The sequence below is a fragment of the Chiloscyllium punctatum genome, chromosome 5, assembly GCF_047496795.1.
Source record: "Chiloscyllium punctatum isolate Juve2018m chromosome 5, sChiPun1.3, whole genome shotgun sequence".
Taxonomy (NCBI): Eukaryota; Metazoa; Chordata; class Chondrichthyes; order Orectolobiformes; family Hemiscylliidae; genus Chiloscyllium; species Chiloscyllium punctatum.
The window spans coordinates 89,761,510-89,832,680 of NC_092743.1; the positions used below are offsets into that span (position 1 = coordinate 89,761,510).

Consider the following 71,171-nt stretch of genomic DNA (forward strand, 5'->3'; position numbering starts at 1 on the left):
AATGTGGGTCTTTTAGTTGTTATAAACTAATAAGATTGGAAGGAATGTCTAAGACTGAATATAATGAGGACACTGATGATAGACATATTAAATGCTAATTGGATGAGAATTAGTTGTATAAATATGGGGGCACTATAATCAGGGCTGGGTAAGTTTTATGGAACATGGTGAACTGAAATAAAGCTCTCCCTGTGTTTGTTTCAGATTTGAGGGACAAGTCCATAATCAAGCCAAGACTGGAGAGAGCCAATGTGCTCTGAACTCATCACCTGTCCATCTTTTATTTTGTGCATTACCCGGAAGTGGTTTTTACTACCTGTGTCCTGTCCTAAACACAGAGCAATCAGGTGACCGGCTGAGAGTGTGCTGGAAGTAAGGAAGGTAATGGGCCTAAAGGAAAATGGAAGTGACGCTCCAGGCTACACAGCACAGAAGTCTGCTATTTACAAAAATACAGAATAATTAACTTTTTAAATTTGGTATTTACAAGTACCTATTACAGGTTGAAAAGGTTATGAGCTAAATTCAGCTAATATAAGCTAATGATTACTGTTGCTAATGATAATGGAAAAACACTAAATCACAATGCTCAAACCATTGTTTTAATGGAGACATGAATGAGTTTATTTAACTGTGTGAACTCACCTTTTAAAATAACAGACATAGAAATGTTGCATGAATATGTTAAGCAGTATAACCAAGAATACTTCTAGTTTTATATGTGTGAATTTAGTGTTTTAGAGTGAGTTGTTGGCCAGCACACATCCCACCTTGATTAAAATTGCGCAACCTTCTAAAGTTCCTGTGTAGACCCATATTCGTTTAGTGAAACTCTGCTTATTCTACATTTCAGAGAGTGACAAGAACAGATCAATTGGAAGTTGTAAAGTAAATCAGAGGTGGAGACTGCTCAGTTTCTGTGAATCGCATCATAGACACCTGACAGTGTGCAAGCAGGCCATTCTGCCCACCGAGTCAACAGCAATCCTCCGAACAGCATCCTACCCACACCCATCCCCCTACCCTATCCTTGTAACCCTGCATTCCCACAGCTAATCCACCCAGGACATCCCTGAACACTATGGGAAATTTAGCATAGCCAATCCACCTAACCTGCACATCTTTGGGCGGTGGGAGGAAATCAAGCACCAGGAGGAAATCCGTGCAGACATGGGGAGAATGTGCAAATTTCACACAGACAGTCGCCCAAGGGAGGAATCAAACCTGGGCTCCTGGCGCTGTGAGGCAGCATTGCTAACCACTGAGCCACAGTGCCATCCCTGTGCTTTGGCTAACTCTACCAGAAACAAAGAGATATTCATTAAGAGTTACTTTTTTAAGAAGCAATTGTTGAGTATGCTGTCATGATTATACTGAGGAGATCAAGCAAGGAAAGTTATCCATGTTTAAAAAGAGATTGAGATCAATCGGTTATTGGGCTGAGGAGTGGCAGGTGGAGTTAATTTGGATAAATGCAAAGTGTTGCACTTTGGACAAATCAAAAAAGGGCAGGACTTGTACAATTAATGGTAGGACCTTAGGTAGTGTTGTAGAACAGAGAAATCTAGAGGTTCGGGTACATAATTCTTCGAAGTTTGTGTCACACGTAGATAGGTTAGTTAAGAAGCAGTAAGGCACACTCACCCTCCTTGCTCAACCTTTAAGTATAGGAGTTGGGCTGGTATGTTGAGATTGTTCAAGACGTTGGTGAGTCCAATAATAAATGGCAGAGCAGGCTGGAGGGGCAAACTAGTCTGCTCCCTCTGTTATTTTGTATGTTTATTTTTAAATGATCCATTAAAATTGAGGACAAAATAAAGCATAGAATTTTATTTCAGTATCTAGAGATTTATGTAAGCAACAGACATTTTGTGATGTTGGTCTTATTGATGACCCACTGTTAACAAAATTGTGTGGCATAAAAATAACATTTCATAACTAGCACAAAGACTTCATGAAGACCATACTGTCTTCACCTTGTTATTGTGAAGTCAGGACTTTAGCCTCTGAAATGTAGAAAACAAAAATGAGTATTCTCAGCATCTTTTTAAAATCATTCTCTCCAAAGGTGGGCATAGTCAGGCCTCCAAAAAGCAAATTATAGACCTCCCTCACATATCAAAGTTTAGTAATCTTTCAAAATGAATGCAGTTTACTTCCTGAACACATCCAGAAATAATATGTGAGTCTCTAGAAAGGAAATAGACTCAATGATTTAATCTAGTCTGGGTGGTTGAGCTGTTTCAAACCAAATATCACTCATGTAGCCTTCTTCTGAACGTATTCCAAAGACTCAACATTACCTTTGATGATGAGGTAATGGCCTAGTGGTACTATTACTGGACTAGTAATACAGAGACCCATTCTAGTCATTGGTTCAAATCCCACCATGGTGGATGGTAAAATTTGAATCCAGTAAATATGTGGAATTGAAAGTCTAATAATCACCATAAAACCATTGAGTATCATTACAAATCCATAAGCAGCAAAGTCTAAGCAGTTCTATGACCAATAGATCACATCTAATCTATGGAGTCCAGTCATATCCAGTTGTGAATAGTGGTAATTTAGAAAAATTCATTGGAGTCGGAGGGTCCACAAATATTCCTGTCCTCAACGATGGGGAAGCCCAGAACATCATTGCAAAGATAAGGCATTTTTAACAATCTTTACATAAATGATTTGGATGCAAGCATTAGAGGAACAGTTAGTAAGTTTGCAGATGACACCAAAATTGGACTTGTAGTGGACAGCGAAGAGGGCTACCTCAGCTTACAAAAGGATCTGGACCAGATGGGCCAGTGACAGATAGAGTTTAATTCAGATAAATGCGAGGTGCTGCATTTTGGGAAAGCAAATCTTAGCAGGACTTATACACTTAATGGCGAGGTCCTAGGGAGTGTTGCTGAACAAAGAGACCTTGGAGTGCAGGTTCATAGCTCCTTGAAAGGGGAGTCGCAGGTAGATAGGATAGTGAAGAAGGCGTTTGGTATGCTTTCCTTTATTGGTCAGAGTATTGAGTGCAGGAGATGGGAGGTCATGTTGCGGCTGTACAGGACATTGGTTAGGCCACTGTTGGAATATTGCATGCAATTCTGGTCTCCTTCCTGTTGGAAAGATGTTGTGAAACTTGAAAGGGTTCAGAAAAGATTTACAAGGATGTTGCCAGGGTTGGAGGATTTGAGCTATAGGGAGAGGCTGAACAGGTTGGGGCTGTTTTCCCTGGAGCGTCGGAGGCTGAGGGGTGACCTTATAGAGGTTTACAAAATTATGAGGGGTATGGATAGGGTAAATAGACAAAATCTTTTCCCTGGAATCGGGGGGTCCAGAATTAGAAGGCATAGGTTTAGGGTGAGAGGGGAAAGATATAAAAGAGACCTAAGGGACAACTTTTTCACGCAGAGGGTGGTACGTGTATGGAATGAGCGGCTAGAGGAAGTGGTGGAGGCTGGCACAATTTCAACATTTAAGAAGCATTTGGATGGGTATATGAATAGAAAGGGTTTGGAGGAATATGGGCCGGTGCTGGCAAGTGGGACTAGATTGGGTTGGGATATCTGGTCAGCATGGACAGGTTGGACCGAAGGGTCTGTTTCCATGCTGTACATCTCTATGACTCTATGACTCTAAGCACCAAGTGAATGATCTATTTGGTGTCCACCACAGGTCGCCAGCATCACAGATGCCAGTTTTCAGCCAACTTGATTTGCTCCATGTGATATCAGGAAACTGGATACAGTAAAGGCTTGTGGGTCCTGACAACATTCAAGCAATAGTACTGAAGACTTGTGCTCCAGAACCTGCCACATGCCTTGCCAAACTGTTCCAGCACAATGCTGTAATCACAAAAACAGCCAAGTGGCTCTACCCTACTGCAAGAGTAGAGTATCCAAGGAGAGAGTGATTGGTAAGTGATAGGTATGGTCAGGTAAATATTTACAACTGAGGAAGGGTCACTCAACTCGAAAAGTTAACTCTGATGTCTTTCCACAGATGCTGCCAGACCTGCTGACCTTTTTCAACAACATCTATTTGTGTCTTTGACTTACAGCATCTGCAACCCTTTTGATTTTCATTTAAAACTTTTATTGCTTATAGTTTGTAACATCCTTTGTTAAGAGCTATATTGTGTAGTGAGAAAGATCAGGTAAGAAGGATCCAAGAGAATTTGATTTTTTTAATCTTAAGCATCTTCCAAAATGTTTAATTTAAAGGAAGGAGAGCACCAAGTGGTGGTGTGCTCCTCCTACTCTGCGTGGGAAGCCTGGGACCAGCCTATATGTCGGATGCATCTTCAGCTGCTGCTCCGGAATCCCAGGTTTTCCCCAGCAACTGGGGACACTGTGGGGCATGTGTAGCTAGCATGCATAGAGAGGCGGTCACACCACAGACTGAGATTCCACAGGCAGAAAGAGAATCAGTGACCATCAGGCAGAGTGAGATGATTAGTTAGGCAGTGCAGGAATCCCCTGTGGCCATTCTCCTCAACAGTATCCAAAACAGTATTTGTTTTTCAGGGCAATTGCCTCTCAGGGGAAAACAGAAACAGCTAAATTTGTGGCACTCAGGAAGGATAGATCACATCTGGAGTGGGATACAATCTGACTGAGTATTTAGTTTGGGGAATTTGGAGGAAGTGTGGGAATTCAGTGCAGAGGAGAAGGAGTGTTCTCTTGTTTGCTTTTTTGGCTCATAGTTTGTAACGTCTTTTGCAGGATAGACTAAAGCCCAGGATCGGAGGTCCAGCACTAAAGAAAGAATGACATCATGGAAAATCGTAAGTTCTTTTGTTGGTGGTAGTGATTATTTTGCCTACCTATAATAAGTTCTTTTCAGATTGAAAGAGAGAGGAAATATTTACAGGCAACAGGTACAAACTAAAGGACCAGTAGAAAATTTTTGGAAGTCAAATTAAGAACTAAGTAGTTAAAAGAGATGCCAGGCCAGGTGATGTGTTGTACCGCCATGATGTGGGAACTAATGGATCTCATTGTGATTCATAGTGAGCACATCTGTAGCAAGTATTGAGTGTTTGAGGAACTCCAGCTCAGAGTTGATGAACTGGAGTCTGGCTTCAAATACTGCGACGCATCAGGGAGGGGGAGAGTTATCTTGACTCTGTCTTTCAGGAGGCAGTCACGCCTCTTAGATTAACTTCCTTGAAGTCAGTCAGCGGTCAGGAATAGAAGAGTGTGACTATGAGCAAGATAGATACAGGAATCCAGGTGAAAGAGCCTCAGCCTTTGAGCTTGTCTATCAGGTTTGAGATTCTTGCACCTTGTGTGGATGAGAGTGAGGCTGTAGGGGAATTGAGCAAACTGACCACGGCACCGTGGTACACGGAGCTATTCAAGAGGGAGGAGAATAGAGAAATGTAGTTGTAATGGGATAGTGTAATCAGGGGAATAGACACTGTTCTCTGTGACCAGGATTGAGAATTCCAAAGGCTGTCTTGCCTGCCTGGTGTCTGGGTTCAGGATATCTCCTCTGGGCTGCAGAGGAAGTTGGATTGGGAGGGGAAAGATCCAGTTATTGTGGTCCACACAGGTGCCAATGATATAAGTAAAAGGAGGAAATAGGTTCTGCTAAGGGAAAATGAGCAGCTAGGGGCTAAATTAAAGAGCAGAACCAAAAAGGTAGTAATTGCAGAATTATTACCCGAGCCACAAGAAAATTGGTACATGATCAACAAGAGTAAAGAAGTAAATGCATGGCTGAAGAATTGGCTTGGAAGAAACAGGTTCAAATTCATGGGACATATGCACCAGTACTGGAGTAGGAGAGAGCTGTTTGGATGGGATGGGCTCCACCTAAATCACTTCCTCCCTCACCAAACCTGTGCCCACACCTCCTCCCTCACCTCTATCCAAGGCCCTAAAGGAGCCTTCCACATCCATCAAAGTTTGACTTGCACATCCACTAATATCATTTATTGTATCCGTTGCTCCCGATATGGTCTCCTCTACATTGGGGAGACTGGGCGCCTCCTAGCAGAGCGCTTTAGGAAACATCTCCGAGACACCCGCACCAATCAACCAAACCGCCCCGTGGCCCAACATTTCAACTCCCCCTCCCACTCTGCCGAGGACATGGAGGTCCTGGGCCTCCTTCACCGCCGTTCCCTCACCACCAGACACCTGGAGGAAGAATGCCTCATCTTCCGCCTCGGAACACTTCAACCCCAGGGCATCAATGTGGACTTCAACAGCTTCCTCATTTCCCCTTCCCCCACTTCACCCTAGTTTCAAACTTCCAGCTCAGCACACTCTCCTTGACTTGTCCGGACTTGTCGAACCTGCCTATCTCCTTTTCCACCTATCCACTCCACCCTCTCCTCCTTGACCTATCACCTTCATCTCCTCCCCCACTCACCCATTGTACTCTATGCTACTCTCTCCCCACCCCCACCCTCCTCTAGCTTATCTCTCCATGCTTCAGGCTCACTGCCTTTATTCCTGATGAAGGGCCTTTGCCCGAAACGTCGATTTCGCTGCTCGTTGGATGCTGCCTGAACTGCTGTGCTCTTCCAGCACCACAAATCCAGTATCCACCTAAATCATGCTGGGACCAGAGTCCTAGTGAATTGCATGTGCAGGGCTTTAAATTAAATAGTGGGTTCAGTTGAGTTCACAATTATGGAGAAAGTTAAAGGTGAGGGAGGGCTCAACAGAGGTTATTAAAATTTCCATAACAAGTAATGGGACAGAAGGTATGGCAAGGCTCAGGAATCTAATTAAAATAAAGGGAAACTATGAGAAAGGGGCAGTCAACATAGGACTGAGGGAGATGTACTTAAATGCACATGTTTACGAAACAAGACAAATGAGTTGGTACCACAGATTGAAATTGATGGGTACAATGTTGTGGATATCAGACATGACTGTAAGGAGATCAGAGCTGAGAATTAAATATCCAAGTATACGCATCCTATCGAAAGGGCAGGCAGATGGGAACAGGGGTGGGTTGCCTTGTTAGTGAGAAATGAAGTTAAACTTATAGCAAGAAGTGATATACAGTCAAAAGGCATAGAATCTGTATGAGTAGAGTTGAGGAACCATGAAGGATAAAGGACCCTGATGGGAGGTATGTACAGGCATGCAGAGATGTTGTAGTGTAATTTGGACAGGCTGAGTAAGTGGGCAAATATATATCAGATACAGTATAATGAGGATTAATATGAGGCTATCCACTTTGGGAGCAAAAATAGAAGGCAGATTATTATTTCAATGGCTGTAAATTTGGGGCCTTGAGAGAGGGAAGCTGGGAAAATACAGGTATGATGACTGGTCCTCCCAGGGGTGGGGGCTTCAGTGGAGGTCGGTGAATGAAATAGAATAATGCGATGTAATTTAATTTAAGTTAATTTGAATTCAACTTAATTTAACTTTTTAATTTGTTTGCAGTTTAAGTTAAGTAGATATGTTTGTTCTGGTAGGTAGTTTATTATTAATAGTATTGTGATATGACAATGTTGTACTACCTCTGTCTTTTTGTATTCTGGTTTATTTTATATATATAGTTGCTTTTGTAAAAGATTTGAAAAGGTTTTTGACAAAAATATTTTTTTTAAATGGCTGTAAATTGAGAGGGGAATGTTCAATGATATTAGATTCCTCTACAGTGTGGAAACAGGCCCTTCGGCCCAATAAGTGCACACCAACCCTCCGATGAGTAACCCACCCAGATCCATTTCCCTCACTAATGCACCTAACACTTTGGGCAATTTAACATGGCCACTTAACATGACCGGCACATCTTTGGATTGTGGGAGGAAATCGGAGCACCTGGAGGAAGCCCATGCAGACACAGGGAGAATGTGCAAACTCCACACAGACAGTCACCCGAGATTGGAATCGAACCTGGGTCCCTGACACGCTGAGGCAGCAGTGCTAACCACTGAGCCACCGTGCTGCCCCACAGAGATGATACCTGAGTGTCCTCATGCACCAGTCACTAGAATTAAGCATACACGTGCAGCAGGCAGTAAAGGAGACAAACTACATATTGGCTTCCATAGCAAGATGGTTTGAGTACAGGAACAATGATGTCTTTGTGCAGGGCATTGGTGAAGCCACACCTGAAATACCGTGTGCACTTCTAGTCTCCTTATCTGAGGAACGATTTTCTTGCTACAAAGGGAGGGCAGTGAAGGTTTACCAGATATATTCCTGGTACAGCAGGACTGACTTTTGAGAAGAGATTGAATTGTTTAGGATTGTATTCACTGGAGTTTAGAACAATGAGGAAGGATCTCATAGAAACCTAAAGAATTCTAATAGGACCAGACAGGTTAGATGCAGGAAGGATGTTCCTGATGGTGGGGGAGTCCAGAATCAAGGTCATGGGATAAGGATAAGGTGTGTAGCCTTTTCAGACTGAGATAAGGAGAAACTTCTTCACCCAGAGAGTGGTGAGTCTATGGAAATCTGTACCACAGAAAGCTGTTGAGGCCAAAACATTATGTCTTCAAGAAGGAGGTAGATATAGCTCTTGTGGCTAAAGGGATCAAGGGATATGGGGGTAGGGGGAGGGTGGAATCAGAATATTGAGCTCGATGATGAGCAATGATTATAGTGAATGGGAGAGCAGGCTCCAGGAGTTGAATGGCCTACTCCTGCTCCTATCTTCTGTGTTTCTATGGCAGCTACCCAACAATGTGGAAAATTGCCCAGGTAATCCTGCAATCAAAAATCAGGACAAATCCAACCTGGCCAATTACTGTCTCATGAGTCTATTCTCAGTCATCAGTAAAATGATGGAAGGTGTCATCAATAGTGTTTTCAAGCAGCACCTGCTCAACAATAACCTGTTCAATGACGCCCAGTTTGGATTCTGTCAAGGCCCCATTCAACCAGGAGCCCAAGCAAAACTGGAATTAATGGGCATCAGGAGGTAAATGTTCCACTGGTTTGAATCATACCTGACTCATAGGAAGATGGTTGTGGTTGTTGGAGGTCAGTCAGCTCAGTTTCAGAACATCTCTGCAGGATTTCCTCAGGGAAGTGTCCTAGGCCCAACCATCTTCAGCTCCTTCATCAATGACCTTCCCTCCATCATAAGGTCAGAAGTGGGAATGTTCACCAATGATTGCACAATGTCCAGCACCATGTGCAAGTCCTGAGATACTGAAACAGTCCATGTCCAAATGCAACAAGACCTTATTTTCCAATAAGAGATAGTCTAAACACCACTCCTTTACATTCAATATTGCTACCCTCAGTGAATCCCTCCCTATCAACATCCTGGTGATTACCATTAATCAGAAGCTGATCAGGACAAGGTATATGCATGCTATGGCCACAAAAGCAGGTCAGAGGCTAGGAATCTTGCAGTGAGTAACCCACCTCCTGTTGTCAAAGTCTGTCCACCACCTATAAGGCTAAATTCAGGAGTGCGATGGAATCATCCCCACTTGTTTACATGGGTGCAGCAACACCCAAACATTTTGGCATCGTCCAAGTCAAAGCAGCCCACTGATTGGCACCACATCCACAAGCATTCACTTCCTACATCATCAATACTTTGTAGTAGCAGTGTGTACCATCTACAAGATGCACTACAGAAAGACACCAAGGTCTTTAGACGGGATCTAGATCAGAGTGGTGCTGGAAAAGCACAGCAGTTCAGGCAGTATCTGAAGAGCAGGAAAATCGATGTTTTGGGCAAAAGCCCTTCATCAAGAATAAAAGCAGAGTGCCTGTAGGGTGGAGAGATAAATGAGAGGAGGGTGGGGTGGGGAGAAAGTAGCATAGAGTACAACAGGTGAGTGGGGGTGGGGATGGAGGTGATAGGTCAGGGAGAAGGGTTGGGGAAGGAAGCAAAGAGTACAATAGGTGAGTGGGGGTGGAAATGAAGGTGATAGGTCAGAGAGGAGAGTGGATTGGATAGGTGGAAAGGAAGATAGGCAGGTAGGACAAGTTATGGGGACAGTGCTGAGCTGGAAGTTTGGAACTGGGGTGAGGTGGGGGAAGGGGAAATGAGGAAACTGGTGAAATCCACATTGATGCCCTGGGGTTGAAGTGTTCCGAGGCGGAAGATGAGGCGTTCTTCCTCCAGGCGTCGGGTGGTGAGGGAGCGGCAGTGAAGGAGGCCCAGGACCTCCATGTCCTCGGCTAAGTGGGAGGGGGAGTTGAAATGTTGGGCCACAGGGCGGTGTGGTTGATTGGTGGGTGTGTACCAGAGATGTTCCCTAGAGCGCTCTTCTAGGAGGCGACCAGTCTCCCCAATGTAGAGGAGACCGCATCAGGAGCAACAAATATTGGTGGATGTGCAGGTAAAACTTTGACAGATGTGGAAGGCTCCTTTGGGGCCTTGGATAGAGGTGAGGGAGGAGGTGTGGGCACATGTTTTCCAATTCCTGCAGTGGCAGGGGAAGATGCCAGGACAGGAGGGTGGGTTGTTGGGGAGCGTGGACCTGACCAGGTAGTCACAGAGGGAATGGTCTTTGTGGAAGGCAGAAAGGGGTGGGGAGGGAAATATATCCCTGGTGGTGGGGTCCGTTTGGAGGTGGTGGAAATGTCGTTGGATGATTTGGTTTATGCGAAGGTTGGTAGGGTGGAAGATGAGCACCAGGGGAGTTCTGTCCTTGTTACGGTTGGAGGGGTGGGGTCTGAGGGCGGAGGTGCGGGATGTGGATGAGATGCGTTGGAGGGCATCTTTAACCACGTGGGACGGGAAATTGTGGTCTCTAAAGAAGGAGGCCATCTGGTGTGTTCTGTGGTGGAACTGGTCCTCCTGGGAGCAGATACGGCGGAGGTGGAGGAATTGGGAATACGGGATGGCATTTTTTGCAGGAAGTAGGGTGGGAAGAGGTGTAATTCAGGTAGCTGTGAGAGTCGGTGGGTTTGTAAAAAATGTCGGTGCCAAGTCGATCGTCATTAATGGAGATGGAGAGGTCCAGGAAGGGGAAGGGGGTGTCAGAGATGGTCTAGGTAAATTTAAGGTCAGGGTGTAATGTGTTGCTCAACCTCCTCACGGGAGCACGAGATGGCGCCGATGCAGTCATCAATGTAGCGGAGGAAGAGGTAGGGAGTGGTGTTGGTGTTCCCTAGCAGAGCGCTTTCGGGAATATCCCTGGGACACCCACACCGATCAACCACACCGCCCTGTGGCCCAACATTTCAACTCCCCCTCCCAATCAGCCGAGGACATGGAGGTCCTGGGCCTCCTTCACCGCCGCTCCCTCACCACCCAATGCCTGGAAGAAGAACGCCTCATCTTCCACCTCGGAACACTTCAACCCCAGGGCATCAATGTGGACTTCACCAGTTTCCTCATTTCCCCTTCCTCCACCTCACCCCAGTTCCAAACTTCCAGCTCAGCACTGTCCCCATGACTTGTCCTACCTGCCTATCTTCCTTTCCACCTATCCACTCCACCTTCCTCTCTGACCTATCACCTTCATCCCCTCCCCCACTCACCTGTTGTACTCTATGCTACTTTCTCCCCATCCCCACCCTCCTCTCATTTATCTCTCCACCCTTCAGGCACTCTGCCTCTATTCCTGATGAAGGACTTTTGCCCGAAACGTCGATTTTCCTGCTCCTCGGATGCTGCCTGAACTGCTGTGCTTTTCCAGCACCACTCTAACCTAGAATCTGGTTTCCAGCATCCTCAGTCCTTGTTTTTACCTATTTAGATGGGATCTTCCAAACCCATGACCATTACCATCCCGAAGCTGTCAAAGCCACTTACCTTGACTTGGAAATATATTGCCTTTTTTGCAGTGATGCTGGGTTAAAATCCTGGACCTCACTCCCTAATAGTATTGTGGATCAACCTACAGCACATGGACTGCGCAGTTCAAGAAGACTTCTCACTACTACCTTCTCAAGGACAGCTATAGCTGGGTAATAAGTACTGGCCCAGCCAGTGATGCCCATGTCTCATGAATGAATAAAACAATAAAACATGAGAGGACCAAAAGCAATGCCTAATATTCCAAGAGAGACCTCACTAAAACCTTGAATAAGGACATCCCAATTCCATTCTCTGATGTTGTAAGCTCAGAAGTGCTATCAATTTTTTCTCCAAACAGCAACAGTTTCTATTAGAACAAGTGTGTGTGTTTTTTTAAATACCATACCAAACGTCAGTGGAAGGTCACATCATTGTTAGAGGTTCGCCTGAAAAGTTCAATTAATTCTCATTCATCTCAACAACTCCAAGTGTGTGCCCATGGTAGTTTTCTTCAACTGAATAAGAAATCAAGGGAGCAGTTGTCATAGTTTTTATGCAGCCACTGATGTACTTCAGGGGAAGCTTTGGTGGATCAGCTAGCTGTCTCTTACCTGTCATTACCATGTGTTTGTTTCATCCACAATTATCAACTCAACCCATCACTTCACAAAGTGAATGATACATCAAACAGAACTAGTCTGGGTCACTGGAAACATATCTGAGGATGTTGATTGCTTTGACACTAGAGCAGTTATGGACACAGTTATATCTACATAGTCATTTAAAAGGAAGTTAAAGATTTACAGTCATTCTGATGGATTTCTGTGGTGATCAACATCTCAGACTTGGTTATAGCAGGTCCGTATCTACCAATAAACTTTCCGTGTTGATCATTTAAAAATGGATTTCCTTACTCCCTCTATGTTTGTTTATATTTACTATTCTATATCCGGTTGCCCTCTGGCATTAATTGCAGTAATGTACCCTGCTCTGGGCCTTATTAGGTGATTCCAAAGTACTGTTGAAGCCATGTTTCTAATACGATATTTAGTTTCTAAAATCACGTGATGTCGAGGACAACAGCCCGTCAGTTCCATCCTCTGAAAGACATCCACACATACCTTCACCACTCCTCATTGTGAATGACTCCAGGATTTATTTTCTGTGCCTGCGTTACTTTATCCAGACCCTTATTCCAAATGTTGATCTTTGAGTGAAGAGAATCTCTTGGTATCTGTTGTAAAAATGCCCATCTATAGTCTGTACCTGTATCTATCCCTTCATTCCATTTTTGCAGCTTAATTTAAGGTAATATTCAGTTTCAGTTTCTGCATTCCCTTATATGTATGTGTATGGAATGAGCTGCCAGAGGAAGGCGTGGAGACTGGTACATTCCAATATTTAAAAGGCATCTGGATGTGTATATAAGTAGGAAGGGTATAGAGGGAAATGTGGCAATTGCTGGTAAATGGAACTAGATTAGGTTAGGATGGACGAGTTGGACTGAAGAGTCTGTTCCCGTGCTGTACATTTCTTTGACTCTATGACTCTATGATGATCCCCTTCCCAGATGAATTGCCCACATTTCTCCAACTCCCTCTGTGCTCATATCCTTGATGCCAAGGTTCAGTGTCATGGATTTTCTGTTCTCCTCTGTTCTCTGCACTGCCTCCACTGTTGGTTGTGCCTCGTTTCAGTGTCCAGAACGGTCTGAAGCATTCAGTGCACAACCTGGCCAGAATTTAACGATTGGCTCCTCAGGCATCTTCCTCTCACACTTCAGCCTCAGCAAAGTAGTTTTCAGAAGTCAAGACTTGATGGGTTCCGGTAAGTGTACCCAGGGAAGAACAAACAGCAAGTTCCCACTTAAGAGACACTCTCAGAAGAATGTATTTGCCAGAACTTGATTTTGTGTGGGCTGGTGACCTCTACTGGAAGGTGTTAGTCTAACATCTGAGCTGTATTCAACACAGGGCAATTATCAATAGCCAACAGCAGCATAGTATTAGTCAATTTGAGGAACAACAGTTGCACAGATGGAAAACATTTTAATGTCTTTTGTTTTCCAAGATACATTCTGGATCTGTTCATTCCCCCAATTCTCATGTCAGCCAGTCAATTTGAGTCCACCTTAATATTGGGACCATAGATATACATGATAATCCCTCACAACAGTGCAACTTTCAATTGCTGTAAGTGTTACTACTTCATGTAATGTTCTTTCACAAACAATATTTTGTTTTTCTAAGGCTCACTGTTATTGCTGACACTGATACATTTTCAGATCTTATTTTCTTTCCCCTTTTAACCTTCTGTGTTTAGCATGTGGGATATTGAATCTTTGGAACAAAACACTTTCAAATTCAGCATCAAGTTGTCCCAGATTAGGTATAGTGTGGGATAGGTGGATGCAAAGGGAATTTGACAATTTGCCTCTGTCCCAACCTCAGCCACACATGCCACATTCATGTGTTAACTTTGCTTTAACATCCAAGCTTTAGCCTTGCAGTGAGGTTGCCATTTCAATGCCAATTTTCTACTGTGAGATCACAGAATGGGATTCCTTGCAGAAGAAACTTTCAGCACATTAATGTTTCTGCAAGGCTTTAACTTGGAGCCCAGAGATCAATTGCTGGGGATTAATTTACTGTGCAATACAATTCTCCTGATTCAACCCTCCCAGTTCAACTTCACCTTAAACAACTAAGTTAAAAATCAACAACACCAGGTTATAGTCCAACAGGTTTAATTGGAAGCACACTAGCTTTCGGAGCATTGCTTCTTCATCAGGTGATAGTGGAGGGCTCGATCGTAACACAGAATTTATAGCAAAAATTTACAGTGTGATGTAACTGAAATTATACATTGAAAAATTGATTGTCTGTTAAGTCTTTCATCTGTTTGAATACCATGATAGTTTCACTTCTTTCATGTGTAAATCACAAAACCTTTTTTTTAAAAGTTGCATTCTCAGGTTAGCTGTTAACAATGGTGATAGCTAGACAATACGTTGAAGGTGTTAGCCCCCTGTGTTCTCTGTCTATGACCTGATGTTTAGATTGATTCTAATCTAAAAAGTGAGATAACGGAATTTGACATGAATGCATGCAGTTTTTGAGCAAAGTACAATGTAACCATACAAGTACAAATTCACCCACAAAATATATGTGTGCATGTGGGTCTTTGTATGTGTGTATGTATGTCTGTTTGGGTTGGGAGTTGTGAGTCTGAGAAAGTGTATGTGTGTGTGGTGAGTGTAGAGTGTCTTAAGTCTGAGAGGGGGTACATGTGTGAGTGTGGGAGTGTGTGTGTCTGTAAGGGTGTGTGTGGGCGTCTGTGTATATGTGTGTCCGTGTGTATGTGTGTGTAGGAGTGCCTCTGTGTGCGTGCGTGTATGTGTGTGTGTGTGTAGGAGTGTCTGTGTGTGTGTATAGTGCAATGGTGATCACCTGTAATGTGACATGAACCCAAGGTCCCGGCTGAGGCCCTCCCTATGGGTACCGAAATAGCTAAACCAGAAATAAAATTTAAACAACTAAACCAGACATGAAATTAATAAAAAGCAGGCCTGGCAGCATCCATGGAGAGTGAAACAGTGTTAAGGTTTCAGAATAGTCATACTTATTTTGTTTCAAACTTGTGCTTATGAGACAAAATTTAATGTTTTTCGTCCCCACAATGGTGAATTTAAAGACAAGGGAGAGGGCATTAAATTGGGTAGGAGGACACAGGAGAGTAGCTCTGCTGCCTTCTCACCACTGCTCAGGCCTCATAGCTGGCCTTCATAACAAGATGGATTGAGTATAGAAGCAAAGGGGTTCTTCTGCAGCTGTACAGAGCCCTGGTGAGACCACACCTGGAGTACTGTTTGCAGTTCTGGTCTCCAAATTTGAGGAAAGACATTCTGGCTATTGAGGGAGTGCAGTGTAGGTTCATGAGGTCAATTCCTGGAATGGTGGGACTACCTTATGCTGAAAGACTGGAGCAACTGAGCTTGTATACCCTTGAGTTTAGAGACTGAGAGGGGATCTGATTGAGACATATAAGATTATTAAAGGATTGGACACTCTGGAGGCAGGAAACACATTTCCGCTGATGGGTGAGTGCCGAACCAGAGAACACAGCTTAAAAATATGGGGTAGACCATTTAGGACAGAGATGAGGAGAAACCTCTTCACCCAGAGAGTGGTGGCTGTGTGGAATGCTCTGCTCCAGAGGGCAGTGGAGGCCCAGTCTCTGGATTCATTTAAGAAAGAGTTGGATAGAGCTCTCAAGGATAGTGGAATCAAGGGTTATGGAGATAAGGCAGGAACAGGATACTGATTAAGGATGATCAGCCATGATCATATTGAATGGTGGTGCAGGCTCGAAGGGCAGAATGGCCTACTCCTGCACCTATTGTCTATTGTCTAAAAAATTAGTCTTCCTGACTGGAAGTAATGAGATCTTTAGCTGCAGGCTAATTAAGGCCCACTTAACAGCCTCATTCCATTTCCACTAATATGCAACAAGTAAGGGTGGGGGAGGGAGGGGGTTGGGCGGGGGAGTCAGTTATCAAGTAGGAAGCCTAAAAAGCAAACCCTCTCAGTTCTCAGTGAAAATATCTCACATTTAAAGGTTTTCAGTGCCAGGCTTCAGCAAGTTTTTTTAATAGAATCCATACAGTGTGGAAACAGACCATTTGGCCTAAAGAGTCCACGCCGACCCTCTGAAGAGTAACCCATCCAGACCCATTCCCCTATTACTTTGCATTTACCTCTGACTGATGCACGTAACCTACATACCCCTGAACACTATGGGCAATTTAGCATGACTAATTCACCTAATCTGTACATCTTTTGGAATGTGGGAGGAAATAGGAGCACCCGGAGGAAACCATGTAGGCACTGGTAGAATGTGCAAACTCCACACATGTCGTTGCCCAAGGCTGGAATCAAACCCAGGTCCCTGGCGCTTTGAGATGGCAGTGCTAACCACTGACTCCCATGCTGTGCCACCCATGCTGGGATGCACTAGAAGCCACATATCTTCCCTCTCTTCTAATGACGAGATGGCAAGCTAATGATGATATCACTGGGCTCGTATTCCAAAAGGTAAAAACAATGACTGCAGATGCTGGAAACCAGAGTCCAGATTAGTGTGGTCCTGGAAAAGCACAGCAGTTTAGGCAGCATCCAAGGAGCAGTAATATTCCAAAAGCTCAGGCTAATGCTCTGAGGACAGGGTTTCAAATCCCACCATAGCAGCTGGTTCAGTTCAAATACAATTAACAAAAATCTGAAATTGAAAGTTAGTCTCTATAATGGTGACCACTAAACTATCACTGAGTATGGTAAAAATGCACCTGGTCCTTCCATGGTCTGGCCTACTCTTGATTTTAGGTTCATAGCAGTGAAGTTGATTGTGGAATGGCCTAGAAAGCCACTCAGTTCGAAGCTAATTGGGGGCAACAAATGCTTGCCTTTCCAGCAAAGCTCACATTCCGTGAAAGTAATGAAAACAACTCTCCTGCTCCTCCAGCAGTCAGCAATGTGACTCCCATACCACCGTGCACATCCCTGCTGGATGCATTGCTAGCAGCTGCCATGGCGGTGATTGGCAATGGAGTGCATTGATCACTCCTCCTTGGGGTCCTACATTCTGTTGAAGGCCTGTGGCTGGCCAGGTAAGTGCCCAATGGGCATGCACATTGGGCAGCCCTTGACAAAAATAATGGAGAAACCCGATAGTTCCCCATTTGCTGGGTGAGAGCTCCACTGCCAATGTAAAACCCTACTCCAAACATCCAAACTGAAAGATCTTTAACTAAAACATTAAACTTGTTTTTTTCTCTGTCTGCTCCCTACTTAACATGTGTGAAACCAAGGGTTACCTGAATGTGTAAAACACATTATTGGAGGACTTAAGCTTATCAATCAGACACAATTAAGTCTCAACAGTCTTTGGTAAAAATTTGGAGATTATGTACCTTAGTAGCACTAAATTAGATCAGATCTGTCTTTGACTAAAAGCAAAGCACTTCAACTTCCAATTATTCTTCAGTGATGTGAAGAAAATAACATTACCTCGGAGCTTTAGGTAAATATAGGATCTAAAATAATCTGATTTAAATGGTAATTTTCTCGTCAAGTTAGTTACTTTTTAAATTGCAGTCTTTTTAATATTTAAATGCTTCACTTACTCTTACAAGTTGCAACATCTGACTGAGCTTGTTTTAAAGGTGTACAGCAGCACTGACTGGGGTTTCCTTTCAGGACCATGTGGACATCCTGACTCCTTTGGAACTACCTGGGAAACTAAAGATAACGATGGGCAATTCTCCTGTGCCTGGAACCCACTGAAAAAGCTGCTTACAGTTGGAGAATGTAGACTCACTTAAGATTAATGGTTATCCAGGGAATGTTAGAGGATTAAAAAATTCCTAAAGCCACTGGGTAATTATTAAAATGACAACTCCAGCCAAATATGACTCACCATTGACCCCTTTGAATACATCCGCCCTGATTTCACCCCTACTTCTTCCAGGGGTATTTAAAGATGTGCAATAAACATTGCCTTTGTCAGCGATACCCACGTTCTGCGACCAAGTTAAAAAAAAAGATTTTTGCGCATTTTAATTCTTGTTGGTGCTTCACCTCTTGAACCAAAACCACTGCAGCAAATCACACAAACAACTTTAACCACTGACTCATTTTTAAGAAAGAAATCCTTCAGGCAAAAGAACAAAGTGTTGATTCAAATAAAAAGAGATAATGTGAAGGACAATGTCGCAGGATGTGCAGAAGGGTTCAATTTTTTTTTAGTTCTCCCTAAATATTTTTGAGCATCATTCCAAATTCAAAATATATTTTTAAAGTAGCAAAAAGCAATACATTTTATAAACCTAGTGAAGATATACAAAACAATAGAGAATCAGCACCAATCTGAATGAATACTCGCATGGCCTCAGCACTGACTTCCAGTGTTGAGATGATTCCAGAGCGGTCTCCTGGCCTTGAGTGCCTTGATGTGAAGGCTGGCACAGTCTGGAGTCAAGGCCTGCTACAAGTTAGAGGCTGGATACCAGTGTGGACTGGATTGGAAGGACTGTTATTCTGAATTTTTTATTTCTTTATTTTTCTAATTAATTCATAAGATCTGTAATGATGGATATTTTATTTCTTTATTTCTCTAACGTTTTCTCCCTAAGAATTTATACTTAAGAATCTGCATCTGGGTATCTTTGTACCTAAAATAGGACCATAAGTGGTGACTTGTACATTTTTAACTGGACTCACACGAGTACTTGACAATAAAACTAATTCTAATTCTACTTCTAGTAGACAATACTATCAGAAAAAGGTCAGATCATAGGAACTGGGACCTAAGTGCGTACCAGAGCTGCCCTTTCTTCAATCTAGCACTGTGCTTAATAAAGGTTGTTGCTGTTCACTGACATGGAGGGAGACTATGCACTATCAATAACCCAGACATGTTCATACAGTAAGATGGCAGTGGTTTGCAAGCTCTTTGTTAGGAGTCCCAGTTGCTGCTTTTGAAATCAGCCAAACATCAAAGCAGCCAGTCAGCAAGGATTCTCGGGGAACTCCCAGCAGCAGTAAACAGAATTTAGCATCAGTCAGTACTGTGTGCAGGAAGAAACTCTGCAATTAATTAGCCATACAGTGAGGATGTGGGGAAAGCCTGCAGCAGGAAACACATCCACAGCTCCCGCTTGAGACTACAGAAAGTAGAAAACTAGAGAATTAGCCAGCTATCCAGCGAGTACTCAGTGAGCAACCGCGATGCATAGAGCTGGGCCATAAAGGCAAACTCAGTAGGTCTGACAGCACAGATGGAGAGTGGTCACATATCAACATCATTGCATCAGGTCCACATAGCAGATGGGAGGGACCCTATTGATAGGAGATTTGCCCAGTCAATCGAATAAGGACCAGGAGTGACAATAAGAGAGGTCATTTCAGACCTGGATAAAAAGTTAAAATCAGACTACAACAAGTGTTTGTAAGTGTCCAAGGATTTGAGGATGCTGAGGATCAAGATTAAATTTACTTGGGGGGGATGTGACAGAGCCACTGCAGAATTTCTGATAACCTGATTTCTCAAACCCACAAGATGAATTCTAGTTTGCTGATATCTTGGTTAACAGTGAAAACATTATTTTTATTCTGGATACAGGAACCATGGTATCTATATTCTTGCAAGACCTCAGAGTCTCACAATCCAGCATAAGTGTGCAACCTGCATAAGTTCAAATAAACAGGAAGGCATTAGACTTTGATTGAATGCAACTGCTTCAATACAGAAAGATTTATTATCAGTCTACAGGGAAGTGAGTAGCGAAAAATGACAGGAAATATCAATATGTCATGTCCAGAGACAGCCATGATTCTTGAGAATTTGGCAAGAGAAAGATGCTTTGATGATGAATAAAGACTCTTCATTGAAATATTCAAAACCCAAAGTCCAATAGGAACCTATCTTTAAGGAGAATATATTTCTGCAATCAACAAATGAGGAACTTACATCTGTAAAACAAACCTTTGAGAAATGGAGCAATTTAGTTTAAGTCTGCAGCAAAGTATCCTTGAAAACCAAACCTTCATTTATCAATGGTACAACCTCCAGACTCATCATGGTCTTTTAAAGAAGTAACTGGAAAAAGGAAAAGAAAATATAAACTCTTCAGATATATACCCTCAAGATATATACTCTTAAATAAGACCAGTCCAAACTCTCAGATTAGTTAAAGAAATGCTGGGTGATGACGGACCTGCTATTGTCCAGCGTTCCATCAAGTTGACAGATCAGAGTATTACAGAAGAGCTTCTTAGGAGTCCCATTCCCAAAGAAGGAAACCTAGAAGGTCCACTTTTATCAGATCATGATTAAGGAATCTCTGAGGATGCAATCTCTTGGTCAACAGTGAACACAGTGATGGTGTGACCTCAATTTTCCATGTCCTAGGAACTTGGTCCTTCAGTTGAAGTGTGTGGGAAGTAGAATTGTTCTTTACTTGTACAGCAGTGAAGTTCCCCAGGGGAGCTTCTTATTCTCAGGAAGCTGTTGCTATTTTCGACTCCGCTCCCTCACCATTGAATAACGTAGGAGAAAAAAGATTTTAATCCCGGGTTTATAACCTTTCTCCTTTATCATTTTTTTAATAGTCCAAGTTTTGAAGATTTGCCTCTGGGATGGTTCTTCTTTGAACTTTCTACTTTTTTGCTGAGATCATTGTCAGTGCCAAGGCTCAGCTAAAGTCAAAGGCTGGAAACTGAGTCTGCTGAAGTTTGATCCCTTCCAAAGAGTGCAGACATTCTTCAAAAAGGGTCAAGAATATTGTTGAAGATGGGGGGGGGCATCTCTTTGAGAGGGCAAGAGGAAAATATTATTGGTTAAGTGTTAATGGTTCAATGGAAATTGTTAACAGTTATAGTCATAGAGTCATAGAGATGTACAGCATGGAAACAGACCCTTCGGTCCAACCCATCCACGCCGACCAGATATCCCAACCCAATCTAGTCCAACCTGCCAGCACCCGGCCCATATCCCTCCAAACCCTTCCTATTCATATACCCATCCAAATGCCTTTTAAATGTTGCAAGTGTACCAGCCTCCACCACATCCTCTGGCAGCTCATTCTATACACGTACCACCCTCTGTGTGAAAAAGTTGCCCCTTAGGTCTCTTTTATAACTTTCCCCTCTCACCATAAACCTATGCCCTCTAGTTCTGGATTCTCTGACCCCAGGGAAAAGTCTTTGCCTATTTATCCTATCCATGCCCCTCATAATTTTGTAAACCTCTATAAGGTCACCCCTCAGCCTCTGACGCTCCAGGGAAAGCAGCCCCAGCGTGTTCAGCCTCTCCCTATAGCTCAGATCCTCCAACCCTGGCAACATCCTTATAAATCTTTTCTGAACCCTTTCAAGTTTCACAGCATCATTCCGATAGGAAAGAGATCAGAATTGCATGCAATATTCCAACAGTGGCCTAACCAATGTCCTGTATAGCCGCAACATGACCTCCCAACTCCTGTACTCAATACTCTGACTAATAAAAGAAAGCATTCCAAACGCCTTCTTCACTATCCTATCTTCCTACGACCCCGCTTTCAAGGAGCTATATACCTGCACTCCAAGGTCTCTTTGTTCAGCGACACTCCCTAGGACCTTACCATTAAGTATATAAGTCCTGCTAAGATTTGCTTTCCCAAAATGCAACACCTCACATTTATCTGAATTAAACTCCATCTGCCCATTGGCCCATCTGATCAAGATCCTGTTGAAATCTGAGGTAACCCTCTTTGCTGTCCACTACACCTCCAATTTTGGTGCCATCTGCAAACTTACTAACTGTACTTCTTATGCTTGCATCCAAATCATTTATGGAAATGACAAAAAGTAGAGGACCCAGCACCGATCCTTGTGGCACTCCACTGGTCACAGGCCTCCAGTCTGAAAAACAACCCTCCACCACCACCCTCTGTCTTCTACCTTTGAGCCAGTTCTGTATCCAAATGGCTAGTTCTCCCTGTATTTCATGAGATCTAACCTTGATAATCAGTCTCCCATGGTGAACCTTGTCGAATGTCTTACTGAAGTCCATATAGATCAATCCTCTTTGTTATTTCTTCAAAAAAACGCATTCAAGTTTGTGAGACATGATTTCCCACGCACAAAGCCATGTTGACTATCCCTTATCAGTCCTTGCCTTTCCAAATACCTGTACATCCTGTCCCTCAGGATCCCCTCCAACAACTTACCCACCACCGAGGTCAGGCTCACCGGTCTATAGTTCTTTGGTTTTTCCTTACCACCCTTCTTAAACAGTTGCACCACATTTGCCAACCTCCAATCTTCTGGCACCTCACCTGTGACTATCGATTATACAAATATCTCAGCAAGAGGCCCAACAATCACTTCTCTAGCTTCCCACAGAGTTCTCAAGTACACCTGATCAGGTCCTGGGGATTTATCGGTTGAGTGAAAGATTTGGAAGAGGTGAAGTGTAATGGGTTAATACATACTATGATCATGTCTAGACTGTGTCATCAGTGAGATCAAATCACATGGAACTGAGACCAGAGAGTACAGGGTTTCAGAAATGCCCTTTCCTGTACGTAGTGTTACACATATTGAAGATTGTTGAGCTTTACTGTCATGGGAGTAAACTACCTTCCATCACTAACCCAAACCATGTAGTAGACCTCCAATACATGGAGTATCTCCTACTTCATCCCAGTTTATAGGGATTGCAGTATTCAACATAGTTTGACTCTAAATGGTTAGTTCATTATACTGTGCTACATTGAATGGGAACAGGACACCGTCCCACATTTCGTAGGCTGGTAGGTACCCATGCCACACAATGGGGTGCAGATCTAACGAGAATCTCTCTAGTTCATGTCCCCCTTCCCCAACCCACCATAACATCATTGTCCATTCAATTTAATCAAATACCCACTTCAGCACCACTGACAACTGTAATCAGAAAATGTTTATGTTCTATGCCTCTCTTTAATTGCTACTTTTAAAATAAAGACTAGTGTTTCCGCAGCACCTTTTGAGATCCTGGGGTCCTTCACACAATGAATTGCTTTGAAATAGTTTGCAGGTAGAAATGTCAGCTGTTCAGCAAGAACGATGAGTCAGGACTTTCTGATTGGCTGCATATTCCATGCTCTGGAGCTGAAACTGGTCAAAGGCAGAGAATGGAGATGGGGAACAGAGTTCAAGCTACACTTTATGCTCTGGATGTACCTCTCCCAGAGTCACTGAGAAATAATCGAGGCTTTGAAACTAATGCAGCATGTTTTTCTGTGCTTTCATCAGAAAATAAAGTATTTTTTTCCAGCCTTCACTCCCACAAACTCACTTTCAATTTACAAGATCAGCTCAAAATAACAGGAATGGTTGCATCAGTATTTAGAGGGAGGTATTGCATGGTGCTAATGTTGCGAGACTAAGGAGCATGGACAAGGAGAGCTAGTGCTCTGAGGCCATAGGTTCCAAACCCACCATGACCATTGAAAATTAAATTCAGAATTTGGAATTAAAAACTGGTCCCCATTAAAAGCCAGGCCATTCTTAGTTGGCCAACATGTGACTCCAGATCCACAGTAATGCTTTAACATTTATCTGTCTTCTGCGATGGCCTTAGGACAAAACTCTGTTTGGCTGCAGTTGATGATAAACTACAAATGCTGGCTTTCCTATCTCATTCAAGAAAGTAACAAGTTAAAATATGCTAACATGACCACACAGACAAATTGACCATAGTTTCAGTCACTATTACTGAAACCACGCTTTCAGCTCTAGATCTATTACTTACATTTTTCAATTCATTGATGCAGCTGAATCCCCCAGAGGATTAATCAGGGCCTCAAACAGTCTAAAGAAATTAATACAATGCCATTGTGCACTCCTGACACCGACTCCTATTTCTTTTGTTTTTATTGATGGCCATGTGGTTGACAAAGTGAGCTCAATTTGTCTTTTACATGTGATTTAGTGCCACACTATGGGTTTGGGCTCACGATAGACTGTTCCAGGAGAAGGTGACATAAAGGACTATCTTCAGGCTTAGACTTCAAAGTAATGCTATTTATTATACATTAATACAAAATGCTGCTATACATTGTAATCTGACTCTGACTTACAGTTACAGGAGGTAAAGACTAATGCATTTTCTTCATGTGTTCAACTCAGTATAGTCTCTGTATTTCTTCCAGACAGCAGAGACCTTTGGGGCATTCAGGTCAAGTATTCGTGAAGTGTGTTCTAACTCTGCACACTCTATGGTATTTATAATCAGTGATGTGCAGTTCTATAACCTCATCTCAAGGTTGCTTTGGGTCTCATTGTCCATATTCAACAATTTGAAAGCCTGAATCAGGATCTCATAATTTCACACTGGAGGCACAGTTGTTTAGTTGCACAGGGATTGAATGAGGTGCATTGTATCTCAAACTGGAAAAAAATCTCTCAAGCACGACTAACTGGTGTTTCAGATTCCTCAAATATTTTGCACTGATTTAACAAGCTTTTGCTAATCTGACCAGGAACTAGACTTCCTCTGTCACACCTTATTCTGATCTGTGTTGTTTTGGTAAGAGAACTACAGGTTTTCTTAGCTTTGTATTTCCTCAACTCACCTCTGATGAAGAGTCATCTGGACTCAAAATGTTAGCTTGCTCTCTCTCTTCATGGATACCACCTTACCCATTGTGGTCTCCAGCATTTGTTGTTTTTAGTTCAGATTCCAGTATTTGTTCCAGTAATTTGTTCCTACATCCTGTAAACATATGCTACATCACCTTACTATGGTGTGGAGCCTTGTATTGCATTTAATACTCGGATACAGGGCTTATATCAAATCAGCGTTGCCTCTTGAATTCAACATCCCGTAATTCTAGAAATAAACCTTAAATTCCAATAGCCATCTTTTTTTTATAAAATGCTGACTTATGTGTAATTTGAACTTGCTGCCTGTGTATTTAACCACTTGGTGGCACCACTGACCTATAAGATTTATCAGCAGTCTGCTATAATGAACAACACCCAGTTTGAAGATATTTCAAAACACTTCGGATGTCAATCCCAGCCAGTTCTGGTGGGTCACCAGGGCAACGTCTGGCTTGTGCTGATTTAGCTGATCTCAGGAAGGGTTGTGCTGATGGAGCAGAGGAAAGAGCTGATGTTATTCTTGCCTTGAAGTAATCCTGGCCCAGAGCCTTGTACATTGGGAGTACCTGCCCCACCCGTCTGTCTCTTTGGGATTTTCCCAGTATAAAATGGAACAGATAGGGCCCCATGAAAAAATCCCAGTTTCTAGGCAATGAAGCAGTGTGTTGAGGACTGATAAAGACTCACTGTACATGCTCAGATAAGGTGGGACTTGCACTAAATGTACCACACATTTGAGTAATCCATCAACCAGAGTTGTATGAAGAACATCCATGTGTGAGGCTTTAAAAAAACCCTACGATACAATAATCCACAGGATACGTAAATTGATATTCCTCCCATTGCACTTAATTCACATTTAGAAGTAACATTTTACACAGTGTATTTTTCAAATAGCAGTACCATGTAGTGCAATGCACTGACTTGACACAAGAGCTTCCAAAAACAAACTTCCACTCTTTGTGGATCCCTCAACACAGCTTGAATTCTCCAGTAGCAATCTTGACAGACTTCTTCAAACATTTGTTTTTGCACAGGGTGTTGCTGGGAAGTGCAAGCTGACAAAGCGGGGAACTGAGCAGCTGGGCAAAAAAACTGCGTCTCTCCTTCACCAGAATGTGGGATCAAGGAGGAAACACAAGGTATTCCACCCGAAGAAGCTCAATGTCAAGTAAGGAAGAGAAAAAGAAATGAAATGAGGGAGGAAAAGATTGGGTTAGCAGGGAGAAAATAGAAGAAGAAATAAGATGAAAGAAAAGCTTTGAATATTCCTGAAAGGTTGAGACTCCCTACTTATAATTGTTTAGTTTCATTGATGAAAGTTGAATCGCAATAATGACCATCCATCATATTGTATTTATGGCTGAAATGAGAAATAGTAATATTCTGGGACATGTCTGTTTGGCACCTACCACATAATGATTAATAGTGCAATGCTCTGATATTTATTTCAATGGTGAGACAAGAAGGTACTAGAAGGCCACTCTGGCTAGTTACATTTCACCACACATCTTGCCCTCCCTTCAAGTCACTGCGCCATTTATGCTTATTAAGGAGTGAATACCACTAGCCTCATCAGCTACTTTTCTGATTAAATCTAAGTGAATGACATTTTTACTGTATGTCTAGACACTGTTTCTAAAAACCTATCTAGATACCACTAAAGGTGACAAGTAGCCACTACTTCTTCTTGTATGAACATGTTCAGTGACTCTTTAACAGGTGATTCATCCAACACAATTGTCACAGGTTCCACGTAAAGTTAGTTCTTCGATAATGCAATGGCGGTGTCCTTGTGCAACTCCCTGTTATTAGAAAAATCGCACTTTAGAAACAGCACTTAAAGTGTTGGCGATGTAATCACGTTACAACCAACACATTTTAAAAGTTCACACTTTAGAAACAGCGTCCTCAATCAGTCAATCGTGTTACAGTGAATTTGTGGTAATGAAATAGCAGAACAACCTGTACAGAGTGATCATCCCCACTCTCTCATCAAACATTAGCGACAGATCATTGCCCCTTGAAACCCCAATTGACATAGCTGGCTGAATGAACAGGAAGTTGCAATGTCCCACTTCATAATTCATCTTCAAATGCAACTATGCCATCCCCAATTGTTTCTCCGAATTCCATTTTTGTTCAGCACAGGTACATCTCCCGCATTTCTCCCCACACTTGAGGTCTGATTGCTCATCTGCCAAACACTGGAATAATTTATAAATCAGTTATTAGATAAAACAAGTTCTTCTCAATCATGAGTATTTTTAAAATAACATTCCTTCCGACAATTCAAGCCTCTAAAACAGTCCTAATCTTGCTGCATCTTGGTCATGCCCGCTATCTTTTTGTCTCCGATGCATAAATTGCGAGTTAGTTATCCAACCCTCACACACAAAACTTCATCTACATAGACTTCAGCAGCTGCTTTGTGAGCAACGGAATAAGGCCTGGTACTTTTTGCTAAAAAAAATTAGAACATGTCCCTACATACTGGCACATCTTACCCCTTCACAGTGTCCGTCTGCTAATGCAAAATTTGTCTTGCCATGACGGGCAGCAGTGTTCTGTGGAAAGAATGGTGTATTGCTGTTCCATCACTGTTGCTGGGTGAAAAATCCTGGAAATAACCCCGCCCCTCACCCTGGCATTGTGGGTCTGCCTACAGCACATTACTGCAGCTGTTCAAGAAGGCAGTTCACTACCACCCCCTCAAGAGCAATGAGAAATGGACAACACAGCCTGGCCCAACCACCAATGCCCATATCTTGTGAATGGATTAAAAGAACATAACTGAGCTGCATTGCTGGTCCCGAGTTCTAAATACCCTCCTCTCTGCAGAGCAAAGAAAAATAAATGCATTTTGACAGAGATTTCTCTTCTTCCTTAGGCTCCTTCATCAAGTCATACAGCATGGAAATAGACTCTCCCTTCAACCAGTTCACACTGACCATGGTTCAAAACTAGTCTGGTCCCACATGTCTGCGCTTGGCCCATATCACTCCAAACCTTTCCTATTCATGAACTTATCCAGATGTCTTTTAAACATTGTAACTGTAACTGCATCCACCAATCCTCTAGCAGTTCACTCCACACATGCCCCACTCTGTGTAAAAGGTTGCCCGTCATGATTTAAAAAAAATCTTTCTCCTCCCAGTTTAAAAGTATGCCCCCTAGTTTTGAACTCCCCCACCACAGGAAAAGACCCTTGTCATTCACCTTATCTATATCCCTTATGATTTTATAAACCTCAAAAAGAAAATTCATCTCTCAACCTCCTATGCTCCAGTGAAAAATGTCCTTGCCCTTCCAGTTTATTTTTATATATCAAACCCTCTATTCCTGGCTACATCCTGGTCAATCTTTTCTGAACCCTCTCCAATTTAACAATATCCTTCCTATAATTGAGTGATTAGAACTGCACACACCACTCCAGAAGAGGCCTCAGCAATGTACAACCTCAACATAACATCCCAACTCCTATACTCTTAATTAATTTCTTTCCCTGGCCCTGTTCAGCCCCATACTGCCTCAGATCCTGATGCCCCTTGTATAATGCGTTGGTGGGGTGTCCACCGGGTGCAACAAAAACAATGAAAGGGGCATTTTCAAACTGGAGTTATTCGGTCTGGAAAAAACAGGTTCACCATTGGCTTCAGATTGTTCTAGATAGACCAGTGCTGCCGAGTTTACCATCGTATGTTATAGATAGAGGTGCTGCACTAACCCTTCACATTAATAAAATATTTGGAAAAATGGAGACAAAAACAGTATTTTCATGTGTGATAGAAAATTTATTGCCTTGAGTATTTAACAAATATGTAAACAAAGTTTATGAAAGAAAAATTCTTGTAGTCAAATTATAGAAAAAGGTGCACCATTATGTAAATACTCTTAAAGTGAGCAATAATTAAGCTCGCGGGCTCTTAACTCTGATCGATAAAAAGAATTGTACAGTTAACTGAATGAGATGTTGTCCTCACAGAGGGGACATTCCATTCAAAACACTGCCACTGTAAATGGAAAGATAAGACAGACAACTAAATTCTGTAAGGCAGAATACAGGAAAATACTGATGCATTATATATAGACAATTGCATTGCAGTCTGCAAACTGTGAATGGAGGAGTTAACTGTGCTGTTCCTCCACATACAGGTTCAGTAACAAAATTCCTGAACAACAGTTAATGTTGATGGTTTGAAATAAATAATACCAGTGCGTACAAATATCTAAATGTGTACAGTGGTAAGATTTATTATAAAGTCTAGCAATAGCCTCACCCAGTTTCTGAAGAGATCCTATGACAAACTTCAACCTTTGCGCCAAGAGGAAGAGTTACAAAAATTTAATTTTGTTTTTGTAAATTTTGCAGTCCCATTCAAATAGAAAAAAAAAGCATAAAAATAACCATATTCATCTTCAGAAGCCAAATAGATGCATACATCTGCTGGAAAATCTTTATGCTCCATCTCACCATTTTTGAAATGAGACATGAACTGAAATTTATGTGGGGCATTTGCAGAAAGCTGGTGGCATTGTTTCAGCGTTTTATAGGCCCCATCCAATAGCTGCCTCCCAAATATTAGCATCGTGCATAACATGCCAGCTCTTTACTGCTCCTTATTCCCTTTGATTGTGGACATGTTAACACACTGGTACAATAAGCAGTTGATGCTACTGTCCACTCACATACTCTGCTCACTGACACCTCAGACAAGCTTCTGTCCCAATGACCTGACTGCTGCTTTTAGCAATCGAGGAGACAGGCAGAGAGAGAGAGAGAAAGAGCGAGCGCACTCTTGGACATCTCACCCCAGTTGATAGGCTCATAAGCAGAGAACCCTCTCCATACTTCCAAATTCTCACAACTGTGCTGTCGCACAAACTAAAACAAACACTGATTTCTCTGGGTGCAGCTAGTCACTGGTTCCTGATTGTGTAACATACCGTCCATGCTAGTTGCCTGTACAGCTGTGACCTCTGTTCAGCACATTCTGCTCATGGTTGTACATAAATCATTTATAGTACATATAATCTTGCCATTCTTGTGTTCCCTTCAAGATTTTGCAGACGTGAATTACTCTTCCAACGAAGGAAGCGTTTGTTTTTTGGGTGGTCAACATAATGTAATCAGTGAGGCTGCACAGTTTTGGGAGCAGGGACTGGTGAGGCACTGTCACTCAGTTTGCTCACTTCCATCTTCCAGTTTGGAAGCTTCTTAGCAGAAAGATGCCGGCGGGCGTGTTTAGTCAGGTGATCACTCCTCATAAAGCGACGCTCACACATTGGACACACAAACTTCTTCTCGCCTGTGTGAGTCCTACGATGCCGCGATAACTCATCAGAGCGAGCAAACCTCCTGTCACAGTCTTCCCAATTACAACTGAAGGGTTTTTCACCTGGAATGGGACACAGCAATAAATCCATTATGATTTTTCTTTGAAAGAAACACAGATATGCATGGTTTGTGTTAGCCAAGTGAGGACTTATTATTCAAAAATGCATTCAAGGTATTTATGTCCCAACTGAATCAAAATGTCACTTTCACCCTTCAAACACAGATGGCAGTGAGATTGTGTATGATCAACTCAGGTCTAGTTAGGAGCAACTCATAATTGTCAGATTTCAAGATGAATTAGTCAATGTAACCAAAAACAAATTAATACACTCATTCCAAATGCACTGACAAAAGTGCAAAAACAGCAGCTAACATATCCCATTCCCCCCAGCTATGAAGCACAAACCTTCCCCAGTGTAACTGGTATGTGAATTAGAAAAACAGTAAGCTGCATGCTTTTATGCATTTTTTGGTGCCCACATTGTACTAGCAGAGTCTTGGAAACTCAATAAACCTGAATTGAACTTTCAAGGTAAGAACTACAAGGAATCCCGACACACAAGTACTGTACCTGTATGAGTCCTCATGTGTGCCTTCAGATGAGAACTTTTAAAGTAGGTTTTTCCACAGCCTGGGTGATCACAGATGTGACTCCGGTGTCGAGAAACATCAACCTGAGCAACAATCGTCTGGACAGGTGGCATGATGCCAGGGGCTGGTGCAATAGGAGAAAGCTTAGTGCCATTCAGGCTACTGACTGGTGGCTTTGTATACTTGACAGCAGGCCGTGGCACCACAAACATTAGGGCACCTTTGGAAATTGGCGCTCCCATGAAGACAACAGATGGGCTTACAGTTGGGTGCTTTGTGGCAGGGCTGTTTGTACTGACAGGTAGCATTTGGCAGATGATGGGCATTGATGGCATACTGGAAGAAATTGATGATGACACCAACATTGAAGCTTGCCGATTCTGAGTGATGACAGGAGTCTGGGTACTTGAAAAAAGAGCTTGCCCCAACAATGGAGTGTAATTTACAGTCTGTGGTAAATGTTGGCTTTCATGTTTCTCCACTGTTGGCCCTCTGTTGGTTTCAAGTACTGGTTGCGTTGATGCACTTAGTTCATGTGACACACAATTGTTCAATCCATTGCCATTACTTTCCAATCTTTTCTCTTCAACTGTGTCCACTGGGGGTGAGCTGTATTTTGATTTTTGATCAGCAGAGCTGTGGGTCACCCTAACTGGGCAAGGATGATTAGTGCAAGCTAAAACATCGGCTGTGTGACGTATCACACTTGTAGCTTGAGACCGTGGTTTTGTAGATACAGCTACGGTTTTAGCACTGTGAGAGATCATTGGCATTGCTGCTTCAGTGACCCTGCTGGTTTGTCTGGATAAAGGGAGCTCCACTTTAGACAATACAGTAGAAGGGACTGGCATTGCAGGATGAACTATTTGAGATGCTTCAAAGTTAGGTGGACTGTATGGTGGGGTTAGACACTAGAATAGGAAAAGAGAAATGTTAGGATGCATTCATTCTCCAAAACAAATTGAAAACTTGCTATGAAGGATAAAATGAATATTTAAAAACAGAACATGAGCTTTCAATGCTGCACAGTAGGAATTCTACATGGCTAGCATGCCTCCTTTCAGACAAGTTATTAACAAGCAGCTGGCCCATTTGTACAGGTGGACATTAAAGATTCACAGTGCTATTCAAGGAAGAGCTGTTGACATATCCTGGTCTCCCATCTAATATGCATGTCACACCAATATAACAAAAACACATTAATTGGATAATTTTAGTAGGAACTTGCTATGCCTAATATTTTTGTTTCCCTACACAATGATTGTACCCAAGAGCATATTATTATTTGTGGAACTTCCTCAAAATTCTCTTTCATCAACTGTCAGTCTCTCAGGCCCTTGCATTGTCTTTATCCTTTGTCAAGGGGCATGCTGACCATTGGTGGGTTACAGTTCTGCAGGAGCAAGCTGCCTTCTGACACCTTTGTCAAGTAGCAACTTCCTCCTACTGGCTGAAATGGTTTTACTGAACTGCAAAGACCCCATGGTCAGGCCTGATCCTGTAGTATCCACTTGCAGAGTTCAGTGCACATTCTGGTTGATTACCTACTGCCCCTGCATTGGGACATAGAGGACCATTTTTAACCCAAACCTGCCACAGTCTTGGTCAAGATCAGGCAAAGTACCACAGATGAAGCTTTCCTGGGTCCTCTCTAAGTTTGAATGCTTACTCTATTACATACTGTATCTACTCAGTGAGGCACTGGGGGAAGGTCTCCAGTTAAAAGTTGCCTTCATTGTCTAATTCTTAACACTTTTGATAGATACTCACAAACAGAGGAAATGTGTGGAAATCTCTAGAACTGGACAGTAAATTATCTTCAGCTTCCTCAGAGACATCGGACGCTGGTGTCAGTGGTCTCAGCTCAGTATAACATTTGGAATCGTACTTCCAATTGCAGCTCATGGACATCAAAGCTTCAACAGCTTCAATGTCACCTTGTTGTGTTCTTCTGTCACAAAAGCGCTCATTGACCTCAAAATGTGTTGGACCTGTCTCCATTATTTCCACCTGTTGAGAAAAACAAAACAATTCAAGAAACTTGGTTAGTTATAAATGATAGTCTGACCTATCAAACTATGTTCTTCCTCTCCTCAACACCAGTAATGCAAGTAAGTTACTAAAAAATGTCAAGATTTTACTAATTTGCCAAGTGTTAGTATTGTGGTTCCTCCTCAACCCATCAGAAAATCTTAGTGCAGCTTTCCTCTCTATCACCAGGTTCATTTCTATGCTTGGCTCAACTGATTTTTTTCTTCTGTAAAGTATTTTTTTTAAAAAGTGTTAGTCATTTCCCATCAACAATTTCAAACATGTGACAAATTTCATATCTTTTTCCCTATTATTGAAATGGAATAAAATAGTGTCCGGATGCAAGTATCAAATCTCATACATTATGCATTATCATTTACCTCTGTCTTGATCTCACTCCTTTTGAATTTCCTCTGGATTTAAATTGCTCCTCACTCAAGTGCTACCTGTGTATTTCCACCTCATCCAATGTTCTGCTTCCCTTTACTTGGCCATACAGAGTTTGATTCCCATCACCCCTTTCTCTATCCTCAATCAGTTCCAGTGTACTGAACTTAAAGTTTCTGTTTACATATTCATGCAATTCATGTGAAATGTGTCCTTCATCGTCTTGTCCCAGCATGCTTATGCCTTTTCTGGGTCTTTTTCTGGTCATGGTCTCCTCATTCTACTGCCACTCAAAGTCTTCTCGTTATTCATGTCAAGACTCCCTGCCTCTGCAACTTTCTGTTCTCACCTTAATAAACTTGCCAAAGAAAAAGCCTACTTGAATATGTTCTTGGGCATTTCTTAATCCTTCTCTTGTTGGCTTGTGTGTTTTGCCTCTATTCTCTAAATATTCATGTATTTATACAATTATTCTACTGGAAAACTAACACTGGTCAGTGAAATACATAAAGGATCTTCTTGTCTGTTACCCAGGAGTTCAAACTGCATCCAGTACCATCAGGATCATTGTCAAAGCTCAGTTCACTTGTAGGTCACCCTGACAATAATCTTTCCTGCCACAACATCCTAGTTGCCTAACGCAGAACGTGAATAATACTGAATAAAAACAGATATGCAGTCAAAGATTTTCATCTTGTACTCATTACGACAATGCATATTCACTTCCAGTGCCAATGTGATATCCAGGTACATAGGCCATACAAGCCAAATTACTGATCATATTGTTAACCAGGATATGTCCTAGCTTGTTCACAATTGGCAGAGTACAGACAGTCATGAAGCCACCTGACTGTCTGTACTCTGCCAATTGTGAACAAGCTAGGACATATCCTGGTCAAGACTCTGATCGTAATGCCCAATGTTGATGCAAATCTGCAATTAAACAGCACTTGCTGAACAATGCTAATAATTACAGCACAGATGGCCGAAGAGCCTGTTCGTATTCTGTAGCGTTCTACATTCTATGCACACTGACAATCAATTTAAGATGATCAGACAGGCTTGCAATGTAGCTCATTTACACTTAAGAATAATATATTGGCATACAAAAGGACTTCTCCTCTGCAGGGAGAAAAACAATAACCTGTAGAAGCATTTTCTCAGAAAGGTGGCGGTAATAGTTCCCTGGTGAATTCTCCGTGGCAACACCTCAACTAAAACAAAAATCATCAACAGCATTAAATTTTTTTCCCCGCAAACAAGAACCCAATTTATTAATTTATTTTTGGGCGACTTTCATCGTTCAAATAGACATGGTCGACATGCAAAGTTTTTGAATTCTGGAAAGATGTAAAAGCGTGCAATTGCCATAATACTATTTCAAATCAAAATGATTTTTCAGCTCAAATGACTTTGCGCAAAATGAGTAGAGACCAAGTACTTTCAAGTAATCTGGCCTTAGAAGAAGATGAGAGGAATAATGAGACCAAAGTGTGCAGAAGTAATCAAGTCCTCATTTTAAGATCGCACACTGTCATTTTTGGATAGTTTAAATTATTTATGTCTTGATACTGAAATTTGCAGCAACTTGGGATAAACAAACATTCAGTTGGAGCTTAGCAGTTTTTCCTGTTGCACACGTGGAGGATTGAGAATAGAGGGCAGCAGGATTTTCCTCAGGATCACTGACAGCAGGATGTGATTACATTGTGACAAATTTTGTGGACATAAATCAGACAAAAGATTGACAAAATGTGACATCAGAACAACAGGAAATGCATGCAGATGCAAGAATATACAGTAACTATGTTAATGATATATTAGATCATAGCTGGAGTGCCTGATTTCCAGTATAAGCCACTGAATACATTTCATTTTGAAATTTAATTCAAACAAAACAGTGTGCAAACTGACAAATCCACAAATATGGAACTTACTTAAAACGTTACACTCCCTTATTTCTATTAGCACTCAAAACACAAACTAAAATTAAAGTGTTTTGCTTAAAAGTAGCTCAATGACAATTTTGAGTTTGATATTCTAGGTACTGTGCACATTCCATGGAGAAGCCAAACAAACAATTTTTAAAGTTTAAAAACAATTCAAATTATTCATAGCTTCATCTTTAAATTTCAAGATGATGGGATTGCTTTCTCTAAACCTAGAAGCCTTGCTCAGTTGAAAGCTAGTGAGCAGTAATCGATACATAAAATCAGTTGGGTGCTCAGCTTGCCCCAATTCACCAATGACTATTCTCCTAGCAGTGTCCCTGACTAAGCTGCTCCTGCTCTGTAGGTTTGGCACATTTCTGGGATGGCTCCCTCCGAGGCTTAACATGAAAAGAAAAACAAGTCCAATTCTTCATTTCAATTAGTATGTTGCTGACTCATGAAATTTCTCTTTAAACTAAAAGTCCCTGAAGCAAGAATCCTATGGCAGGAAGTAACTAGTTTAATTTTTGAAGGTAGTACTGGGGACAGCTCCTGACAAGCCCAAACAATACACAAAGTAACTAATAGTCTGATGTCAGCAAAACCCCTGAAATCTCAAGTTTAGTGAAAGGATACAGGTAAACTAAGCTACAGGCTTAAACAAAATATTTTACGTTTGGGAAAAAAAAATCCCAGTTCCCCTTCCTTTTCACCTCACAGTCTGCCAATACCAATTTAGAACGTCCCAGAAAGCAATTTAGCAATGATTCAAATGCCAATAACCCTGTTCCCAGCTCAGTGCAGGGGGGGCACCCATCTGCTATTTTAAAACAAAAATCACAACTGAGATAAGAGAAAATGATGAGGTTAAAAGCCACAAGTAGGAAGAACACCACTGCTTATGTAGTTACAAGTGTGGTTAGGATTTCCTATTACTGGGTTGTTTAGCAACAGTTCACAACCATTCTATTGCAAAACCAGGAAAGGGAAAAATACTCTTTAAAAAAAAACTTCTCGACCCAAACACAAACAACTCAATGAGCAACAACAACTTCCCACAACATTGGAACAATTGGAAGTATGCAATTCATAACAATTCTTGTAACAACTACACACTTTCAGTCAATAAATAAAGGAGTTGAACCACAGAAGGTTGAACAACATGGGAGGAGCAAATGCTGCAGACGAAGGTTATACAGAGCATAGAGAAAGAGAACTGAAAATGAACAGACGTATTTTTACGTCGTTATGCTGGGAAACCAAAAGCCAAGTAGATTGAAGAAAGGAGGAGTGGGATGATGGACATTGTTTTTATGGGTAACAATAGCTTACAGGTAACGTCACTAGATTAAGAATCCAAAGGATAGGCCCTGGGCATGAGGATGAGGATAAGGATGAGAACTGGTGGAATTTGTGTTCAGTAAGATCAAGAATTGAAAGCTGGTTACAGTAATGGTAACCATGGCAACCATCATCAATTGTATAAATCTAACTCATTAACATCATTTAGGGAAGGAAATCTGTCATCCTTACCCGGTCTGGCCTACCCATGAGTACAGACACACAGCAACATGGTTGACCCTAACTGCCCTCCAAATGGCCTCTGAAACCATTCAGGTCAAGGAATGATCAAGGATGTGCACCAAATGCTACCCCTGACAGTGGCACCCATGACCCTTGAAAAGGGAGAATAAAATACAGTGCACAGAGAGAAAGGATAGTATGAGTTTCTGACCAGTTGGTAGTTTATAAATGAGCAAAGTACATATTGAGGAAAAAAAAATGCTTTAGAGGTCAGGGAAAGTATGGATATGGGTTTCAAGAACAGGAGGATTGAGGTAAGAGCAGTTTGAAGATGTGGAAATAAGGGATGTTGGTGGCGAATAATATGTGGGGTTTGAAGATCAGCTCTAGATTAAATATGATATGAATGCTCTCCATGCTCTGGTTGAGAATAGCTGAGGAAGAGAATAAGTCAGTGACAAGGAGCCTGTGTCTATGACAATGGCTTAAAGCGATGATTTCAGTCCTCCCTTTGACCAGCTGGAGGAAACTGTGACTCATGCAGGAGCCAATATCAGACAGAAACTCAGCACAGAGGTGATACAAGGCTGAAATAAGTGACAAGAAAGTTGTCATTGGGGTGCATTATAGAAACTGAATGTTATCTGTGAATGATGTCAGAGGACAGGATTGGAGGAGGAGGAGGAGCAGGGCCAAGGATAGATTCTTAGGTGTGTCTTGGAGTGATAGGGATCATACAGAAATAAAATCACTATTTTGAGTAGATAGGAATAATACCACATAACAGCAACTTAATGGAACCTGGCCAACTGTGTCAAATACACAGATCAATCAGTACAGGGAGGAATAAATCACCACACAGTCTGTGACAGAATAAGAAGTTTTCATTACATATTTAAATTACTAAACATGTAAAAAAGTTTAAAATCATCACATTGCAATGAAAACCTGATGGGTTTTTGTTTCTATGTCTAGTTCCTGTGACCCTAAATAATTCATAAATCTTTCCTATACAGTACATTAAATAATCAACATAACTAAAGAAAAATACAACACTCATAATCTGAAATGAAAACAATAAGTTCTGGAGAAACTCAGCAGGTCTGATAGCATCTGTACAAAGCAGAACAGTTAGCGTTTTGGATCCAGTATGACCACTCTCCCATATGCCAAGTTTGCCCAGCACCTTTTGCTTTTAGGAGCTGAATAATGTCTGTCACACACAAATTGGCTATTGCTTAGTTTAGAACATAATAAGCATCTAGTGGAGTTTCACTCCCATAGCCTCTTGTATAGTGGCGACCTTAAATGTTACCTCTGCACAGAAAGTCAGGGTGATTTTGATTGGCGTTCAGGGTATTTCTCAGACATTACCAGAGGTGTGTGACATAGTTAGATTCCTCGTAGAAAAATGCAATCGTGAGTCTGATGGGAAACGTGCCCCCCCCCGCCCCCCGACACACCCCACACATTATCCTTTCGCTCGCTGCACTCTGGAGGTGCAACCCCGCCTAGCAGTGAGTGGATTGGATCAGATTCTCCTCATGTGAAGGCTGCATGCTGAGCCGCTGCGCGAACTTGAACCAGTCACCGCAGCGACCTTTCCCCCAGTTTCCAAACAAGCTCCAGCGCATACACACACACACACACACTCTCTCTCTCTCTCTCCCCACCCCAGCAAACTGGCAGAGGCAGCAGAAAACAGACACTCACATTGGAGCAAATGAACAAAAAGCAGAAACCAAGACAAAAAAAAAGAGACAAGTCGATAAACAAAACAGGAACAGTAAACTTCCACCTTTCTACTTCTAATGGCATTCTGTAACAAAAACATGCTCAATCAACATTGAGGGTTGGGCGGGGGGGAGAAAGGAGGGATGAAATCTCTTAGTGATATTTCACAGACAGAAGAATACACCCCCTCAGAGGAGCAATTACTGACAATAAATTCGGTTCTGTGCTAAGAAATGTAATATTGGCTCACCAAACTCAGATTATACAATATTTCCTTTAGCCAGTCACATAATAGGAATTTACTGTATTGGTTTAATTAATTCTGGGAAAGAGGAGGGGGTAAGTGGAAAGGCTTCATGAAGAAATACAGACATTATTTTCAAAGTAAACAACGAAATCTACTGACGTACAGACGTTCATGGACTAAGGAGAGGGAGGAACACTTTATTCTGTGAACTGCTGTCAAAACATAACACAATAAAACTAACAACTACTCACTCTTGGCTTTCAGCAACGAAACGCATAAATTGAGTGCAGATACAACAAAGGAAACGGAGCCCCGCTACACTGTAGCCACCCTGCAGTTATTGCTGCCAATTCACTCCAGCCCACTCCCGCCCCTTGCTTCATTCAGGTGGGGAGTCCACCGTGGGCGGTGCCGGGACCGAGCACCGACCAGTCAGGCACAAAGGTGTGCGCGACGCCGGCGAATGGGCGGCCGGGGGCTGCGTGATCAGCGGCTGGTGGCTGGCATGATGGAGCTCTGGCTGCAGCGTGGAGCCCCCGCCCAGGGAGCCCGCGCTCTGTCAGCAGGCGACACCGATTCCCCTGCAACATCCTGCCTTTTCCACAGTCACGCACTCATACTAACCGCACTCTGCATGACTCATCAGTCACGCTGGAGCCGTGAAAGCAACAAACAATATATATTTCAAAAACTCAAATCTGGAGTCTAATGGCCATTTAGAAGTCCAAGAATACCTGATCAAAATGTAACGTTATTTGCTACTATTGTGTTCTCTTAAATGTATTTACTTCGATTCGGGAGAGAGACAACAAAATGTGAAGCTTGGTAACAGACTAACATTTAAAAACGTAGGCATTGCTTTGCTGGGATTGGAAGTGGTCCCGTAGGACGCTTCACAGTTTGGTATTGTATGGCCAAAACATCAATTGTTAATCATGGTTTGCACATGCAGTGTTTATTTAATTTTGATGTCGACAATCACGATTAGGTGTTACAGGAGTAGGCATAGAAAGGTAAAAAACAAATTGGGCAGGAATCAGTTTTATCGAAAAGAAACTGATTTGCATAGTGGGTTACCCACTGCAGTACTTCTTATACATAACACTAAAAAGTCTAAAGAAAGACTTGGGATTAGGGTTTTCCCACAGAGTTGCTAATATATGGAAATACCTCCAGTTTAAGTAATTAATATAATTAAAAATCTAGGTCATTCAAAAAGTGATTCAAAGTTAGCAACTGTAGATTTAGATGATTATAAAACTGAGTGGGACACACTCAATTTAACTAGTCTCCAAATATGAATGTCAATTTATGTTGACATTGTCTCAATGAGCACAATACTGTCTAATTTTTTTTTCAATGATCTAAGACATTGAGCTTTGTGCTTCTCGCAAACTAAAACAAAAAAAAAACTGGATTCTGGGGATCTGAAGCACAAAAAAAAACAAAATTGCTGGAAAAATTCAGCAGGTTTGGCAGCATCTGTGGAGAGAAAACAGAGTTAATGTTTCGAGTCCTGTGACCCTTCTGGAGAGTCATTGGACTATACTTTTTGTCGAGACTGAAGGTAGTTAGGGCAGTGGCATGCTGTTCTTGCAGGACGTGGGAGATCAGGGAGATTTCCAGCATCCCTGGTGGATACAGCTGTGAGAAGTACACCCAGCTGCAGTTCCTGACAGACCACATTAGTGAACTGGAGCTGGAGCCTGGATGCACTCAGGATCATCCGGGATGCAGAGAACAATATTGATAAGAGCTATAGTGAATTGGTCACTCCTAAGGTACAGGCTTCAGGTAGCTGGGTGACACCAGAAGAAGTAAGAGCGCAGTGCAGATAGTGCAGGGTTCCCTCTAGCCATTCCCTTCAATAATAGGTATATCACTTTGCATACTGTTAGGGGGGCATAACCTTTCAGGGCCTAGCAGCAGCAGTCAGGTCATTGGCTCTGTGACCGACTCTGAGACTCAAAGGGAAAGGGTGCAGTCAGACGGAGCAATACTGATAGGAGACTTAAATGTGAAGGAGACAGACAGGAGATTCTGTGACCACCGCAGAGACATTGGAATGGTGTGTTGCCTCCTGGGTGCCAGGGTCAAGGATGTCTCTGAGTTGCTGTAGAATATTCTGAAGGGAGAGGGTGAACAACCAGAGATCATTGTGCATATTGGTACAAATGACATAGGTAGACAAAGGGATGGGGTGCTGCAAAATGCATATAGGGAGTTAGATAAAAAGTTAAAATGCAGGACCTCCAGGGTAGTGATCTCCGGATTACTCCCAGTTCCACGCACCAATGAGGATAGAAATAGAAAGATAGGCCAGATGAATGTGTGGCTGAGGAACTAGTGTAGAGGGCAGAGGTTTCAGTTCTTGGATCATTGGAATCTCTTCTGAGGTAGAGGTGACCTGTATAAGAGGGATGGAATGCAATTGACCCGGAGGGGGATCAATATCCTTGTGGGGATTTGCTGATGTTATCTGGTAGGATTTAAACCAGTTTTGTCAGTGGTACTCTGAATAAGAGAGGAGCCATCGAGAAGTCAGGTGAAAACACATTTGCCATTGAGAGCAAGTTTACTATTCAGGGGCACAGTAAAGGGAGGGAAAGACTTCTGGTTAAAAATGCATTTATTTCAAGGCACAAGGCCTGATTGGGAAGGCAAATGAGCTCAGAGCATGGATTGGCTCTGGGGACTGGGATATTATAGCCGTAACTGAAACATGGCTGAAAGAAGGGCAGGTCTGGCAGCTCAATATTGAAGATGCAGTTGTGTTAGAAGTACAAGTAAGAGAGGAGGGCGAGTTGCCCTTTTGATAAGGAAGGACATAACAACAGTGCTTAGAGAGGATATTCTTAGGGGATCATCAAATAAGGCCACATGGTTAGAACTTAGAAACAAGAAGGGGATGGTCACTCTGCTGGGACTGTATTATAGGCCCCCACATAGGCAGTGGGTACTAGAAAAGCAGATGTGTCAAGATTGTAGATACCTGTAGGAATAATAGAGTAGCATTGGTTGCAGATTTTAATTTCCGCTGTATTGACTGGGCCACCCAGAGTGTAAAAGGCTGGGACGGGGTGGAATTTGTCAAATGTGTCGAAGAAAGTTTCTTAAATCAATATGTAGAGTTTCCTACTCAGGAGGGGCAGAAAAAGTGCAGATGCTGGAATCCAAAGTAAACAAGCAGGAGGCTGAAAAAATACAGCAAGCCAGGCAGCATCAGGAGGTAGAGAATTCAACAAGAAGGGTTACACCCGAAATGTTGACTTCTCCACCTCCGGATGCTGCCCTGGCTGGCTGTGTTCCAATTAGGAGGGTGTAACACTGGACCTTCTCTTAGGAAACAAGGTTGAGCAAGTGACTGAAATGTCAGTCAAAAAGCACTTGGGTCCAGTGACCAGAACTCTCTTGCTTTTAACATAGTTATGGAAAAAGATAGGACTGGTCCAAAGGTTAAGGTGCTAAACTGGAGCAGGGCCAATTTTGGGACCATGAGGCTGGTTGTAGCAGAGGGTGATTGGGTGAGTCTGTTTGAAGGAAAAGGGATGACTCACAAATAGGAGGCTTTTAAAAGGATCCAGGGACAGTCCCTGTTTGGGCGAAGGAAAAGGCTGGCAGTTTTAGGGATCACTGGCTGATGAGGGATACTGAGACTCTGGTCAGGAAAAAGAAGAAGGCATGCACTAGGTTTAAGCAATCGGACTCAAGTCAATCCCTAGATGATTATGAAAAGTGGAGGAACACACAAGAGGGAAATCAGAAAAGCAAAAAGAGGGTATGAGATGGATTTGGCAGGAAGGGTTAAAGACAATTCCAAGAGGTTCTATAGCTGTATTAAGTCCAAAAAGGTGGCTCGGGAGAGAATAGGTCCCCTTAAAGATCTATGTGTGAAGCCACAGCAGATGTGGGAGATTTTTAATGAATATTTCTCCTCAGTGTTTACTGAAGAGAGAATCATGGATGTTAAAGAAATTAGGGAAGAAAGTGGAGATGTTTTGGATCACATATATATTACCAGCAAGAAGGTGTTTGCAGCCTTAAAGCACATTAAAGGTGAATAAATCCCGTGGGCCTGATCAAGTCCATCTGCAGATATTGTGGGAGGTGAGGGAGGAAATTGCAGAGGCCCTTGCAGAGGTTTTTGCTTCATCTGTAGCCACTGGTGAAGTTCCAGAAGACTGGAGAGTGGATAATCTTGTCCTATTGTTTATGAAACATAGCAAAGGCAAGCCAGAGAACTACAGGCCAGTGAGTCTGACACCAGTGGTAGGCAAGTTGTTGGAGAAGGTACTGAGGGACAAGATTAACCAACATTTGGATTGTTGGGGTCTGATTAGGGATAGTCAGCATTGATTTGTGCGTGGGAAGTCATGTCTGACAAATCTTTTAGAGTTTTTCGAAGAAGTAACTAAGAGGATAGATGAGGGTAGGGCAGTGAATGTTGTCTATATGGACTTCAGTAAGGCCTTTGACAAGGTCTTGCACAGCTGCCTAGCCTTGAAGGTTAGATCGCATGTGATCCAGGGAGAGCTAGCTAATTGGATTCAAAATTGGCTCAATGGTAGGAAGCAGAGGGTGATGGTTGAAAGTTGTTTCTTGGACTGGAGGCCTGTAACTAGTGATGTGCCGCAAGGGTCAGTGTTGGGACCTTTGTTTTTTTTTATTTACATAAATGCTCTGGATATGAATGTACAAGGCATGATTAGTAACTTTGCGACGATGCAAAATTAGGAGATATTGCTGATAGTGAGGAAGGTTGTCAAAAGTTACAGAGGGATCTTGACCAAATGGGGAAGTGGGCGGAGGATTGGCAAATGCAATTCAATACAGATAAGTATGAAGTATTGCACTTTGGAAAGTCAAAGCAAGGGAGGACTTATACAGTAGGTGCTAAGTTCCTGAGGAGTGTTGTGGAACAGAGGGACCAAGGAGTACAAGTATATTGTTCATTGAAAGCGGCATCACAGGCAGGCATTTAGCACGCTGGCATTGAGTACAAGAGTTAGAATATTATGTTCCAGTTATATAAGTCATTGGTGAGGGTAGACTTGGAGTATTCTGTACAGTTTTGGTCACCTTGTTTTAGGAAATACATAGTTAAACTGGAAAGAGTGCAAAGAGGATTTATGAGGAAGTAGCCAGGATTACTAGGCCTGAGTTATAGGGAGAGGTTAGCCAGGATAGGACTTTATTCTTTGGAACGTAGGAGAATGAAGAGTGAACTTATTGAGGTGTATAAGATTCTAACGGGCATAGATAAGATGAATGCATATTGCCATTTTCCCAGGGATAGGGAATTGAAAACGAGAGTGCATAGATTTAAGATGAGAGGAGAAAGATTTAGGAAGGACCTGAGGGCCGACTTCTTCACGCAGATAGTGGTGTATAAATGGAATGGGTTGCTAGAGAAAGTGGTTGAGGCAGGTACAGTAACATTTAAAAAACATTTGGATAGGTACATGATGGGAAGGTTTAGAGGAATATGGACCAAATGTGAGCAATTGGAACTAGCTGAGTGGGCACCATGGTCAGCATGGCAGAAGTGGGTACTGCAGATGCTGGAGATTAGAGTCAAGATTAGAGTGGTGCTGGAAAAGCACAGCAGGAATTCTTGATGAAGGGCTTTTGCCCGAAACGTCGATTGTCCTGTCCACACACGACATATGCTTCCTTTTTTTTCTTAACCAAACCCTCAATTTCTTTAGTCATCCAGCATTCCCTATACCTACCAGCATTCCCTTTCACCCTGACAGGAATATACTTTCTCTGGATTCTCGTTATCTCATTTCTAAAGACTTCCCATTTTCCAGCTGTCCCTTTATTTGCGAACATCTGCCCGCAATCAGTTTTCGAAAGTTCTTGCCCAATACCATCAAAATTGGCCTTTCTCCAATTTAGAACTTCAACTTTCAGATCCGGTCTATCCTTTTCCATCACTACTTTAAATCTAACAGAATTATGGTCGCTGGCCCCAAAGTGCTCCCCCACTGACACCTCAGTCACCTGTCCTGTCTTATTTCCCAAGAGTATGTCAAGTTTTGCACCTTCTCTTACTGAATCAGGACATCCAGGTCTTATTGCACATCCTCCTTTGCCAATCTGTTGCCATTCAGGTAATAATCTGCTTTTCTGTTTTTAGTTACCAAAGTGATAACCTCACATTTATTCACATTATACTTCATCTGCCACTCATATGCTCACTCAACAATTTGTCCAAATCGTACTGATGCAGCTGCACATCCTCCTCAGTGTTTCCCCTTCTACCCAGGTTTATGCCACTTGCAAACTTGTAAATAGTGATATTATATGATACTTCATGGAAAGCCTTCTGGAAGGCCAAGTAAACCATTTCCACTAGCTCCTCTTGATCAATTCTACTAGTTACATCCTTGAAGAATTTCAGTGCATTTGTCAAGCATGAGTTCCCTTTCTTAAATCCATGCTGACTCTCCTCAGTGCTGGCACTATTTTCCAGGTACGCTGATATTAAATCTTTTATAATGTGCACTAGCACTTTCCCTCTACTGTTGTCAGGCTAAGTTCTCTATAATGTCTTGCTATCTCTCTACCACTCTATTTCTCTCTTTTTAAAATAGAGTTATCCTCCAATCCATAGCATTGTTTCCAAAGTCTATAGAATCTTGGAAGATGACCGCCAATGCATCCAATATTTTTGCAACCATTTCCTAAAGTACTCTGGATGTAGATAATGTGGTTCTGGATTAGTGGTGCTGGAAGAGCACAGCATCCTCGGATGCTGCCTGAACTGCTGTGCTCTTCCAGCACCACTAATCCAGAGTCTGGTTTCCAGCATCTGTAGTCATTGTTTTTTACCATGTAGGTAATGTGGACCTAGGGATTTTTGGCCTTTAAGCTGATCAATTTTCTCAACACCATTTCCCTAGTGGTACTGGTATCTCTCAGTTTCTCCCCCTCACTAGTCCATGTAATCCATAACATGTTTGGAACATTATTTGTGTCCTCCTTTTTGAAGATAGAGCAAAATATGTATTTAATTGATCTTTCATTTCTTTGCTCCCCATTATAAAGTCCCCTATTTCTGAATATAATGATCCTACATGTGCCTTCACTGATATTTTTCTCTTCACATACTTAACAAAAGTTTTTACAAACAGTTTGTATGCTCGCTGTAAGCTTACTCTCATACTCTCTTTTCCCCCTCTTAAACAATTCCTTTATCCTCCTTAACTAAAATCCAAACTGCTTCCCATCCTTAGGTTTGCTTCTTTTTTTGGACCAATTTGCCCAACCATTGAACCTAATATTTTCTTTAATTTTAGCCATGTTCGAGCCTTTATTTTTTGCCTAACAGGAATGAACAGTCATTGAAGTGCACGCTTTAAATGTTCATCATGATCCTTTTAAGTAACGTTAACCAACTTGCGCCTAATACAGTCGTAGTTTCTTTATTTAGATCAGGACCCTTTCGATCATTTGTCTTTGAGTGGCAGAGACATCTTTTTGTGGAGTCCATTCCCAGATGATTGGACAGGTTAAAGTTAATTCTGGAATAAATATACCTGAAAAGAATTTCAATTTAAGGAAGATTGATGTTGTTAATTCCATGTGACTTACATTCTGTTGTCTTTATATAAGATTTTTTTAAAAATTCACTAATATTTCATGTATTTGTTTATTTGATATATATGCCTCATATACATGATATATATGTGATAAATGTGTGTTTTGTTCTGTTTCATTATTTTCTACGTAACTTAGAAGAGGAGTAATAGTTGCCATTCATGCTGTAAGCAGTGTTTCAGAACACCATGTTGCTGAATATCATTTAACATCTAATCTTGAAAACAGAGAATAGAGTGAAGCTGTAGGTAGAAACAAAGGAGGGACCAGGAAAGACATGTTTGGGACTGAAAAAGTAATTAACATACCCTCCTGAAAAATGAACAATGAAAATTAAATCGAAAGGAGGGCAAAGGTCAGAAAAAGCCAAGATGGCTGACAAGTAATTTTTAAAGAGAACTAAAATGAGAACTCAAATGTTTCTGTAAGTAAGAGACATTTAATAGTTAGCAGTCAGAGTTTAGATGATTGTGGGAGTACTTGGAAAAAAACCCTTTGCCGTTATATAGAGACAGAAATTGGTAAAGGTCTCATTGAGCTTGCCAAGGACAGATTTCAAAGGACTCACTCGGTAACATTAAGTGGGCATTTTGCATCAGTCTTCACACTTAAGGACAATGTTTAACTATTGAAATTGAACATATTTAATATAGTTAGTAATAATAAACAGATACATTGTTTGAGAAATAATTAATAATTTGAAAATCGACAGTAGCTGATTGACCCTTGCCCAAGAACTATTGGGAAGATAGGGCATGTGCCAGGCCAGTCCTTAGTTATATTTTTAATAGCTTAAATGTATGTCAATACATTAACAGACACTGTCTACTTAGACTTCCAAAAAGCTTTTGATAAGGAACTTATCAAAGGACCCTTCTAGGCCCTCACTATCCTGATTTGGAAGTATATTGCCATCCCTTTAGAGTTGAGGGGTCAAAGTCCTGGAATTCCCTCCCTTATGGTACTGTGGGTCTACCTAGAGCACATGGATTGCAGCAGTTGAAAAAGGCAGCTCACCACCACCTTTTCAAGGATAAATAGGGACGGGCAATAAATGTTGGCTGAACCAGTGAAGCTCTTGTTCCATGATGAATTAAAAAGAATCACACTCACATAAGTTTCTGGGCTAAAGTTTAATTATTAGTTTACAAACAGCAGCATGCTTTCAATAACATATCATGCTCTAAGTAATCCCACGAAGGAGGGAGTATGAAATATTTGCACCCTCAGGTCACACACTCTGAAAAGTGATGATGCAATGAGCCTCTTTCCGAAAGGTATACTGAAATATTGATCTTGTAACATTATATAATAGGGAGGAAATGGGTTAAAATTGTGAATTGTATAATACTAGATCTAGAATAGCTATAGAGAAACGGAATAGTGGGCCTCTGAGCAGGCAACCATCTGAGTGGCAGGTCATCAAACTCCTTCAAGGGTGAACTGGTCTAGTTTCTGCCTGTGGCAGGTAGATATCGTGGGGAATTCAGAGCCAGAATTTGTCTGACATGTCTTGACCAGTTGAAAAGAAATTTCCCAGATTCTTTCCTTTCAATTAGCCTGGATTTTTAACAACCTTTCTGTCTCTCCCGAGAGGTCACATGACTTAGCTGTGATATACTGTATAGGGCATCATAATAATATGGGACAGGATAGTAGACCAAGATGTTCTTTATCTGTCTGCCATTGCTCATCTCTGTTTCAAATGCATGAGAATTGAATTGAAAGGGACACAACATGATCACAAAGAATGTGCTTTCCTTTCATTTGGCTGGAAAGTAGGAAGAACATGTATGGTGTGATTCATAAATAGTTTCAGTTGTGACATGCAAGGTTAATAAATCATTAGTCATACATGTTCCAAATAAGTCTCCAAGTTGGCTGCTGTCCTCATGTCCTGGATACCCTTTGAGATCCAAGCTTGAATGGGTGAGTTTCTCAGCTGTGTCTACAAGATTTAATCTTTCCCTTTGCCTACAAAACAAATGTTGCTGCATTTCAAATTTATTAAACGTGTGTGAAATACTTTGCCATTTTTCCAAGAGATGTATAAAGTGCTTGCAGTGGGAAAGGCTTTCAGGTTTCCCGACAGGAGACGTGGATTTGTTGAAACCTCTGTATTTAAAGGAACCCCATGGAGTGACAGAATGGAAACTTCCTACAAGTACCACCTGAGCGTTAACTTTTGGAATAATACATTTCAAAGATATTCCCTACATATCCCATTCCTCACACTCATAACTTGCTTATTGCAGAAAGAACACAGTACCAGGGAGAGGTAGAGAACCCAGAATTAGCCACCCTGTCATGGTCACCTTGACCACTGTTCAGGTCAACGAAGTGCAGCTAAACAGAGTCATAGAATGTGCAGTATCCAATTATTGCTAAACCACTTTGCAGACAACAGTCACTTCTGTTAACTTAGGTGTTAGTTGCAGCAGTTAGTAGCACTGTCACCTCTGAGGTAAAGTTAAAGATTCAAATCCCACTCCATAACGTGAGCACAAATTTCAAGACTGACACCCCATTGCAGTGCTGAGAGAGTGCTGTACTGCTGGAGAGGCTTTATTTTGATGAGATGTTTGAGGCCTTCTCTGCCCCACTCATTATTTTGAAGCAAAGTAGGTTAGTTTTCTCTATTGTCTGGCCAATATTTATCCCTCCTTCAACATCAGATAATTTGACCATTGACACATGGCTGTGTATGGGACTTTATTTTGCATTAGTACTGCCTGTGTTTGCTAAATCACTATGCTTCAAAGATATGGCATCTGTTGTAAAGTACTTTGAGATGTCACAATATCATGGAAGGTGTTCTGTAAATGCAATTCCTTCTCCTTGATTGCAACAGACACTGGAAGTATGTGCTGAGCATTGTTGGCTTTGAAACCTTTCCTTTTTGTCAGTTACAAATCATGTTTTATTCTCCTGTATGTCCTCAGGGGTAAGGTCAGAAGAGGAGGAGGAAGGTTCCTCAAAGGAGGGTGAGAGATCATTGTCATATGACTCGTTCAGTCCCTCAACAGTTCAGATGATATACCCTCAGAGACACCACCAGATATGTTTGTTGGTGTCACTGACAAAGGACAGCAATGGGAGAGCCCCTTTTGAAGGCCACAGGTTCCTGACAAGCTCTGCTTAGCTGAATGCTGAATCTTAAGCTGTCACCAATGATGAGCACAAAAATGGAACAGTAGCAGAAAGTGTGCTAGATTCTAACTGTCATTTCAGAGACGTTGTACCTGACTGGAATGAGTGGGGAAGCATCCGTCTCTACCATAAATATCATGATGTCTCAGTTGCCTTTATACTAATGTCTGCTTCCTCAGGGAAAGGAGGGACAGTGGAGAAACAGACACAACAAGCGACTGAGTTCCACTTGGATCTTGCCAAGACCCTGCCAGCTGTTAAAGGTGTATTTAGGAATATCTTTCAACACTGAGGAAATCACCTGGAAACAGTCACTCAAAGTTACTACTCAGAGAATTGAGGATATAATTCCAAGAATCAGTCTGGTAAACTTTTATTGCACTCCCCCCATAATTAGAACATCCTTCCTCAGATAAGGAGTCCTAAACTGCACGCAGTACTCTGGATGTGGTCTCACCAAGGCACTGTATGATTGCAGCAAGACATCCCTGCTCCTGTACTCAAAACCCTTTCACTACGTATAATTTGCATTCTGCACTGCCTGCTGCACCTGCATGCTTACTTCCAATGATTGGTGGATAAGGACAACCAGGGTTCTTTGCATCTCTCCCTTTTCCAAGCTATCACCATTCAAATGTTTTTGCTACCAAAGTGATAACCTCAAATTTATCCATAACTTACTTCATTGGCCATGTATTAGCCTACTTACACAGCTTGTCCAAATCTCATCTATCCAGTTTTGTGTCGTCTGCAAACTTGAAGATATTACATATAGTTCTCTCATCTAGTCATTAATATTTATTATGAATAGGTGATTGTTGCTGTATTCTACTTGTCACTGTCTGCCATTTAAACAATAACCTACTGTTTGCTTTCTGTCTGCCAACCAGTTCTCTATCCACTAGCTCCACCTTACCAACTCTATTAGGTGCATCCTCAAAATATTCCAATATGTTTGTCAAGCATGATTTCCCCTTTCCTAAATCTGTACTGACTCTGTCTAATTCAGTCGCTGTATTCCACATGCTCAGCTGATCAGTTATTTTATCATCGACTGTAGCATTTCCCCACTACTATTGTTAGGCTAAGTGGTCTATAGATTCCTGTTTTCTTTCTATCTCTTTTTTTAAGTTGTGGGTTACATTATCTTTCCACCAATCCACAGGAACTCTTCAGATTCTATAGAATCTTGGAAGATGACCACCAATGCATGCATTAGTTTGAGGGCCACTTCCTTAAGTAGTCTGGGATACAGATTATCAGGGCATTGGGATCTATCATCCTTTAATCTGATCAATTTCCCGCTACTATTTCCATACTAATATTGGTTTCCCTCAGTTCCTTTCTCACTCACTTTTTTGGAACATTATTTGTGTCTCCCTTTGTGAAGGTGAATCAAAATATGTATTTAATTGATGTGCTGTCACTTTGTTCCCCATTACAACTTCCTCTGATTTTGACTGTCTTTTTCTTTTCACATACCTACTGAAGTTTCTATAATCAGCATGTATGTTCCCTGCAAGTTTACTCTCATACTCTCTTTTCCAATTCTTAATCAATCTCTTTGTCCTCCTTTGCTGAAATATAAACTGCTCCCAATCCTCAGGCCTGCTTTTGTTTTGCACCAATTTGTATGCCTGTGTTCTGAATCTAATCTTATCCCAAATTTCCCTTTTCAGCCATGTTCAGGCCACCTTTCCCATTTTGTTTTTATTTTGCCAGGCAGAAATATTCACTTGGTTCACAAGGATCATTCCTGGTATGGAGGGATTGTCTTATGAGCAAAGGTTAAACAGGTTGGAATTCTATTCATTGGATTTTACGAGAGTGAAAGGTAATCTCATTGGAACATCTAGGATTCTTAAGGGATTGACAGAGTAAATGCTAAGAGGATGTTTTCCCTCGTGGGAGAATCTAGAACCAGAAGGCATCGTCTCAGAATTATAGCTTGCCATTTTAAGACGGAGATGAGGAGGAATTTGAACCCTCTCAGAGGGTTGTGAGTCTTTGGACCTCCTTGCATCAGATTTGTGGTGGACAGAATCCTTGTATATATTTAAGGCTGAGATAAATAGATTCCTATCAATGGGGGAAATTGTGGATTGTAGAGAAAGGGGAGGCAAGTGGACCTGAGGTGTGTTAGATCAAAATGACCCTATTGAATGGAGGAGCAGGCACAACAGGACAAATGGCCTAGTTCCATTCTGAGTTTTTAGTGTCTTAAGGGCTTAAAAATTGTGGAAATTCCTCCACATGCTTTATCCACTGTTATCTCTTTAAATAACATTCCCCAATTTATCATAGGTAGGACCGTAGAACTGTAGAGAATGCGATGTTTGGTAAGTGTATAGGGGGAATGTAACTTTCTCTGTTTTAGAGAATTAGCTCCATACAAAAAGAAGATAGTAGTTGGGGTAGGTACTGCTTCTCCTCAGATTTTAAAACATGAAACCTTGTCATGTTATGCTTCAGATTATCAATTAGAATTTTGAACCATTTGAAAGCTATAGGTCTCTATGGAGATTGCAACAGTAAAGACTCTGATCACAGTGGTCCCACCTTCACCTCTTGCTTCTCACCTAACTCAGTTAAAGCACACATGATGCATCCTGATTGCTCAGTGTGCCTCTACGCGGGGGCTAAGTAGGGTTGACATACCTGGGGTCTTCAGGGGATGTGTCAGTGGGTGTCAGTCATGAGTATTTCTTACTCTGGGATTGTTCCCTCTGGGTTTAGACTCCCACAAGAAAACAATCTCTCCTCTCCATATCTACCCTGCCAAGTACCCTAAGAATCTTGTACATTTCAGTAGGATCACCTCTGATTTTTCTATATTCCAATGAGTACAGGCACAATCTACTCATAAGATAATTTTTCCATACCTGTATCAGCTTAATGAGCCTTCTCTGGACCATGGCCCATGCCAGTACATCTTTCACTAGATGAAGTGCCCAAAATTGTTCACAGTATGCCAGATGTGATTTGACTAGTGCCTTATATAGTTATAGCAAAATCTTTTATATTCCATTCTTTTGAAATAAAGGCCAACATCCCATTTGCCTATTATCCTGTGAATGTAAATACAAGTTTTTTTGTGATTCATGGATGAAGTTTCCTAAATCCCCCTGTTCTGTAGCTTTCTACAATCTTTCTCCATTTCAATAATATTTATCTTGTTTATCCTTCCTGTCAAAATACATAATCTCATATTTTCTCATGTTGTATTCTATCTACCAAGTTTTTGCCCACTGGCTTAACCCATCTATATCCCTCTCTTGTGTTATCCTCACAACTTGCCTTTCCAACTATGTTTTTGTCATTGTAAACTTTGCAACAATATACAGTATTTACTTGCCTTATCCAAGTCATTAATATACATATTGTAAATAATTGTGGCCCAAGCACTTACACCTGTAGCACACCAAATGCCCTCTTATCCCAACCCTCTGTCTTCAATTAGTTGGCCAATCCTCTAGTCAAGCTAATATTCTACCTCCAGCACCATGGACTCTTATTAAGTAGACTAATGTATGGAACCTTATCAAATGCCCACTGAGAATTCAAATATATCACATTCACTGTTCTTCCTTCATCTATTCTGCTTGTTACCTCCACAAAGCATTCTAATTAATTTGCCAGACATGATCTCCACTTCATGAAGCCATGTGGACTCTCCTTGATCATATTATGTATTTCTAAATGCTCTGCTACTACATCCTTCATAATAGACACTAATGTTTTCCCAATAACAGACATTAAGCAAATTGGCCAAGAGTTACCAAATTCTTCTCCACTTTCCTTTTTAAATAAAGATGTTACATTGGCAGTTTTACAGTCCTCCAGACTTTTTCAGAACCGAAGGGGTTTTGGAAGATATTTCCAATGCATCAATTATCCCTGCAGCTACTTCCTTTAATATCCTAAGTTTGCATCCCGTTCAAAATTTTTAGTATCAGCCCTTAGCCTCATTAGTTTCCCTCACACTTTTTCTGTAATGATAGTTTATTTACTTATTTCCAGTCCTCCTTTTGCTCCATGAATATTTAGTAATTTTAGAATACTATTAGTATCTTCTACTGTGAAGACTGATACAAAATACTTGTACAACTTCTCTACTATTTAGAATCATAGAATCATAGAGATGTACAGCATGGAAACAGACCCTTCGGTCGAACCCGTCCATGCCGACCAGATATCCCAACGCAATCTAGTCCCACCTGCTAGCACCCGGCCCATATCCCTCCAAACCCTTCCTATTCATATACCCATCCAAATGCCTCTTAAATGTTGCAATTGTACCAGCCTTCACCACTTCCTCTGGCAGCTCATTCCATACACGTACCACCCTCTGTGTGAAAAGGTTGCCCCTTAGGTCTCTTTTATATCTTTCCCCTCTCACCCTAAACCTATGCCCTCTAGTTTTGGATTCCCCAACCCCAGGGAAAAGACTTTGCCAATTTATCCTATCCATGCCCCTCATCATTTTGTAAACCTCTATAAGGTCACCCTCAGTCTCCGACGCTCCAGGGAAAACAGCCCCAGCCTGTTCAGCCTCTCCCTATAGCTCAGATCCTCCAACCCTGGCAACATCCTTGTAAATCTTTTCTGAACCCTTTCAAGCTTCACAACATCTTTCTGATAGGAAGGAGACCAGAATTGCACGCAATATTCCAACAGTGGCCTAACCAATGTCCTGTACAGCCGCAATATGACCTCCCAACTCCTGTACTCAATACTCTGACCAATAAAGGAAAGCATACCAAATGCCTTCTTCCCTATCCTATCTACCTGCGAATCCACTTTCAAGGAGCTATGAAGCTGCACTCCAAGGTCTTGTTGTTCAGCAACACTCCCGAGGACCTTACCATTAAGTGTATGAGTCCTGCTAAGATTTGCTTTCCCAAAATGCAGCACCTCGCAATTATCTGAATTAAACTCCATCTGCCACTTCTCAGCCCATTGGTCCATCTGGTCCAGATCCTGTTGTAATCTGAGGTAACCCTCTTCGCTGTCCACTACACCTCCAATTTTGGTGTCATCTGCAAACTTACTAACTGTACCTTGTATGCTCGCATCCAAATCATTTATGTAAATGACAAAAAGTAGAGGGCCCAGCACCGATCCTTGTGGCACTCCACTGGTCATAGGCCTCCAGTCTGAAAAACAACCCTCCACTACCACCCTCTGTCTTCTACCTTTGAGCCAGTTCTGTATCCAAATGACTAGTTCTCCCTATATTCCATGAGATCTAACCTTGATAATCAGTCTCCCATGGGGAACCTTGTTGAACGCCTTACTGAAGTCCATATCGATCACATCTACTGCTCTGCCCTCATCAATCCTCTTTGTTACTTCTTCAAAAACTCAATCAAGTTTGTGAGACATGATTTCAACGCACAAAGCCATGTTGATTCCTGATGAAGGGCTTTTGCCCGAAACGTCGATTTCGCTGCTCGTTGGATGCTGCCTGAACTGCTGTGCTCTTCCAGCACCACTAATCCAGTATCCCTAATCAGTCCTTGCCTTTCCAAATACATGAACATCCTGTCCCTCAGGATTCCCACCACCGAGGTCAAGGCTCACCGGTCTATAGTTCCCTGGCTTGTCTTTACCGCCCTTCTTTTAAACAGTGGCACCACATTTGCCAACCTCCAGTCTTCCGGCACCTCACCTGTGACTATCAATGATACAAATATCTCAGCAAGACCCAACAATCACTTCTCTACCTTCCCACAGAGCTCTCGGGTATACCTGATCAGGTCGTGGGGATTTATCCATTTTTAACCGTTTCAAGACATCCAGCACTTCCTCCTCTGTAATCTGGACATTTTGCAAGATCTCACCATCTATTTCCCTACAGTCTATATCATCCATATTTTTCCACAGTAAATACTGATGCAAAATACTCATTTAGTATCTCCCCCATTTTCTGTGGCTCCACACAAAGGCTGCCTTTCTGATCTTTGAGGGGCCCTGTTCTCTCCCTAGTTACCTTTTTGTCCTTAATATATTTGTAAAAACTCTTTGGATTCTCCTAAATTCTATTTGCCAAAGCTATCTCATGTCCCCGTTTTGCCCTCCTGATTTCCCTCTTAAGTATACTCTTACTTTCTTTATACTCTTCTAGGGATTCACTCGATCTATCCTGTCTGTACCTGACATATGCTTCCTTCTTTTTCTTAACCAAACCCTCAATTTCTTTTGTCATCCAGCATTCCCTATACCTACCAGCCTTCCCTTTCACCCTAACAGGAATATACTTTCTCTGGATTCTTTTTATCTCATTTCTGAAGGCTTCCCATTTTCCAGCCATCCCTTTACCTGCGAACATCTGCCTCCAATCAGCTTTCGAAAGTTTTTGTCTAATATCATCAAATTATCCTTTCTGCAATTTAGAACTTCAACTTTTAGATCTGGTCTATCCTTTTCCATCACTATTTTAAAACGAATAGAATTATGGTCGCTGGCCCCAAAGTGCTCCCCCACTGACACCTCAGTCACCTGCCCTGCCTTATTTCCCAAGTGTAGGTCAAGTTTTTCACCTTCTCTAGTAGGTACATCCACATACTGAATCAGAAAATTGTCTTGTACACACTTAAATTCCTCTCCATCTAAGCCTTTAACATGATGGCAATCAGTCGATGTTTGGAAAGTTAAAATCCCCTACCACAACTACCCTATTATTCTTACAGATAGCTGAGATCTCCTGACAAGTTTGTTTCTCAATTTTCTTCTGACTACTGGGGTGTCTATAGTACAATCCCAATAAGGTGATCATCCCTTTCTTATTTCTCAGGTCCACCCAAATGTATTTCTGTGAATATCTTCCCTCAGCACAGCTCTAATGCTATCCCTTACCAAAAATGCCACTCCCCCTTCTCTCTTGCCTCCCTTTCTATCCTTCCTGTAGTATTTGTATCCTGGAACATTAAGCTGCCAGTCCTGCCCATCCCTCTGTTTCTGACTTCTGTTCTCAGCTGTATCCATCTCAGATCGATCTCTTTCCTCACTATCTCCCTGGGTCCCACCCCCCACCTTACTAGTTTAAATCCTCCCAAGCAGCTCTAGCAAATTTCCCTGCCAGTATATTAGTCCCCTTCCAATTTAGGTGCAATCCGTCCTTCTTGTACAGGTCATTTCTACCCCAAAATAGATTCCAATGATCTAAAAATATGAATCCTTCTCCCATAAACCACCTCCTCAGCCATGCATTCATCTGCTCTATCCTCCTATTCCTGCCCTCACTAGCTCGTAGCACTGGGAGTAATCCAGATATCCAGATATTACTACCCTTGAGGACCTCCTTTTTAAATTTCTGCCTAACTCTCTGTAATCTCCCTTCAGAGTCTCAACCTTTTCCCTTCAAATGTTGTGGTTCCAATGTGGACAATGACCTCCTGCTGGCCCCTCTCCCTGTGAGAACATTCTGCACCATCTCTGAGACATCCTTGATCCTGGCACCAGGGAAACAACACACCATTCTGTTTTTTCTCTGCTGGCCACAGAAACGTCTATCTGTACCTCTGACTATAGAATCCCCTAACACAATTGATCTCTTGGAAGCCGACGTACCCATCGTTGCATTAGAGCCAGTCTCAATACCAGAAACTTGGCTGTTCGTGCTACGTTCCCCAGAGAATCCATCACCCCCTACATTTTCCAAAACAGCATACTTATTTGAAATGGGTATATCCACAAAAGACTCCTGCCCTAGGTGCTGACCTCTCTCAGCCTTCCTGGAGTTAACCCATCTATGTGACTGTATCTGAGACTTTCCCCCCCTTCCTATAACTGCCATCCATCACATACTGTTGCTGTTGCAAATTCCTCATTGCTTCTATCTTTCTCTCCAATCGATCCACTCGATCTGATAAGCATTTATGGCAGATATAATCCGCAGTAACCCTTCAACTCTTTAAACTCCCACAACTGCTGAAAAATCCTATCATCTACCCTTCACAGAACTCAGAGACTGATACAGATGCCCTTTTTGCACGACATTTTTGCTTTGGACTCTATTCTGTGTGCTGCACTATCATTTCTTCTTACATTTAGTCACTAATAGTTCATTAAATCAATAGTTCACTCATGTTTCATTAACTCAAGAAAGCCTGGTTAAATAAGCTCATTTTATATACATAAATATGTGTTTATTTTAGTCTTATTTTGGGAGAAAAGAATCAACAAGAATTTCTTTTAAAATTAACCATATTGTGACAATGCAAGGGGGTGTGTGAATAAATAAGAGGACTGGCTGTAATACAAGTGGCTGTTAACCCTGAGCTCTTTGCTGTGGTTATGTTGTGCAAACTGCATCCCACCACCAGCACGCCAATTTATCTTTTTTGTAGTGTGCGGGTCATTTGTTTAAATGTGCCTGTTAAATTCATTGTGCAGTTGCAGAATTCTGATCATGTGTAGTTCTGCCTGGATCTATAGCAGCACATGTAACAATGAAGAAAACATTTTACATACCACAATCATTTCGTACACGCCCAGTTTTTCCCAGAATGACATCTTCAGCATCTTCATGGCCAGCTCAGTGCTCACTCTGATTCAAATGGCCTCTTTTGTACTTCTCCTTTGCGTCACTTGTATTGAGTTCTTCGCAGTTGCCATGAGCCATGGTAAATGGGAAAGAGTAGCACCTTGACTCCAAATAACCTCAAATAACTCCAAATAATGTATCTGACAGAGGGTTGACTGACACTCCATGAAGGAGTCATGGCAGCTTCGATACATCTTGCTCAGATGGGCATGATACATTTTCAGTGGTCCATGAAAACTCAACATTAACTGAATGGAATTCCTCAGTTGGTGAATACATTTGGTTGTTCTGAGGGCATCTTCATCACCTTCTGGGAGAAATTCCTATTATTTTGGGCATCCAGACAGAGCAGCAAATCTCAGTGATCTTAGTTTTTGATGGTCTACTTCAGGAGCAAATGACAGCCTTGGCAAAGGTGATATTGGGCACTGGAGAGATGTACTTGTTGTGAAATCCTGCAGGTGGCCTTCGCTGATCCCTAGAAGGAACAGGGGAACAAAGAAGCATTGGCCTTGACCATGATGGATGTTCCACTTGACAGGATGGTTGTTCCCACAGGTTTGCAAATATCAGCAATGATCTCACATGAAAGTCTGATCCTTCTGAGGTGCTGATCCTTGTAATGATCAGAAAGTTAACTCTCTGCCTGTGTACAAACTGTGTTGCATTGGTGCCACCTGTGAATTGGAGGTCTCTGCTCATCCCAAGTGTTGGCTGAGAAGGTAGTTGCTGATGGTGTTTCAGGCACAGGTCCCTTTCACCTTCATCAGGCATCCAACATAGAGCTTGATAAGAGGCTAAGGTCTACCACCTCACCTGCATGCACCTATCAATGCTGTCAGGGTAAGATTAGTCTTCTTGCCTCCACAATCCTGCAGCTATTCAGCTACAATGGGCACATCACCCCAACATAATGGCACACAAACACTGATGCTCTGCCCCTTTCTTGCAGGAAAAGGTGGCACACATTAGAAGGGAAAGCAGCAGAACTGACGGGTAGGCAAGGATACCAGCATCCCTGAACTCTACACTCTGAGACATCATGAAACCAGTTGTTTCCTAGCCTATAGAATCCAAACTGAAAATGTTAAGGATGATAGTATCTTCCTGCTTTATGAGTTTCGTAACTCCATAAATAACCTCATCCTATTGTGTGGCTTGATGAGCACAGTGTTGATGGCACAACCCTGGATATGCTCCAGGCCCCCCACCTTCTTTCAGTTGGACCTTCCCCTTTATGCTTTTCACTCAGCATCTGCCATAGCAACTCAAGGAAGAGAGGGAGAGAGGGAAAGAGAGAGAGCAATGAAGTAGAACTGATAAGGAAGCCATGTTTCTTGATCTGACACTCACAATTACAAGCTCAAATATTGGCACTGCACCTACTTTGGAGGTTGCTATGGAGTTGGGAATCTGAGCATGTTGAATCAATTGGGCTGGAGTTGAATGTAGCCAGGCCAGGGTTAAAGAAGGCTTCATTAACCAGAGGACGAGGTTGCTGATGAGTTATTTATAAACAATGTCCCCTGGTTCTAGAGTCACCAGCCAGAGTAAAAATTCTACCTACACCTATCCTGTCATGCTCTTGAAAAATATTGTAAATTTCAATGAGATCATCTCTCATTCTTCAAAATTCCACGGGATACAAACCTAAACTCCTCAATTTCTGCTCATTTTGCCAACCTGCAATTAAACTGGCGAATCTTAATTGCACTGTCTTTATGGCAAAGTTATCTTTTCTTAGATAAAGAGACTAAACCTGTACAAAATACTCCAGGTGCAGTCTCACCAAGACTCTGTACAGTTACACCAAGACATCAAGTTAATCTGTACTCAATTCTATTGCTTACCATGTGGCTTACTAATTGTCTGTTGTACCTGCCATTGATCAGGGCATCCAGTGTTCTTTAGACATCAACATTTTCCAAGCTCTCATCATAAAAAAAACATTCTGTCTTTCTGTTGCTTCTACAAGTGAGTCAATTCACACTTGTTTGCATCATATTCTTTCTGCCATATTCTTGCCCATTCAGTTAACCTGTCCAAATCCCTTTGAAATCTTTGCAACATCCTCCCAATTTACATTCTCACCTAGGTTTGTTCAATCCATATGTTTAGTAATATTGCACCCACATCCAAATCATTTCTATAACCTGTGAACAGCTATTGTCCCAGTACAGATCCTGTAGTTTCTCACTGGTAAGAGCCAGCCAACCTAAGAATGGTCCATTTATTCCTACCCTCTGTTTTATGTCCTTTAACCAGTTCACAATCCGTGCCTGTAAAATACCCCCAATCCCGTGTGCTCTAAATTTGTTGCCTAATTTCTGTGTGAGATCTTATCAAAAGCCTTCTGAAATTCCAAACACAATAGACTGATACACTCACTGCCAATGCCAGGAGAACAGCTTTGATGGGTTTTGCAATCTAATTGTTCTGCAAAACAGCTCTGCTGAACACTATGGAAGCGTCCTGATGATCTGTTAAATTGTTCTTCTTCTGACAGTGTGCTTATATTTCATCAACAGTGAACTTTCTTGATTTTCTCAGAATTGATGTTCAGGAGACTCACGAGTGAAATGATTCAATAAATATCTATGTATTAGCTTCTATACTGTGACTCATATCTTGCTAACACTTCATTTCCTGCTTATTCCGAACATAGTAGTGTCCAGACACTTTATACACCTTTGGTTCATGGCCAACCTCCTGTTATCTGCCCTTTTACACCAGTCTGCCCTATTCCTTTTGATTGCTTGTTTCAACACATTGATGAAGATGAAGACATTTAGATGTTGCTGCACTTTAGTGACTTGTCATAATTGCACATTTTGCCCCTTATTAGTAGCTGAACACTGCTGTTCATTGTTCACGCCACAGAAAACCATGCCAACTATCAACTAATTAAGAGACCAAACAAGATGAAGTCTTAGTCCCTGAAATTTAGATGCTTTGGGGCAGAGATTTTAAGATGTAAAGGAGAACATCAACAAATAGTTTCAGGCAATCGATGCTTTTGTTTTTTTTTTAATTTTTCGTATACAGAAGTGCTCTTCCACACAACTGAAAGTTTTGTTTTCCATCACCAAATCACCCATGGCATTTTTTCATCTGTTAATCACCATCAGTAAATCACCCATGTTTTCCAATTGATGAATTTTGATTAATAACGCCCATTAAAGCTAACACAGACCATCAAAGAGAATGGTAGGAAGAGAGGCTAAATCAAAATGGAGTTGGAAGGAAATATAAAGCAATTGACAATAAAGCATCGAGAGTATTAGAGGACACTGCATGCTCCCTTTCCACAGGCCCAGGACAATAAAGAGGCAGACAGCCAGCAGCTCTGATCCCCCTGCATTGCTTGGTAATTTCTTTTATTCATTCATAGGATGTAGGTGTTGCTGGTTGTCACCTCACTTCTGGAGTTCAGCTCTTTTGTCCAGGTTTGAACCAAGGTTGCAATGAGTTTGGGAGCTGAACAGCCCTGTTGGACTGAGCAGCCAAACTGGACATTGGTGGGTGGGTTATAGCTCAGTAGGTGCTGCCTGATAGCACTGTTGATGACATCTTCCATTCCAATATCTGAAGCACCATGAATGGTGCTGAGTATTGTGTAATCACCAGTGAAAATCTGCACTTCTGACCTTATAATGGAAGGAGTGTCATTGAAGCAGTTGAAAGTGGTTGTGTCTGGGACACTGTCCTGAGGAACTCCTGCAGAGAAGCCCTAGAGCTGAATGATTGATGTCCAAAAACCACAACCATCTTCCTGTAAGCCAGATATGATTCCAACCACTAGACAGTTGGACGCCTGATACCTACTGATTCCAATTTTGCCTGGGCTCCAGGTGGCCATAAGGACTATCACTCTCACTTCACCTCTGGAATTCAGCTCTTTTGTCCATGTTTGAACAAATGCTGTAATTAGGTCAGGAACTGAATGACCCTGGCAGAACCCAAAAAGAGCACCAATGACAGGCTATTACTGAGCAAGTGCTGCTTAATAGTACTTTAGATGACACCTTAAATCACATTACTGATGATTGAGGATATTAGGACATACCTGGACAATTTTCTGTGTGGTCAGGTAGTTTATAGTTTCATAGCTTAACTGGGCCACAATCAGGGCTGTAGCACAAATCTCCAGTAATATTGTCAGAATGTTATCACTGTGTGGAGTAAATTGAATTGACTGAAGTCTGGTTAGCTGTGATGTTGGGGACCTCAGGAGAAGGCTAAGTTCAATCATCTACTCAACTCTTGGAAAGATTGTTGTTAAAGCTTCAGCTTTATCTTTTGCACTGATGTGCTGGGCTCCTCCATCATTGAGGATGGGGATATTTGTGAAGCCCCCACTTCCGATGAGTTGTTTAATTGTTCGTCACCATTCACAATTGGAGGTGGAAGGACTGCAAGATTAGACCTTATCTTTTGCTTGGATACTGTTTATCACTGCTTCTGTTTTGGCATGTAAGTAGTCCCTGGATTGTAGCTGCACCAGCTTGTCACATATTGGGCCTGATTGTCGTTATTCCAATGTAGGTAGGAGGTCTGCATGGGGACCCTGCAGAATTCCCATCATAACATGTTCCAAAGGGAATCCCTGGGAAATTGAATTTCCATTGAGCAATTTCTCTATGTCCGGAACCCTCTAAGTGTCTCCATGAGAACTGAAAGCTTAAGAGAGTGCTGATGAAATCAAGCAAAATACTCATGAAAAGTTAAATGATTAACTATACAATCCACATTAACTACATTAACTCCTGAGTAACTATTAAACTGACAGCATACTTAACTTACTCACAATCCCCAAAATATTTACAGCCCTGTACCCTGACGTGACACCATCCCAGTAACCATGCCTGAGGAGCTGACACTTCCCTGGGACCCCACACCCCAATGCTGCCCTGACAACCCAGACCCTACACCACTACCAGATCCCCTACCTCTACAATACCCATCTCAATTGGGACCCCCACCTCTCACCTTGCCACTGCACCTGACCATCAATTCTCTTCTTCTCACTGGGCTGGATTTGAACTGACTGTCCACAGCTGGACCTGAACCTCACACACTCAACAACTCCTGCTGGTCTATAAGACTTTAAAGTCACAAATGCATAGGAGCAGCATTAGGCCATTCAGCCTATCGAGTCTGTTCAATCGTTCCTTCATGGCTAATATGCTTCTCAGTCCCATAACTCTTAATCCCCATATCAATTAAGAAGCTATCTAGCTCTGTCTTAAATACACTCAATAATCTTTTTTATTCATTCACAGAATGTGGGCATCTCTGGCTAAGCCAGCATTTATTGCCTATCCCTAATTGCCCAGAGGACAGTTTAATAGTCAACCACATCACTGTCAGAAGTAGGCCAGAGCAGGTAAGGGTGGCAGTTTCCTTCTCTAAATGACATCAGTGAATCAGGTGGGTTTTTCCGATAATCAACAATGGTTTCAGGGTCATCATTAGACTCTTAATTCCAGATTTGTTATTGAATTAAAATTCTATCTCAACTGCGGCAAGATTCAAACCCATGTCCCCAGCACATTACCTAGGTTTCTGGATTAATGGTTCAGTCATAATATCGCTAGGCCATCACTCCTGCTTAAGCCCTTCAAAGCCCTCTGCGGCAAAGAGTTTCACTGAGTCACACTCTATGGATGAAGAAATTCATCCTCATCTCAGCTCTAAAGGGTTGTCCCTTCACTCTGAGTCCATGCCGACAGCTCCTAGTGTATCCTACCAATGGAAACATCTTCTCCATGTCCAGTCTATTCAGGCTTCTCAGTATTCTGTAAGTTTCAATGAGATCCCCTCTTGTTTCTTCAAACTCCTGTTTCCGTGCTGTATATCTCTATGACTCTACAGACCCAGAGTCCTCAACCACTTCTCAAACGTTAAGCCCTTCATCTCCTGGATCACTCTTGTAAACTTCATATGGAGCCCATCCAAAGCCAACACATCTTTTCTTAGATAGTGGGCCCAAAACCACTCACAATATTCAAAACAAATTCTTACAAGAGCCTTATACAGTCTCAGCATTATATCTCTGTTAGTGTTTTCTAGCCCTCTTGAAATAAATGTCCACACTACGTTTGCCTTCCTAACTGCCAAGTGAACATGCACATTAACATTGAGAAATTCTGAACTAGGACTCCTAAGATTTTTGAACCCTTTCCCCATTTAGAAAATAGTCTATGCCTCTACCAAAGCCTATAACCTCATACTTCCCTACATTGTACTTCATCTGTCACTTCTATGTCCACTCTCCTAACTTGTCTAAATGCTTTGCAGTTTCCCTGCTTCCTGAATACTACTTGTCCCTTTACCTATCTTTGGGTCATCTTTAAACTTAGCAACAATGCCCTCAGTTCTTTCATCCAGACTGTTAATGAATAACATGAATAATTGTGGGCCCAACACTGACCCCTGCAGAAAACCACAGGTCACTGACTGTCATCCTGAAAAAGACCCCTTTATCTCCACAATCTAACTTCTACCAATCAGCCAATCCTTTATTCATGTTAGTACCTTGCTCTTATCTGATTTAGCAAGCTCCTGTGAGGCACCTTGTCAAAGACTTTCTGGAAATGCAAACATATCATGTCCACTGGCTCTCCTTCGTCTAACTGGCTCATCCCAATTTCTCCAGCTCAGCCCAACGTACCCTAAACACTTAGCTACCCCCTTGTAACCTCATCCCACCCCAGGTGATGCCCTACTTAATTTGTACTCTACCCCCTCCCAACTTCCCAGTTGGCACCCTATCCCTTTGGCAAACTACCCTATCCTTGCTGGCATCCTATTTACCTGGCACCCTGGTGACCTCCCCACACGATACCCCAATGCTGATTTTGAGAGGTTTCTGATTCCACTAACCTAATATGGGCATTTGATGATTTATTGCATTTTCTGGTAATTTATGAGAAGCAGCAGTTTAGATCTTATATGTACATTAGTTAATTAGGCAAATGAAGGAAATATATGACCCATGACAGATGAGAATGCCTTACCAATTTCAGAGCAATTCTGTAAAATGGAGCGGTACAGGCAGTGAACTTTCACATCCCAATGGTCCTACATTCTCTTGTGGTGTTCTCTGGTAGTCTTTGGTGATCATGATACCAACAGTCTTTGTTCTTCACTTGAGCTGATGCGTGATTACTCCAGAGAAATGGTATCGCTCAGTTCCCTGGATCTTCTTGCCCCTTCCCCCCTCCTCATGTCCCTGTTAATATTGCTTACTTTGGGGCTGGCCATCAATATTATGTCAATCATCTGTCTAACCCTCTTGGCCAACGGTCATGGGTCAGCTACTCATGAGTCAGATGACCCTTGTCCCCTTTCCACCTCCATTTTAAGGTTAGTTTACCATTCTCTTCATGAACAAATACTTCTTATTTCAGAAAACAATACACTGATAATAGGGAGTATTTAGTGCCAGATAAACTGTTGACACTAGTCCAATTGGCATTGGAACCTTTCTGTTTGTGTAATTTTTTCCCTTTGTTTTCATATGCTAGAGTTTGGGGAAGTTAATTACTGCTATAATGTAATAGCTGTTAAATGAAATCTCATGTTACCCAGTAAATACTCGCAACTATCCATCTGACACCTAACCTACACACATGTACCCATATTGAAGTGGCTGCTTGTGAATCTAGACCTTTACATTCCAGATGGCAGCTGACTGCTGTGAAAAGGGGACATGGTGTCCTCTGACAGTTCTTTTAATGAAAGAATTCTCAGGATGGAAATATGGGTCCGCATATCTGAGGGAAATCTGACTCGAATCTTAGAAATGTGGAGCTCCATTTTCTTGGAAAAAGAAAGAAGGGCCCAAAGGGCAATCTCCATGAGATTACCACTTACTGGAAAATCTAGCCCCTTGTTTCTAACTGTACCAGGTGCTGCTGTTGGCATGCCCTTTAGCATTCTTCACCAAGGTTTATCTTGTGGTTTAATGGTAACAGTTGAGTGGGGGATATGCCAGGCCATGTGGTTGAGATTGTATTGAGATTCTATTGCTGCTGCTGATGGCCCACAGCATTTCATGGATACCCAGTTTTATGTTGCTAGACCTGTCAAAAATCTACTGCATTTAGCAGTGCCACACAACATGATGAAGGCTACTCACAATGTGAAGACAGGGCCTTCTCCACAAGCTGTAGTGTTCATTCCTACTAACATTGTCATTGGACAGATGCAATGGTAGGGATGAGGTCAAATACTTTCTTCCCTCTTATTGACTCCTTCTCCACCTGCTGCAGACTAGACAAGACTCGATGTGTTTTAGGACTCAGCCAGCCTGATTAGAACTGCTACTGCTGAGGGACTTTTCACAAGGAACCTTGAAGTCCCAAATAAGAGTATGTGCTGCACTCTTGCGAGCCTCAGTGCATCCTCTAATGGGTATTCAACCTGGAGGAGCACTGATTTTTCAGCTGACCGGAGAGTAGTATGTGGTAATGAGTTTCCTTGTCCGTCTTTAATCTGATGCCATGAGACTTCATGGGGTCAAGCGTCAGTGCTGAGGATACCCACAGCAACTCCCTCCTGACTGTATACCACTCTGTCGCTGCCTTGCTAGGTTCTGTCCTGCCAGTGTGACAGGACATATCCAGAGGTGGTGATGTTGGTGTCTGGGACATTATCTGTCGAGTATGATTCCATGAATATTACAATGTCAGGCTGTTGCTTAACTAGTCTGTGAGACAGCTGTCCCAATTTTGGCACCAGCCCCCAGCTATTAATAAGGAGGACTTTGCAGAGTTGGCAAGGCTGTTTTTGCTGTTGTTGTTTCCTGTGCCTAAGTCAATGCCAGTGGTCTGTCCAGTTTCATTCCTTTCTTTAGACTGTTAGCAGTCTAATAACACCAAGTGCCTTGTTAGGCAATTTCAGAGGGCAGTTAACAGTCAGTTATATTGCTGTTTATCTGAAGTCATATGTAGGCCAGATCAGGTAAGAATGGCAAATTTCCTTCCCGAAAGGACATTAGTGCCCCAGATGAATTTTTATGATAATTTCCAATGGATCACTATTAGGCTAGTTTTTAATTTCAGATTTTATTAATTGGCTTTAAATTTCACTGACTGCCGTTGTTGGATTTGAACCCAGCATTTGCCTGTGTCCCTGAATTATGAAGACACATTACATCATCACCTCTCAAGAGGGGTCCAGGACTGGGGACATCATGGAAAAATGACCTCTTGGAGTGATAGCAGGAAACAGTTTTTCAAACAAAGCATGATGTAAGCTTGAAACTCACTCCCTAAATTAACTGTTAATTTTAAAACTGTGATTGTTCAATTCTTGCTACTGTATTAAGAAATAGTTGGCAACTTCAGGTATATAGAATAACGTTGAAGGTCGGTCATGATCTCATTGCATTTTGGGAGACGTTGGTGGGCTCCAGTTCCAATGAAAGATATGAATAAAAACAGGAAGGAAAAAAGTCTAGAAATGTCCTCATCCTCTGTCACCTTCCTCTGCCTGGCCGAATTTGTCCTCACCTTGAACAATTTTTCCATCAATTCCTCTCACTTTCTTCAGGTCATTTGGGTGGCCATGGGTACCCATATGGGCCCCTGTTATTCCTGTCTCTTTGTAGGGTATGTGGAACATTCCCTGTTCCAGTTCTACTTCAGCTCCCAACCACAAATCTTGCTCCAGTACATCTATGACATCATTGGGCTGCCACCCTCTCTCATACGGAATTAGAAAAGTTTATCAATTTTGCTTCCAATTTCCACCTTGTTCTCACTTTCACCTGCTCTGTCTCTGGCACTTCCCTCCCCTTCCTTGACATCTCTATTTCCAGATGGCCACCAATATTCACTACAAACTCACCAATTCCCACCATTACCTTGACTATACATCCTTACACCCTGCTTCCTAATAAGACTCTGTTTTGTTCTCCCAGTTTCTCTGTCTCCGTCACATCTGTTCTGACAATGCCAGGTTCAACAAAGGGGCTTCCAAAATTGCCACATTCTTTCTCAAATGAGAATTCCCCATCACAGTGGTTGATAGGGCCCTCAGCTGTGTCCAACCCATCTCCTTCACTTCAGTCTAACTCTTTCTCTTCCCTCCCACAAAAGCAGTAGGGTCCTGCCTACCATTTCATAAGACATAGGGGTGGAAGTAAGGCCATTCGGCCCATCAAGTCCATTCCGCCATTCGATCATGGCTGCTGGGCACTTCAACTCCACTTACCCGCATTCTCCCCGTAGCCCTTAATTCCCTGAGACAACAAGAATCTATCAATCTCTGCCTTGAAGACATTTAGCGTCCCGGCCTCCACTGCACTCTGCGGCAATGAATTCCACGGGCCCACCACTCTCTGGCTGAAGGAATGTCTCCGCATTTCTGTTCTGAATTGGCCCCTTCTAATTCTAAGGCTGTGTCCACGGGTCCTAGTCTCCTCACCTAACGGAAACAATTTCCTAGCATCCACCCTTTCCAAGCCATGTATTATCTTGTACGTCTCTATTAAGTCTCCCCTTAATCTTCTAAACTCTAATGAATACAATCCCAAGATCCTCAGCCGTTCCTCATATGTTAGACCTACCATTCCAGGGATCATCCGTGTGAATCTCCGCTGGACACGTTCCAGTGCCAGTATGTCCTTCCTGAGGTGTGGGGACCAAAACTGGACACAGTACTCCAAATGGGGCCTAACTAGAGCTTTATAAAGTCTCAGTAGCACAATGGTGTTTTTATATTCCAACCCTCTTGAGATAAGTGACAACATCGCATTCACTTTCTTAATCACAGACTCAACCTGCATGTTGACCTTTAGAGAATCCTCGACTAGCGCTCCCAGATCCCTTTGTACTTTGGCTTTACGAATTTTCTCACCGTTTAGAAAGTAGTCTGTGCTTTTATTCTTTTTGCCAAAGTGCAAGACCTCGCATTTGTTCACGTTGAATTCCATCAGCCATGTTCTGGACCACTCTCCCAAACTGTCTAGATCCTTCTGCAGCCTCCCCACTACCTCAGTACTACCTGCCTGTCCACCTATCTTCGTATCATCGGCAAACTTCGCTAGAATGCCCCCAGTCCCTTCATCCAGATCATTAATATATAATGCGAACAGCTGTGGCCCCAACACTGAACCCTGTGGGACACCGCTCGTCACCGGCTGCCATTCTGAAAAAGAACCTTTTATCCCAACTCTCTGCCTTCTGTCAGACAGCCAATCCTCAATCCATCCCAGTAGCTCACCTCGAACACCATGGGCCCTCACCTTGCTCAGCAGCCTCCCGTGTGGCACCTTATCAAAGGTCTTTTGGAAGTCTAGATAGACCACATCCACTGGGTTTCCCTGGTCTAACCTACTTGTCACCTCTTCAAAGAATACCAACAGGTTTGTCAGGCATGACCTCCCCTTACTAAATCCATGTTGACTTGTTCTAATCAGACTCTGCTCTTCTAAGAATTTAGAAACCTCATCCTTAATGATGGATTCTAGATTTTTACCAACAACCGAGGTTAGGCTAATTGGCCTATAATTTTCCATCTTTTGTCTTGATCCTTTCTTGAACAATGGGGTTACAACCGTGATCTTCCAATCATCCGGGAGTTTCCGTGACTCCAGTGACTCTTGAAAGATCTCAACCAATGCCTCCGCTATTTCCTCAGCCACCTCTCTCAGAACTCTAGGATGTATCCCATCGGGGCCAGGAGATTTATCAATTTTATGACTTTTTAGCTTTTCTAGCACTATCTCTTTTGTAATGACAACCATACTCAACTCAGCCTCCTGACTCCCTTTAATTGTTGGGATGTTACTCCTGTCTTCCACTGTGAAAACTGACGCAAAGTACTTGTTAAGTTCTCCTGCTATTTCCTTATCTCCCATCACTAGGCTTCCAGCATCAGTTTGAAGTGGCCCAATGTCTTCTTTTGTCTGTCGTTTGTTTCTTATGTATTGAAAGAAACTTTTACTATCATTTCTAATATTACTGGCTAGCCTACCTTCATATTTGATCCTCTCTTTTCTTATTACTCTCTTTGTTATCCTCTGTTTGTTTTTGTAGCCTTCCCAATCTTCCGATTTCCCACTGCTCTTGGCCACTTTATAGGATCTCTCTTTTTCTTTAATACATTTCCTGACTTCCTTTGTCAGCCATTGCTGTCGAATCCCTCCCTGGATAATCTTTCTTTTCTTGGGGATGAACCTCTGAACAGTGTCCTTAATTATACCCACAAACTCCTGCCATTTTTGCTCTACTGTCTTCCCCGCAAGCCTCTGCTTCCAGTCTATTTTTGTCAGTTCCGCTCTCATGCCATCATAATTACCTTTATTTAACTGTAACACCATTACATCCGATTTTGCCTTCTCTCTTTCAAACTGCAGACTGAACTCGACCATATTATGATCGCTGCTTCCTAAGGGTTCCCTTACTTTAAAGATCTTTTATAAAGTCTGGTTCATTGCAAAGCACTAGGTCCAGAATAGCCTGCTCCCTTGTGGGCTCCATGACAAGCTGTTCCAAAAAGCCATCCTGTAAGCATTCCATGAATTCCCTCTCTTTGGATCCACCGGCAACATTATTTACCCGGTCCACCTGCATATTGAAGTCTCCCATGATCACCGTGACCTTGTCTTTCTGACATGCCTTCTCTATTTCCCGGTACATGTTGCGTGCCTGCTCCTGACCACTGTTAGGAGGTCTGTACACAACTCCAATTATGGTTTTTTTGCCTTTGTGGTTCCTTAATTCCACCCACACAGACTCCACATCATCTGACGCTATGTCATTCAGTGCTATACATTTAATATTGTTCTTAACTAACAAGGCAACCCCACCCCCTCTGCCGACCTCCCTGTCTTTTCGATAAGTTGAAAACTTTCAACACAACTGTGTTCCCTGGTGAAGCTCAGTGCAAGTTAGAAGAACAGCATCATTCCTGATGAAGGGCTTTTGCCCGAAACGTCGATTTTGAAGCTACTTGGATGCTGCCTGAACTGCTGTGCTCTTCCAGCACCACTAATCCAGAATCTGGTTTCCAGCATCTGCAGTCATTGGTTTTACCTCTCATTTCCCACTTGTTGACCTTGCAGCTTCCAGGGCTCTATATCTTATTCAATAATTTTAGGGCCTGAGCACCTTCTCCCATGTCCTTACCACAACCCCACACTCCAGGCCTTGTCATCACCTGGGCCAAAACCACAAACAACTCATTGTTAGCCACTAGTGGTCCCCAT

At 42.1% G+C, this 71,171-nt stretch overlaps 1 protein-coding gene across 2 annotated transcripts; it reads right to left on the reverse strand.

The window, feature by feature from the left end:
• Positions 1-28,639: 28,639 nt before the first annotated feature.
• Positions 28,640-39,123, reverse strand: LOC140477220 (Krueppel-like factor 10). 2 transcript variants are annotated; one of them, XM_072570734.1, is made up of 4 exons: positions 38,901-39,123; positions 32,566-32,805; positions 30,776-31,706; positions 28,640-30,265 (listed from the first exon to the last, which is right to left on the reverse strand). In XM_072570734.1, exons 2-4 carry the CDS (start codon positions 32,794-32,796, stop codon positions 29,997-29,999), a joined length of 1,431 nt encoding a protein of 476 aa, XP_072426835.1. In that variant the 5' UTR covers positions 32,797-32,805; positions 38,901-39,123; the 3' UTR covers positions 28,640-29,996. The 2 variants fall into 2 exon arrangements, with proteins under 2 accessions (XP_072426835.1, XP_072426836.1); XM_072570735.1 differs by lacking the exon at positions 38,901-39,123 and adding an exon at positions 37,984-38,080.
• Positions 39,124-71,171: the final 32,048 nt, after the last annotated feature.

Coding starts and splice junctions, on each gene's coding strand:
- LOC140477220 (XM_072570734.1), bottom strand. CDS start 32,796: ATGGAGACAGGTCCAACACATTTTGAGGTCAATGAGCGCTTTTGTGAC. Junction 31,707..32,565: donor TCCACACATTTCCTCTGTTT/GTGAGTATCTAT, acceptor TTCCTATTCTAG/TGTCTAACCCCACCATACAG. Junction 30,266..30,775: donor ACACATGAGGACTCATACAG/GTACAGTACTTG, acceptor GTCCCATTCCAG/GTGAAAAACCCTTCAGTTGT.